This window comes from Camellia sinensis, chromosome 9, assembly GCF_055761805.1.
Source record: "Camellia sinensis isolate YWXY chromosome 9, ASM5576180v1, whole genome shotgun sequence".
Classification (NCBI taxonomy): domain Eukaryota; kingdom Viridiplantae; phylum Streptophyta; class Magnoliopsida; order Ericales; family Theaceae; genus Camellia; species Camellia sinensis.
Window position 1 is genome coordinate 185,029,701 of NC_138969.1, and position 72,089 is coordinate 185,101,789.

Consider the following 72,089-nt stretch of genomic DNA (forward strand, 5'->3'; position numbering starts at 1 on the left):
AAACTGAATTCATTAAACAGTATTGTATAAAATAACTATAAATTTAAGGGGGTTACTTACGTGTAGGTCCTAATAAGTAAACTTATTGTCTAATAGGTCTTATGAGAAAAATTTGTCATAAAAAAAGTCATTAATTGTAAGTTTTAGCAACAACTTATAAAAATCATGATAAGAAAAAGTCACTAATTGTTAATTTTTAGTGACATATATAAAAAATTGTCACAAAAAAATTATTTTTAGCGACAATTTTATCAAGATTTATTTTCAATAGGACTTTATAGGAATTAAGTCTAATTATTAGGACTTGTTGGTAGTTTATCCTAAATTTTTAAACTGCATAATAATAAGTATAATAACAAAAGGCAACCTTACATTATTGTACAATGAATATGATTATTAAAATATATATATATATATATTACAAATCTGTCATACCTTGTACATGATTTCTTACCTTAAATAAAATTGAAATGTAAGATATGTATATGTATATATGGTTGAGTAGGACGTTTATTCTATATGTAAGATATCTATATTAGGTATATATATTACGGTTAAGTAGGAAATATACAATAAAATACGTATGTATAAATGGCATTATGGCTGAGTAGGAAGTTTCCCAAGAGAGAGGGCGTGGAAAAAAATAAGAACATATTTGAAATACTTTCTATTGTGGTATAATTAGTAATAATAATTTATTTTGAATAACTAATATGATAAGTTAGTCAATAGGATTTTTTAATATTTTTAAAATTACAATATATATATATATGTTATGATGGGTTGCTTAGGAAGTTTGAGGAGGGAGGATAATTTGTCTAAAAATTTAAGGCAACATTTCAATTTTATTAACATAAAGTTAAGAGAGTATCCAAATATAACACCACAACGAATCAAATTTATTACCAGCACTAATGGCAGCTTCCATATTGATTCCATAACGTATTGTATAATATTAGTGGTGTACGGGGAGGGAATAATTCTCCTCGTATAATCCTGTTGACCAAGTCCACGCTTCTCCGTACGACGTCGCTTTGTCACCTGAAAACACAAACGTGAGCTAGCCGGCGGGTGTGTGCCGGAAACCTCTCCGATGCCTAAGTCAGAAAAACTTGACAAATAGACAAAGCACTAAGTTCTCAGAAATATTGTGTTCAATTACCTCCTCCAAGGTGATGCTTGTGAGCTTTTATAAGTTTCATATGGCACAATCCTAGTAGGACTTGTATTTCTCGATGCAGAGTCCTGCTAGGATTCATTCTCCTAAGGATAATGCTTATCCTTTTACACCCTCCCCCACTGCTTAAACCAAGTGGGATGGTTTTCTTTATGGCCGAACTTCCATTTGACCGAAGTAAAATTGGCTATACCGAGCCACAGAGGGCCGAACTATCCTTAGCTCGGTCTTCTCCTCTAACTCCTTACTTCGGCTGCCCTGTTCAACCTTGATGTGCTTAGATCAAACTTCCAAGTAACAAGTTCTGACCGACCTAACCATTGTAAGTCACGACCGGACTAATTCCGAAACCGGCCTTCCCAGAACATACTGTGACCGGACTAACTCTGAGACCGGCCTAACTCCGAGTTGCCTCCGGACCGGAGTAGCTTTGCCATTCCTTTAGCCGAAGTAACTTCATCATTTGTGAGCCGAAGTAACTTTGTCTCCCCAAGGTCGGAGTAACATTGCTCTCCTGGGCCGGAGTATCCATTACGGCCTTTTTACCTAGTCCTTCGTGTTTTGGGCCTCAACGCCCAACTCGCAGCTCGGCCCAATTTTCCCAAAAATTACCCTCTCAATTGCCCCTTAATTCCATCTGCATAGCATGATTGGGATTACCAGTCCACCAACCGAGCTGGCGTCGTTTTAAGCTCTTCCAGCCGAACTAAAAACCGTCGAACTTTTAAGCCGAGCTAATTTTACTCCGGGCCCTATTTTGTCCGGTCAAAAACGTCTCTTCAATCATAGTGTCTGTAACGCTTCCCATTCTTATGACACGTGGCATGTTTTGGTTGGCTAAGGACGGCTGTCACGCCGTCTTCGTGCTTCGTGAATTTGAAACAGTTCCCGCTTTTTTCTTTCCTCATCCCTCTCTCATATTTCACAAAACACCCCTTCCTTACTGAATCACTCACCTGTATTCACATACCCTGCCTTCTCTCTCTGTCTTCATTTCTTTTGCTTCCAAATCTGTGCTCTTCATCACTGCTACTGCTCCATCTTCAGCTTCTTGTTCTCCAATCTAGTAAGTAAGCCTACCCTTCTTTCTCTTTTTTATTTGCTTTACCATCCGTTTCTGTTTTGTATGTTTTTTGCAAACATTTTTCTCCATTTGTCTGCTTTGTTCTTGTACTGTTTATGAAGAAACCAGTAGAACCCCATGTATGTATGAACTATTATGTAGAAAACCAGCCTTAGATCCAAAATCATATAGCAACCGGACTAGGATACTGTTTGTCCAATATTGGTAGATCACTTCAGCCAATAACCGAACTAGAACTTGTAGGAATATCAGTAGTTTCTTCTGAACCACTCTAGCCAAGATAAGATCACCGAACAAACGTGCACATACCGAACTAGGTACTTCGGTCTATAACCGAGCTAATCTTTCGGGGCCAAGCCGGCTTTCTTAGTTCTTAGACCGAACTTACAAAGCCGCCCCTAGGGGCTCAACCGAAGTAACTTTCCTCACACTGCAACCGATTTAGGCCTTGGGACTAAACCAGCTTTCTTAGTTTTTTAGACCGAACTCAGAAAGCTGCCCCTAGACGTTAAACCGGTCTATCGAACAACCTGCTCCAACCGAGCTACCAGACCAGATGAAAGAACCAGTTCTTTGAGGCCGAAGTAGGGCGTTTATACCTTGCTTGTAAATTGTAGCACGGTCCATTGATCAGTGCTTTAACCCCCTCTATTTTTTACTTTGCAGACTTAGGTTACCCAGGCACTCCTGCGTGCGCTCAACCGAGCTACTGAGCACGATTTTTGCACCGAAATAACTTATCCGTAAATTATACAACAAATGGGTAAGTATAGGTATTTAGTTGAGACCCCTGGTGGGATGGCCGAATTCAGGAAGGACTATAACATACCGGATGACGTCCATTTGAATTTGGCCGAAAAAGACATCACACCCTGGGATAACGAAGGCTTCGTCCCCTTTACTCTTCAATCCATAATAGAAACCGGACTACGGTTTCCCGTACAACCGTTGATCTGTGAGTTCCTTAGGCAAACTAGGTTATGCCCTACCCAACTGTCCACCAATACATACCGTATTATTATGGGAATAGCCGCACTAAACCACCAAACCGGTTTAAACCTCGGCTTAGCCGAAATATTCCACCAATATTCCATCGGCTCGAAAGATGCTGGGTGGGTCTACTACCTTAGGATCCGCCGCCGCCGAGAGAAGATTGTTAAGCACACACCGGACAAAGACCTTAATGATGATGACTTCTTCTGGGTCTCTGGGAATTTCGAGGATTTCCAAGCCCAAATTCCTGGCCGACCTATAAATTGGAAGAAGGGAGAGCCTGGTAATCTGACTTCGGTCTTCTTATTTGTATTTTATTTCGGTTTTTGTTAGTTAATAGCCGAACTAACACTTCTCTTTCTTGCAGACTTCGCCCATCTCCACTCCTTGTATAGTTATCCAAACCTTGCAATTTTGCGAGCCGCGCTACGGATTAAAGAAAGAAGTTGGGCCAAGCTTCTAAATTTTGAACCGACGTACCGATATAGCGGGCGCCGAAAAGCAAGAGTAACCGATTTCCTACTTGAGGAAGCACCAGAGCCAGACCCAAACTTGCCGCAAATAAGATTAGTTCCTTTGACTGCCGAAGAGGAAATGGCCAAGAAGAGCAGAGTGAGGGCGCTTCTGACCGAAACAAGTAGGGCCGAAGTACCGTCACCAAGCCAAACGCAGCCTGCCGTCGTGGCCCTCCCCACTCAACAACCGTCTTCATCGCGCCGCACCAAGCGCGCCCGAACCAGCGAGTCCGAACCAAATTTGGTTGATGAAGATGAGACTGTTACTCCACCAATCTTGCCACCGAGCCCCCAACCGGAACCTACCAACCGAACTGCCACCCGTTGGGTACCAAAATTGACTTTTAAAAACCGAGATGTCGAGGATGCTGATTCGGTTGTCGCCGAAAAAGATCACGAGTTGGCCTTTAATCTGGCTAAGGGAGTGTGCCTCCCCAAGGATATGGAGCATCACAGAAAGCAGCTAAACACCGAATTAAAGTCCATTCGGTCTGCAACGAAGTCCATGATCCTGGTATGCCGCTCTGTTCATTTTTCTTACTAATTTTGTGAACTTTTATCTCGGCTCATGGGAAGTCCTTGTCTTTTGCCAGGCAATTCAAAAAAACTACCATACTCACAAGAAGGTGCTGGAACTCAGACAAACTGCCAGGGATGCTGTTGCAGAAGCCGAAGTGAAGTCGGCCGAAGTAGAAGAAATCAAGAAGCAAATGGCCGAGCTTCAAGCTGAGAACAGCAGGCTGACCGGACTGGTTAGTTTGGCTGAGGCAGAAAGGCAGAAGACTGCCATAGCTCTTAAGGACAAATACCTGCGCGAGCTGGTGAAGCTCGAAAGAAAGAAGGATGCCGAAATAAAGGAGAAGGTAAAGGAGGCTGACAAACAAGGCTTCAAGAGGGCAGAGGATGCTTATGCCTAACAATGCAATGCTGCCAAGGAGCTGTTCTTTAAGTGCGGCTGGAGGAGAGCCGTTGAGCAGCTCGGTCATGATCCTCAGACCGAGGTTTTTAACCCTCCAGCCTACTTTATACCGAACTCCCTGATGGAGTATGCCAAGGCCATGCAACAGCAGTTCCTTGAGGGCTCAGATGATGAAGACACTGATGAAGACTCTGCCCCTGAAGATACTTCGGTTGTGAATGCAGATGAGGTAGTTCGGTCGGAGCCCGTGGTGGAAGGTCCAACTATTGATCAACCAAGTGAAACCGTGGCTACGGCCGAAACCATTCTTCCTGCTGAAAACGTCCTTGCTCCTGAATCCGGTCTTCAGGTTGATGCCGATGCTGCCTTCGATGCCGAGATCGAAGATCTTTTTTCCTGACTTTGTACTTTTTGTTTTCTTTGTAACCGAACTAAGCCCCCTTGTAATGACTTTTTCTGAATGAAAATTTTACGCAACTCTTACTCCGGTTTTGATGTGTATGCCTGTGCTTTGTAATGTCTTCTATTACTCCAACTGTTATTTCAGTTTTAGCTTTCTAAACTATCCTTACCAGCCAACCACTCCTTAGCCGATATGCTTACTTCGGCTGAGGAGTACAAAGTGTTTGGTTTATTCCAGCCAACCACTCTTCAGCCATACACTTACTTCGGCTGAAGGGTAACAAGAGTTGGTTTATTCCAGCCAACCACTCTTTAGCCTTGCACTTACTTCGGCTGAAGAGTAACTAGTGTTGGTTTATTCCAGCCAACCACTCTTCAGCCATACACTTACTTCGGCTGAAGAGTAATAAGAGTTGGTTTATTCCAGCCAACCACTCTTCAGCCTTGCACTTACTTCGGCTGAAGAGTAACAAGTGTTGGTTTATTCCAGCCAACCACTCTTCAGCCATACACTTACTTCGGCTGAAGAGTAACAAGAGTTGGTTTATTCCAGCCAACCACTCTTCAGCCTTGCACTTACTTCGGCTGAAGAGTAACAAGTGTTGGTTTATTCCAGCCAACCACCCTTTAGCCTTGTACTTACTTCGGCTGAAGAGTAACAAGTGTTGGTTTATTCCAGCCAACTACTCTTCAGCCATGTACTTACTTCGGCTGAAGAGTAACAAGTGTTGGTTTGTTCCAGCCAACCACTCTTCAGCCATACACTTACTTCGGCTGAAGAGTAACAGGTGTTGGTTTACTCCAGCCAACTACTCTTCAGCCATGTACTTACTTCGGCTGAAGAGTAACAAGTGTTGGTTTATTCCAGCCAACTACTCTTCAGCCATGCACTTACTTCGGCTGAAGAGTAATAAGTGTTGGTTTATTCCAGCCAACTATTGAAGTTATTTTTTCCAGCTAACTTATAGTATTTGGTTATTCCGACCAAATGTCCTGCAGCCTGGATCCTTATCCTGGGCTTAGGAAGGGTGTTGGTTTAATCCAGCCAACCTCTAAGTTAGTTGTTCCAGCTAACTTAGAATAGAATGCCTGCAATATACTTAGTCCTTCAAGCTAACTTTTACAAAGAATAATTCGTGCTAAAAAGAATTTCTCATTTTATTGAAGGAAGAGAAAAGTACATATGTTTTGAAAAGAAAAGCTAAAAGTAAAATAACTTGAGATTGGTCGTATTCCATGGCCTAGGGATTGCCTTGCCATCCTTGTCTTCTAGGTGGTATGCCCCTTTGCCTGCTAAACCAACCACCTTATAAGGACCTTCCCAATTTGGGCCTAACTTGCCGTCTCCTGGGATCAAGGTGTTTCCCATTACTTTGCGTAGTACCCAATCCCCAATCTTGAATTGTCTTGGATGCACCTTTTTGCTGTATTTTCTTATTAACTCTCGTTGGTATGAGGCGATGTGGACTAACGCTCTTTCTCTTCTTTCTTCTGCAAGGTTGAGTTCTAAGGCTATGGCTTCTCCATTTAAGTCTGGATCAAAATTTTCGCTTCGAATTGTGGGGAGGCCAACTTCTAGTGGGATCACTGCTTCCATTCCATAGGCTAAGGAGAATGGTGTTTCTCCAGTTGATCGCCGAGGCGTGGTGCGGTAAGCCCATAAGACGTGAGGAAGTTCATCTGCCCACTTGCCTTTTGCTTTCTCTAGCCTTTTCTTTAGTCCATCCAAGACGACTTTATTTGATGCTTCAGCCTGCCCATTTGCTTGAGGATATGCTGGTGTGGAATTGTAGAACTCTATCTTGTATTCTTCACAAAAGCTTCTAAAGATTCTGCCGTCGAACTGAGTTCCATTGTCAGAGATCAGTGCTTTTGGTATGCCAAACCGAGTGATAATATTCTGCCAAACAAACTTCTTCACATCTTTTTCTTTGATTGACGCCAATGCTTCTGCTTCTACCCACTTTGTGAAGTAGTCTGTTGCTGCGAGAAAGAATTTTCTGCCCCCGGGTGCTGTTGGAAGTGGTCCTACTATGTCTAAGCCCCACATTGCGAAAGGCCATGGGCTAGTTAAGGGTAGGAGTTCTCTTGCTGGTTGATGTATTTGGTGCGCGAATTTCTGGCATTTTTCACACTTCTTCACATATTTCTCTGAGTCTGCTTGCATATATGGCCACCAATATCCTTGCGAAATAGCCCTGTAAGCGAGCGACCTTCCTCCTTGATGACTTCCACATACCCCTTCGTGTATTTCGAACAGGAATGCTTCTACTTTGCTGGGATGAACGCACTTGAGGTAAGGCCCAGAGAATGACTTCTTGTATAATGCCAAAGATGGAGATAGCCAAAATCGCTGCGACTTTGCCCTTATTCTGTTGGCTTCTTTTTTCTCTTCTGGTAGGATGCCGTCTTTTAGGAATAGGATGATGGGATCCATCCAAGAAGGGCCTAATTCTGCGCAACATACTTCTTCTGCTTCGAGGTCTTCTATGCTTGGTCTTGGTAAGAAGTCGATGAGTAATGGATGAGGGATTGATGTATCTGCCATTGAGGCAAGGCCTGCTAGCTCGTCCGCTCGGCTGTTTTCCTCCCTGCCAATTTGTTCTATCCTTACCACATCAAACTTCTTGATCTCCGTTCTGACTAACTCTTGGTATTTGGCCATTCTGTCGTCCTTTGCTTCGTATTCGCCAGAAATTTGGTTTACCACCAGCAGAGAGTCACTGTATACCATTATTTCGTTTGCTTTCATGAAGTGTGCTGACTTGAGTCCTGCGAGAAGCGCCTCATACTCCGCTTCATTGTTGGATGCTGGGAAGCCAAGGTTGATTGCTTGCTCTATAACCAGGCCGTCTGGAGAGATGAGGACTATGCCAAGCCCTGCACCATGTCGGTTGGATGCTCCATCCACAAAGAGCTTCCACATCTCTCCAACGAATAGTTTCCAGCAAGTGGAAGGATCAGACGATGTCGTGAGGTCAAGAATGGTGTTTTCTTCAAAGTCCATGTTGGCTGTCTGCCCTTCGTCCTCTGTTTGAACTGCTGGCGAGCCTTTGTTTGGCTCTTCCTTGTTGTCCTTAGTATGGTCTGCCTTTGTGCTTGATTGACTACCTTCCACTAGGGGTTGCGCTATTCCGGCGTCAACTTCCGTCCCTAGTTCGGTTGTGTCAGTCAGGTCGACTGGGCAGATATGATGACTTCCAGGAGTAAACTCTGCGATGAAGTCTGCCAGAGATTGGGCTTTTATTGCGGTCTTGGGTTGGAACTTAATGTCGAATTGTCCCAACTCCACTGCCCACTTTAAGATTCGCCCACTAAAGTTTGCCCTTTCAAATAGAGCTTTTAGTGGAAAGGCTGTGAGGACGACTATGGTGTGGGCGTGAAAGTAGTGTGCCAATTTTCTGGATGCCATCATTAATGCTAATGCTAGTTTCTCCAAGGGCAAGTACCTTGTTTCGGCTCCCAACAATGTCTTGCTGACATAAAAGATGGGCAGGTGTTGTATTCCTTCTGCACGGACCAACACTGCGCTGACTGCGTGCTGGGAGACTGCCAGGTACAAAAAGAGTTCTTCACCAGGTACTGGAGTAACAAGTAGTGGTGGGGAAGACATGTACTCCTTCAAGCTTTCCAGAGCTCGGTCGCATTCTTCATCCCATTCAAACTTGGCTTTTAAAGCCTGGAAGAACGGTCGTAATCTGTCCGACGATCTGCTTATGAACCGGTTGAGTGCAGCCGCCATACCAGTGAGATGCTACACTTCTTTGACTGAGTTTGGTCTCTCCAACTCCTGGATTGCTTTGATCTGAGAGGGGTCTGCTTCTATACCTCGGTTGGTCACCAGGAAGCCCAAGAATTTGCCAGATCCAACTCCGAATGCGCATTTGGACGCGTTGAGGCGCAGCTTGTGTTTCTTTAGGATCTGGAACATCTCGCCTAGATCTTTAAGATGGTCATTCTCATCCTTGCTTTTGACCACCATGTCGTCGATGTAAGCCTCCATTGTTCTGCCTAACAATGGTTCAAACATCTTGGTGACCATCCTTTGGAATGTCGCCCCTGCGTTCTTTAGGCCAAAGGGCATGACCTTGTAGCAATATAACCCTCTTGGTGTTGTGAAGGATGTGACCTCCTGGTCTGGTTCATGCATGGCGATCTGGTGGTAGCCTCCGTATGCATCCAGGAAGCTAAGACGGTTATGCCCTGCCGTTAGGTCCACCAGTTGATCTATCCTTGGTAGAGGAAAGCTATCTTTTGGGCACGCCTTGTTGACTGTTTTGTAGTCGACGCAGACACGCCATTTACCATTCTTTTTTGGCACTACGACTGTGTTGGAGATCCACCTTGGGTAGTGCACTTCCCTTATTGCTCCTGCCTCCAGCAGGTTGCCTACCTCTTCTGCCACTATTTCGGCGTGGTGGAGTGCCGATCTGCGTGTGCGTTGAATGACTGGCCTGGCGGATGGGTGGACATTGAGTTGGTGACTGATGAAGTTTGTATCACTGCCTGGCATGTCGTAAGGTGTCCAGGCAAACACTTCGATATTAGAGGTCAGGAATTCCAAGACCTCTAATCTCTCAGTGCTGGACAATGATGAGCCAAGCAAGAAGAACTTATCCGGGTTCTTCTCATCTATTTTTACCTCCACCAAGTCCTCCACCGCCTTCTGATCAGCCTCTTTGCCGACGTCCGCAAATAGTTCATTACTTTCTGATTCTTCCACCGAATGAACGTATCCTTTGGCAGCTCGGCTTCCATTCGCTGTGGCGAAGCACTGTTTTGACATAATCTGATCGCCATAGACTTCTTCAATTATACCGGCGTCATTGGGGAACCGCATTACCTGATGGTATGATGACGCTACCGAACGCATGGCATGCAGCCATGTTCTGCCCAGGATGATGTTGTAGGTGGAGGGGACCTTCAATACCCAGAACTCCACTTGTTTTGTTACACTTCCTGCTCTGACTGGAAGGATTATTTTGCCGACAGGCCACTCTGGCATGGAGTTGAATCCAATCAGGGGAGAAACTGCAGGTGCCAAGTCTTTGTCTTACAGTTTCAGTTGCTTGAATGTGTCGTAATACATGATCTCACATGAACTACCCTGGTCAATCAGAATCCGCTTGACGTCAAAATCCTTGACTCGGAGAGTGACAACCAGGGCATCATTATGGGGGCAGTAAATTCGTTCCAAGTCCTTATCCGAAAAGGACATGACGTTTGTTGCCTCTGTCCTCCCCTTCTTGATGGCAGGTTGGGCACTTAATACTTCCCTAAAGTGCTCAGCCTTCTTGATTGAACCTCTGAGCTCGCATACGCGCTCAGGTTCAAAAACTCCATGAATTACATTGATAATGCCTTGAGGTGGTGCATCGTTTGGCATTCTGTTGGGATGGTCATTATGATCTTGGGGGGCCGGTTATGCTCCTCCTTCAATGTATTCGTCCAAGTGGCCTGCTGCCACCAATTCTTCCAAGTGCTGTCTTAGTGGCGTGCAATTCTCAGTTCGGTGCCCCTTTTCTTTGTGGAAGGTGCACCGTGATCTGTCATCGTAATTTTTCTGACCTTCCCCTAGCTTGGCTGGCCACTTGACAAAAGGCTTGTCTTTTATTTCGCTCAGAATCCGATATATTGGTTTTTTGAACACCGTTGTTATGGCAGTGCGGATTCTCAACCATCTTTTGTCTGGGTCTTCTCCGTTATCTCGTCTGCCACGTCCGTTTTTATTCTGTCGATCTACTGTATTGACCTTTGCTGAGGTCTTCTTTTCTGGCGTTGTGGTTGTACTAGTTTTTGCTTTTGCACGTGCGCCATCCTCTTCTACCCTGATGTGCTGATGCACTCTTTCCATCAGGGCCTCCATGGTGAGGGGTGGCGTCATGGTAATCGAATCCCTTAGTCTGTTCCCTACTGGAAGGCCTCTTTTATATTGCGCAATGGCTAGATTGGTGGGGCAGTCTCCAATCTGGTTGAAAGTCTCCCAGTAGCAACTGTTGTAAGATCTGAGGGTCTCTTTTTCACCCATGTCGATGGAGAGTAACTGGTCTATCTCCACCGGTGTTTTAGTATTTGTTCGAAACCTCGTTACGAACGCTTCCGCTAATTGGGCCCAGGAGGCTATGCTGCCCTCTGGGAGCTTTTCGAACCAAGTCAAGCCTAGGTCGCCAAGACTTGACGGGAAGAGTATGCACATTAAGGCCTCGTTTCGCCTGTACACAGCCATGACTTGGCGAAAGTGGCTTAGGTGTGAATACGGGTCCGTCTTCCCTTCATATGTATTGAATTTCGGCTGAAGGAAGCCTGATGGTAGGGGCGCGTTTTCGATCGCTGGGACAAACGGCGAAGTCTGTAGTCTTGCCAACGCCTTGTCCGTTGGTTCGTAGGCCGGTCGCGGTATTGGCATTCCAACCTCGACGCTTCCATGCGTCCGAGGAGCCAACCGTTGTAAGGCCGAAACTCGGTGTGGATCTCTTGCCCTGGCATCCTCCTTGCATCGTGCTTTTTCTTCTAGCACGGTTCGTAAGTCGGATGACCTGGGCAGCTCTGTTTGTCTAGATCTGGTTTGGTGTGAATGTGAAGGCCAATACGTGCTTCCTTCAGTGTATGATCTTTCGGATCTCGTCCTCTCAGACCTGGAGTGACGAGTACTTGAGGATAAGGAGTGAGTGTCGCCTGTCCTGAGGCTTCTGCTCTCTCCTTGGGAGGGTGTAGCATTCCTACTACGATTCTCTGAGTGGCGAGGGGGCGTCTTGTGCTTGCGCCCCTCTCCTGTCGCCACATCTTTAGTCTCCATCTGGCGTTTCAAAGCCTCCATGTCCGCCGCCATCTTTCGAATTAGTTCATCTTGTTCCTTCACGCGATCTTCCAGGGCTTGAGGATCAATCCTCCTCCTTTGCCTGTCAGGACTCTGAGAGTGACGAGGGCTGCTATTCCGCCTTCCCCTGTCACTCCTCCTGGAGTTATGTTGTTGGGGCTCCAGATCCGCCATGGGAGGGACAGAGGGTAATCCTTCACGCCTTGCGCCCCCCTCTGGAGTTAGTCCGTCGACGGCGGACTGCGGCAAGTCTTCAATGTGTGCCATTGAATGAGAAAAGGAGAAGCTTAGTCAAGAGGTTTTTGTTCTTGTCTGTTCTTCCCACAGACGGCGCCAATTGTACGGGGAGGAAATAATTCTCCTCGTATAATCCTGTTGACCAAGTCCACGCTTCTCCGTACGACGTCGCTTTGTCACCTGAAAACACAAACGTGAGCTAGCCGGCGGGTGTGTGCGGAAACCTCTCCGATGCCTAAGTCAGAAAAACTTGACAAATAGACAAAGCTCTAAGTTCTCAGAAAGATTGTGTTCAATTACCTCCTCCAAGGTGATGCTTGTGAGCTTTTATAAGTTTCATATGGCACAATCCTAGTAGGACTTGTATTTCTCCATGCAGAGTCCTGCTAGGATTCATTCTCCTAAGGATAATGCTTATCCTTTTACACCCTCCCCCACTGCTCAAACCAAGTGGGATGGTTTTCTTTATGGCCGAACTTCCATTTGACCGAAGTAAAATTGGCTATACCGAGCCACAGAGGGCCGAACTATCCTTAGCTCGGTCTTCTCCTCTAACTCCTTACTTCGGCTGCCCTGTTCAACCTTGATGTGCTTAGATCAAACTTCCAAGTAACAAGTTCTGACCGACCTAACCATTGTAAGTCATGACCGGACTAATTCCGAAACCGGCCTTCCCAGAACATACTGTGACCGGACTAACTCTGAGACCGGCCTAACTCCGAGTTGCCTCCGGACCGGAGTAGCTTTGCCATTCCTTTAGCCGAAGTAACTTCATCATTTGTGAGCCGAAGTAACTTTGTCTCCCCAAGGTCGGAGTAACATTGCTCTCCTGGGCCGGAGTATCCATTACGGCCTTTTTACCTAGTCCTTCGTGTTTTGGGCCTCAACGCCCAACTCGCAGCTCGGCCCAATTTTCCCAAGAATTACCCTCTCAAGTGGAATTTAGTATATTATTGTTATGTTATATAATTATGTTATGTATATAATTAGAAGTGTTCAGGCTAATTGTAAAGTGCCATGTGTATTATAAAAACTTTAAAAAAAATATGAGAAAATTAGAGTAAGGCTTCTTAAATATTAACTCATTTAAAAGTTAAAAATATATTCTTAAACACTTTCTTTTTATTTTTAAAAATTTTATGTCACTAGCATAGGAGTTGACTACTAAATTAGCATATTTAAAAATAAATAGCATTCTCAATTTTAAACTCTTGAAGATAATAGGAAAGGAGTAATGTTATACGAGCAGAATTTTTAAAAATTTTATACAAATTGACATGATCATTTGTGATCCTTTTATTTTTAGTCAAAATAGTCACTATTATGTCTCATAATTACAAGTATTTTATTGCTACACCATTGCTTGCAATAATTGTAGCCTCTCAAAAGAACTGATGACCGAATCTCTGATGCACTGATAGTACATCAAAGGAGTCTCAATTGACTAGTTGTAAATAGCCCTAGGCTATGGAACAAAGGATTATTCCAGATCTACACAGAGATATTGACTTTGATTTTCAAATATCATAATATAGAGTGTGCACCAAATTTTAGGTTTTCTTATCAAAATTATACAACTCAAATTTTTTGAAAGAAAACTTTCCAAAATCATCTTTTCTTCAATCAACGAGGATCAAAACCTAAAAGATCATTTTAAAAGAACAAAAAACAAATCTACTTTCAAAATCGCTCAACGTCTCAAATCAACAATCAATTTTCAAAGCTATCGAAAGATGATTTCGAAAATTATATAAATCCTTCAAATATATATATATATAACTCTAAGAAAATCACTATCTCAAGTTTTAAAGAAGAAAAGAGATGAAACCCCTAAAATCAACGGTGTCGAAACTCGATTTTCACCGCACACAATGAAGCCCTCGAGAAGTTAACCAACTTTGATGAAGAACTTATGGCAGAATTCTAATGGATCTTGAGAAATCAAGGTTTTGATCCAATTTGGCGTAGGAAAATGTAGAGAGAAGGGAGAGGAAAGGGTTTAGAGAGAGAGAGAGATATACAAAAGTGATCTGAAATATCAGATTCAAGAACTGATATAACATGGTCCGCTCGAGCGTGGAAAGCCCCAGGCCAAACTTCTGAAACCAAACATTCTCTGCCTGAGCGGACAAACAACTTCAAATACATTATGCATTTTTGCTTCGGGGGCGCTGCCCCTCAACCCCGCCAGGGCACTGCCCTGGGACCTGCCAAGAGGCGTTGCCCCCTGGTCCCCCGCAAGCTGACCGGGCAGCTCGATCCTCGCCAGGGTGTTGCCCTTGGACCCGCTAAGGGACCCTGCCCCTGGATCCCCACGAGCTGACCGGACAGCTCAATCCCCGACATACTCAATGAGGTGGCAAAACTAGGATCGTTACTCCTGCGCCCGCGCCCAAGCCCAGCCCAGCCCGATGTTGGCGGCAGCGCGTGCTTGTGTTTATTTTTGGATCCAATGGATCTAACCCACTTTGCCCATAACCTCTTCCTTTTACAAACTTGGAGTGCCCCTTGAAGCCCTCCCCAAGTTATTAACTCAAGCCTTATAAACCCACAAAAGTTTGCCCGCCAAACCAATGTGGGACAAACTTTTAATTCAAACATTTAAGGAAACCTCACCAATATACCATTTCCATAGAGTTCTCTTTGGCTTTAATTTCCCATTCACCCGATAATGGTTTTGAACAACCAAATATACCACGTGAATCACAATGCGGCACAGAACGCGTTACCACTTAGACCCGCCAACTTTGGCGCATAGGCCCCACCTAAAAATTAGACCAAAGTAAAGGAAAAAATATAATTTTCCAAAACCATTTCTAACATCAACTACACAAATTATTGTCTCGTCTATAATCTTTCACTTCACCAGAAAAAAGAAATTTTTGTTGTGTGATGTCTCGTACACCATGAAGCTTTCTAGACACCTTTCAAAGTGCTTTAAACAATTTCATCTGGGAAGAAATGTCACATGTTTGCTAAAGCTATGAAGAGTTTGTAATATCTTTTTAGCCACTAAAACTTGTGCTTGTTGCACCATTTTGTGCATTTCTAAAACTGAATAGCAAACGGGTGAGATGTAATTTTGAATAGAAATAACTATTCAGATTTGGTGGCTGGAATTGTTTCTTGATTGTAATCGTTGCTTGTACTAAAAGTGACGGATTAAAACAAGCAAACCAAACAAAAACAGATTGTAAATCTATGCTTAATGCAATTCTATGCCCAAATGAAAGTTGGATGTTGAATTCCTTAGTACTTAACCATATCTAATGAAATGGGACCAAGAAATTCTGGTTTTACAAGTGCAATAGGATATTTCAACTACATATGAAATGAGACTTAAATTATATGATAGAGTTGGTGTTAAAATGAACAAAAATTTCAATTTATTTGTGCTTGAGGCAGGGGACATGTAAGTCTATCATTTCTCGCAAAGGATTGTAGAAATTATATTGAAGAAGTCAACAATTATTACTTACGGAAGGCGATGCGATTGTAGTGTAAAATTACATTTTGAAAATACAAGTTGATAATTATGTCTTTCTTTTTTTTACTGCATAGATTTAATTAAAAAGGTCCAATTATGCAATGTATTTTAGGTTGATGCAAGGTGGCATTTAGGGAGGCTAGTGATGTGATTGCATTTTATGCTAAATGTTTGTGAATAATTATCACATGCCTTGTGTTCTTTTCGTAGGGGTGAACCATCATGAACAATCTAAGTAGATTCATTCTGTATGAAAGAAGACATTTAAATCACATCTCTTTCTCTCTCTCTCTCTCTCTCTCTCTCTCTCTCTCTCTCTCTCTCATCTCATTTTAGAGTGCAATTGTTTCTTTTTAATTGTAGTGATCCCGATTTCGATCCTTCTTTCATGTTTTGCCACTTCGACTGGGCAAGTCAGGGATCAAGCTGCCTAGTCAGCTCACGGGAGTCCAGGGGGCAGCGCCCCTTGGCGGGTCCGAGGCAGTGCTTTGGCGGGGTTGAGGGGTAGCACCCCTTAAGAAAAACTACAAAATAGATTCGAAATTGCTTGTCCGCTCGAGCGGCCGTTTATGCGCTCGAGCGAAGAATGTTTGGTTCCAGAAGTTTGACCTGTTTGCAAAAGTACTGGGAAGTTGTATTCGACGCTCGAACGGGGCTTTCCACCCTCGAGCGAACCATGTTATATCAGCTCGTGAATCTGATATTTCATATCACTTTTGTATATCTCTCTCTAAAAACATTTCCTCTCCCTTCTCTCTACTTTTCCCTATGCCCAATTGGATCAAAACTTTGATTTCTCAAGATCCATTAGAGCTCTGCCATAGGTTCTTCATTAAAGTTGGTTAACTTCTCGAGGGCTTCGTTGTGTGCAGTGAAGATCGAGTTTCGACACTGTTGATTTTGGGGGTTTCATCTCATTTCTTCTTCAAAACTTGAGGTAGGGATTTTCTTAGAGTTATATATATATATATATATATGTTTTTGCAAGATTTATATGATTTTCGAAATTATCTTTCGATAGCTTTGAAAATTGATTGTTGATTCAAGAAGTTGAGCGATTTTGAAAGTAGGTTTGTCTCTTATTCTTTTAAAATGATCTTATGGATTTTGATCTTCGTTGATTAAAAAAAAAAAAGATGATTTTAGAAAGTTTTCTTTTAAAAGATTTGAATTGTATAATTTTGGTGAGAAAACCTAGAATTTGGAGATTTTTTTTAAGAGACTGAAAATCCATGAATGATATTGTTATATTTATTTTTTGTGTCAAAATAAATGGATGTTTGAAAAATTTCTTATTTATATTTATATAAATGATGAATTTCAGGGAATATGAGAATTATTGTTCATTTTGGAAATTATTGTTCAAAACATTGAAATAGTCTTGAAATGACTAATTGTTGAGGATACTTGAGAAGAAGGAATTGTGTTATTCCTTGGATGATGAATGGAATAAAAGTATTTATATTCATCTTGTGTTGTTGGCATATCAATTCATTTGATTACATTAATCTTTGAAAGTTGATTTGAAAACTTGCATTGAGAAAAGAATGTTGAGAAACAAGATTTTATGGAATGGTTTTGGGGTAAATACATTGGTAAGTCTTGATAGGTGGTGTAGATGATATTGAATAAGTTGGCCTGAGAGTCTGGGGTGAAAGACCGAAAACCCGCGCGGATAGGTGTCGAGCCTTCCGATTAATACCGGTAAAAATGACAATTTGGTAGTACTTGTATAGTTTACTTGCAGACACTGACCTAGGGATTAACATAGTCGTATTTACCGCTCTTGAAATGAATTGTTAAGTTTTGAAGAATTGAAATTACATGACATCATTGAGCATGAGAGTTTTCAAAGATGAAGATGTGATTTTCTTTCAAAAGAGCATCGCATGGCATGTACATTTCATCTCTTGAGACTTGTATAAAATGTATATACTTTGTTAAAAATTTCTTACTGAGCTTTATGCTCACCCTATGGGATTTTTGTGCAAGAAAAGATGTGGTGATGCCGCCTAACTAAAGGCGAGGAAATGTGTGTTGAGAGTACGAGACTCTCATTTTGCTGTGACTCTGTGTGTTAGCCAAGGGCTGTATGTGTGTGGGTTTGAATAACCGTTTTGTGTAAACAGGCTCAAGCCTTGGAAACTTGTAAACCCTTGGGGGTATTTATTTGTTTATTTACTTGTTGTTGGATTAAGGTATTGTTGCATAAAGACCTATTGTATCATGTAATGTAAGTTTGGAGATTTATATTCAGTTTTCTTTGAAAGAGTCATGATTGTTGTATTATCATTTGGGCTAGAAATTTGGAGCGTTACATTAATATAAATTGCTTCATCTTTTAGTTTTTACTACCTGAAGGGCTTTTTCTTAGTTTCTTTTCTGTATTTTTTTTAGGGTAAATTACAAATACAACCTTTGAGATTTGCTTAAGATACGAATTTTCCCCTAAGGCTTAGAAAATTACAAATACCCCCTTATCAAAATTTATTATTTAACATAATTAACAAAAAAATAAACAAAATTCATAACTGTTCTCCTATGCAATGATAAATTTATCTGAATTATTAATTCAAATAGATTTTTAACATCTTTGAAAATTGTTAATTAACTTGATGGTTTATTAATAAAAGGGTCATTTGTTATGAAATTATAAACTTCAAGGGGTGAGATGTAATTTTCAGAACTATAGAGGACAAATTGTATTTTAAGCAAAACCTCAAGGAGCTTATTTTTAATTTACCCAATTTTTAAAGTTCAATGTTTCTTTATGTTTTTTTTTTTTTTTGGTCTATTAAAGCTTCACAATGTTGAGGTGTCTTGTGAGGTTTAAACCAGTGATATGACAAAATATGAGTTTTAAGATTCCCTTCTAATCCAAAAATGATCAGTTGTTGGAAGCGATATTAAGAACACTCTTGGACATTCATGAACAATACCTTTCAACACAGGGCTATTTGTTGGTACTCTCATTTTAAATGATTAAACCACTAGTAATTTGATTTCCATGTTCACTTGTGTTCAGAATCAAGTAAAGAATGACATTTTTTCGCTTAATAAGACAACACTCAAGTGGTATATAAATGTGCAATTTTTCAGTCTGTAAAATCCTTTTCATTTTATTGATTAAGTTATTTATTAATAAGAGAATGAAAATGCTTTTGCCTATGAAAGTTTTCTTCATTGACTCATGGTGTTGTGGCGAACATGCAAGTTGTGTTTGGATTTGAGATTTTTGGGTGAAAAAAAAGGTAAGAATTTGTGAAAATTTTGACTTTTATTTCATTCACTTATCTTTTCTCTCCACCAATATCGAAACGTGGAGTAGGAGTTTGTTCTTTATAGTGTTTACTCTCTTCATACTGTTATGTTGTGCAAATTTAAGTTATGTTGTTACTTTTCATAATCCATTTGTTGTCTAGTGCAGGTTTTAATTGTTGATCTTTTCTATGTGGTTAATGATTGGTGGTTGCTAAAAGCAATGAAAATTGAGCACATTTTAGGTTTGTAGCAAGCTATTTTATTTCCTTCAGGAAGGTGCTTGGATTTCTTTTTATTTTTCCTCCCTCAAAATCTTCTTCTTCTTCTTCTTCTTCTTCTTTTTTTATTTTTTATTTTTTTTTAAGGAACCCTGGAAAGTCATTTAAGCACTTGAAAATGTTAATTCCCTTTCCTCCTTTGGGTACACCTTAGTGTACATGTTGACAAATCTTGTACATTGCTTCAATTCTTTATTCAATTTAGACAAAATATGTTATCACACAAATAAGTTCTTTTTTCATCTACAACAAATATTGTTTATTCTAAAATAGTTCAAATTTATATCTTTCAGTTTCATGCTTCATATTTCAAAGTGCGCTTAGTGAGGAGACAACACCAAAGGAAGAAAATTCTCGCCAACCTGTCCACTTTGAAAGGTTTGTGAGAGGGAAAGGAAAAGCAAGTTTTATGTCAACAATTCTTAGAAGAGAGGGAAGGCAAGCAATGGTTTGCTCAATCTACAAGCATTATTTGGTGAAAGCATTCCAGCCCAGTTTCCTCCTTGAAATAGTTTTTCAACCATGAATTTCTCTTCTTCAAAACAATGCTCCTCACCAAATGCCCTTCCTTGGGTTGGGGCAATACAACAATGAGTAGTTGCTTTAAGGATGCCAACTTGTCAAGAGTACGATGCTGGTCAAGATGGAGCTAGGAACCAGTGTATACTTTCCTGGGGCTTGCCTTGCTTCATCATTCATAAATTGGGCTAGTGTCAGAAAAGAAGCCAACCCAACCTCTCTAGCTTTCAAAATAAGCACAATATAGTATGATGGTCATTTGTTGCTCCATAGGATCACATGACAACACTATTGTAATCTAATTATTATCATTATTTTTTTGTTTTTATTAATTTATTCTCATTAAATTTTTTAATAAGAATAGAAGAAGTAGTATTATTAAAGCAAATATCGAAGCAATGTTTTATTGATGCTTCTCTTTCAAAAATCTATATATGTTAAGCCTGTTGATATGGTTGTGCCAACAAAATTAGTGCACATTTGGCAATTGAAAATCGTTGGATTTCCACAAGCTTGTTCAAAATTAGTGACCACGGGGTGGAAAGAAAGTCTCAAAGAGACATGTTTGAATACATTTACCATATTTAATTATATATTTTTTTCTTTAGTTCTTCAAGCTAACTACTTACGCATACTGCAACCATGTATAAAGGTTGCAAAAAAATACAAAGCATACACAATAAGCAATCCAAGTACTACGTAATCACTACCAGCTACAACTTTTTTGAATGTTGCAATTGGCTAGATACCAAATTCCCAACTTTTCTTCTTTCAACTCCTTCCACAATTTGCTAGATACCAAAGTTTAACTTTTTTGAGTGTTGCGAGAACATCTTTCATGTTCATCCTCTCCTCGGATGATTCTGTAGAGCAACTCAAAGCCAATTCCATGATGGATGATACACACTGCAGTACAACTGCAGTGAGGTGTTCTTCCTCTGGCTTAAGCAAGTTAGCATCTATAACATGAGAGATTGCATTTGGTAGTGACTCCCTCACCCAATGTTTCATCGTCATGTCTTCAAAAAACATTTCATTAGTAGGCTTCACTCTTGTGAATGTTTCCATAAGCAAGATTCCATAACTATAAACATCACAGCTTGTGGATACTAATCCTTCCAATCCAAACTCTACATACAATCAAAAGAAATATCATGTTGTCAATAAAATTATAGAATTTTGGTGGTGGAAAGTTGGCATGTATCGATGGTTGGATTCATGGCGTGCTAAAGGATAGCAGTATTGGAGGGGCATGCAATGGTGGCATGTGTTGGATGGGTGAGTTGTTTTGGGAAAGAAGGGTATGTGGTGGTGGTCGTGTGGAAAAAAAGAGTAATTTTGTTATTTGGTATTATTGTTAAATTTGACAAATGAAAAATATAATGTGTAAAGGCAAAAAAGTAATTTACTTATTAAAGTTGACATTGTTAATTTTTTTATTATTGAAAGGGAGGTCGATATAATTATATTGAAATTGCAAAATTTACTGTATTTTTATCATTTTTCAATGGAGATCGGTGTAATTTACCATTTAGAGAATTAGCTCGTTGTCAACAAAATCATAAAAATTTCTATGAAAATTAAATTTAAAATTTTGTGCTATAATATGAAAAGTGCATGTCTATATAAATTGGAAACATATATGAAAAAAAAAACACAAAAATATGAAAATATAAATTAAAATTTAGAAGTCACCTGGTGCAATATACCCAAATGTTGCTATGGTCTTTGTACGTATGACACTCTCCCCCAAATCTAATAACTTTGCAATGCCAAAATCACTCACATATGAAACCATATCATCATCTAGCAGGATGTTGCTCGGTTTCAAATCACAGTGAACCAAAGACATTGAACAATCATGGTGAAGATATTCCAAAGCACATGCAACATCTATCATTATGTCTAATCTCTGCAACATATCTAAGAAATAGTTGTAAGAATACAACCACTTTTTGTAACGCCCTCAAAATAATAACATTAAACCCATCAAATGAGACATTCATTGACATAAGAAATAACCACATTCTTCCATATATCAGAGTTTCATTACAAAGGTATTACATGTTAACAACAAAAGCAAATGCCCTATGGGTTTACAGCTTTCCAAGTTAACACTTGGTTACAACAAAAGAGTGCTAACTCATTTACACATTAAGCCCTTGGCTTGAATTTACATGTAATACATCAAAATAAACAAAACGACAAAAGTATGTCCGCCTCTAGCCTCCCAAGCTATGTCCTTGGAGGTGGCATGCTACCTGTACCTGAAAATGATATTCCCATATAGGGTGAGCCACAGCCCAGTAGAAATATACTAAACCAACCATGAACAATGACTAAAAGATTGGCAATTGATAGATGGCCAACACTAATACATTCACATAAATCACATATTTATGTCATACGACTTATGAGTCCAAGTTACCTTTTATTTTCTTTTTTTCAACAGATAAGCATGTTAGCTCTATCATCATTTCAACAGATATGTATAACAACAATATCCCATATTCACAGATAAGCATATAAGCTGTATCCACACTCTCAACAGATATGTATAACAACAATATCCCATATTCACAGATAAGCATATAAGCTGTATCCACATTTCACAAAGATAAGCATATGAGCTCTATCTTCACTTCTCTAGACAAGCATATGAGCTGTATCTACGGAGTTCATCCCCTATCTTCTCCCAACACTATCCGGTTTAGAGGTACATCCCCCATCTTCCCCTAAACCGCGGAGTACATCCCCCATCTTGTAACGCCCTCAAAATAATAGCCTTAAACCCATTAAATAAGACATGCATTGATATTCAAAAGCTCCACATTCTTTCATTTAACAGAGTTTCATTACAAAAGTATTACTTGTTAACAACAAAAGCAAATGCCCTATGGGCTTACAGCTTTCCAAGTTAACACTTGGTTTCAACAAAAAAAGTACTAACTCAAACACGTTAAGCCCTTGGCTTGAATTTACATGTAATACATCAAGTAAAACAACAAAAAGTCCGCCTCTGGCCTCCCAAGCTACGTCCTTGGAGGTGGCATGCTACCTGTACCTGAAAATGATATTCCCATATAGGGTGAGCCACAGCCCAGTAGAAATACACTAAACCAACCATGAACAATGACTAAAAGATTAGCAACTGATAGACGGTCAACACTGACACTTCCATTTACATCTCCCTACGTTTCCATGACAGCCAAATCTATGTTACAATTCACTTTTCGTTTTTGTTCAACTTTGAGTTTGAAAACAAGGCTCAGTACTCTGACCAGAACATTTGGTGAGATTATAGTTCATCACTAGAACACTTTCGAAATCCAAGGTGGATACACATTATTTTGTTGTATCAATAACACATAAACTACTCCCATACTTCGCAAACAATGATGATATACATTTTAGTGCTATATCAAATCAAACAAACTTTTCAATAGATAAGCATATGAGCTATATCACTACTACAACAGATAAGCATATGAGCTGTATCAACACTTCAACCGATAAGCATATGAGCTATATCAACATTCCAACAACCGGTTTAGAGGTACATCCCCCATCTTCCCCTAAACCATTAACCGGTTTAGAGGTACATCCCCCATCTTCCCCTAAACCGTGGAGTACATCCCCCATCTCCTCCCATACACAAGTAATGCACATAAACACAGAATCACATATGCAATCAATCAATACATAAAATTAATGTATTCTATCAACCGACATGCTCTATGACACATCCAATTGATTAGTTTTAGTTTGCCTAATCATCAAGCATTGTCTACAACAATCAACACTACCCTCCACCGGTAGCCCAAAGCAATTATTTCTAAGCAGGAAATAAATGCACAATGGATATTCAATCGACATTTCAATTTGGTGAGTGATAAATAATTCAACTACACCCTTTAATCCCCATGCACTCCCAATCTCAGCAATTCCATTTCATTTCCTCATTTCCCACAATTAATTATCTCAATTAATTAAACAATGTAATTAGGTCATTTTCCATAATTACCATTACCACCCTTAGGTCCCATTTTCATCAATGATTCAACATTTATTCCATTTCTCTATACCAAACATGCATCTAGGTTTATTACAAATAAAACCCCAACTTTTGTAAAATAACACAAATGGCCCGAACTTTCACAAAATTACCAAACCAACCCCAACATCTCAAATTACCAAAATTTAAAGACAAAATCCATAGAGAGGAGTAGGATATCCCTACCTCAAATTCAGAGCTCCAAGGGAGAAGATGAGTAAAAACTCAGAAGTGCTCCAAATCCCAAATTTCTCAGATCTCAACAAAGCCCTCGACGATCAACACACTTCTTACAAAGGCCCAAGGTGAGGAAAACACTCTAGGTAGATCAATCCTAAGAGAGAAGTTCGGTTTTAGAGTGAGGTGCTCTCCAATGGAGGTTTTGAAAAAGTAAGAGAGAGAAAGGAAATCAAAAAGTGATCAAAAAGGTGGTTTCACGAACTGATATAAAAGCAGGTCCGCTCGAGCGTACAACACCCCGCTCGAGCGTACAGACACAAGTTCACGCTCGAGCGTCCAAAGATCCGCTCGAGCGCCGGGTGCACTCTCCCAGAATTTTCTGCAGACGACCAAAATGCTGAGAGAAGGAAATTCACGCTCGAGCGTCCAAACTGCCGCTCGAGCGTAAAGGCAGCAACAAAAGTTCGCTCGAGCACAAAACCGCCGCTCGAGCGGAGAGACCAAAACCTGGGCAAAAATTTCAAAGCTTTAAAACACAACCAACTAATTCCCAACTCGCCCAACGCAACCCAAAACTCTAAAACAAAGAGTAAGGGATAGAAATGAGGATAAGACAACAACGAATCTACGAAACTGAGTCCAGATTATAGTTATACAATAACAGGGAATACCGGGATCGCTATACATCTCCTCCTCTACACATAACGTATACAAACACATTGGTTCTATATACAATCACTCAATACATACAGTTAATGTATTCTATCAACCGTCAAATTCCATGACACATTCCATTGATTAGTTTCCGTTTGCCTAATCATCATGCATTGTCTACAACAATCACGACTATCCTCTACCGATAGCCCAAAGCAATTATTTCTATACAAAAAATAAATGCACAAATGGATATTCAATCAACATTTCAATTCGGTGTGTGATAACAATTCAACTACACCCTTTAACCCCATACATTTCCAATCTCAACAATTCCGTTTCATTTCCTCATTTCTCACAATTAATTATCTCAATTAATCAACAATGTAATTAGGTCATTTTCCATAATTACCATTTCAACCCTTAGGTCCCATTTTCATCAATAATTCAACATTCATTCCATTTCTCTATACCACAAATACATCTAGGTTTATTATAAATAAAACCCCAACCTTTGTAAAATAACACAAAAGCCCCAAATCTTCACAAGAATACCAAACCAACCCCAACATCTCAAAATACCAAAATTTAAAGACAAAATCCATAGAGAGGAGTAGGATATCCCTACCTCAAATTCGGAGCTCCAAGGGAGAAGAAGACAAAACCCAACGTGCTCCAAATCTCGAAATTTTCAGATTAAAAAGTAACCCTCGACGATCAACAACTTTTTTGTAAAGGCCAAAGGTGAGCAAATCACTCCTACTAGATCAAAACCTAGAGAGAAGGTAGAGTTCTAGAGTGAGAGGCTCAACAATGGTGTTTTTGGAAAAGTAAGAGAGAGAAGAGAAAGTGAAAAAGTGATTTGAAAAGTCAAAACACGGAACTTAAACCCAGTCGACCCGCTCGAGCGTCAAACACCCCGCTCGAGCGTCACTCACAGACTCCTGCTCGAGCGCCAACAATCCCGCTCGAGCGGCGGATACACACTCCCAGAACTTTTACAGAACCAGGTCTCCGCTCGAGCTCCCAACTCCCCGCTCGAGCGGCACTCACACAACCCCGCTCGAGCGGCCAATACCACGCTCGAGCGTCCAACACTGCATAGAAAATACTGGATGGGTGCAATCCCCGCTCGAGCGCCAACACCCCCGCTCCAGCGGACAGGTCAAAATCTGAGCAACTAGTTTTGGTTTCTAAACTCAACCAACCTGTAACAAACCTGCCCAACACATCCTATAACTCAAATACGAAGTAAAAAGGATGCAAACAAGATAATAAACAACTACCAACATCCACGGACACATGTCCGGATCACTGTACAACAAGGGTAAACCCGGGATCGCTATACTTTTCAAGACTCCCATTAGGCATATACTTAAGTACTAGAGCTTTGAAATCAAGGTTCGAGCAACTGCTAATGACCTTAGTAAGATTGCGTTGACGAATGTTTCGCATTATCTCGCATTCTATGTCAAAACTCCTGAATGCAGCTTCTACTTGCAAGTTGAATACCTTTACAGCCAAAATTGTGGTATCTTTAAGGATAGCTTTGTAGACAGAACCAAAACTCCCCATACCAAGCAAGTTGCTATCACTAAACCCGTTAGTTGCTCGAAAAATCTGTTGGTATGTGATTCTTGGAGGTGTTATTGTTGGTAAGAGATCAACATTGGATGGAGTTTTATTTTTTCTTCGACATTTTATGAACAAGAACACAAAGGTCGTAGCAAGCAGTATGGATGCAATAGGTAACAAAATATATAAAGCTAGAACCACTCTTTTTTCCCTCAGATGATGAAAGGAACTAGTATGGCATGGCGGGACTTGAAACTTTGGTGCACCGCATAATGCTTCATTCGACATGAAAGATTGAATGGTGAAGTTTGCAAAAGGTCCCCCATTTGGAATTTGTCCTCTTAACTTATTGAAAGAAATGTTGAGATATGAAAGATGAGACAGTGTCTTTAAGAACTTGGGGATCACATCAGAGAGGTCATTATAGGATAGATCTAAGAATTCCAAGCTCACCATGCTGCCAAATGAGTCAGGTATAGATCCTTGTAACTTGTTGTGCGCCAATGAAAGAGTAACCAAGTTTTGCAAACCTATAATTGTACTTGGGATTTTGCCTGTGAATTGGTTCATTGAAAAATCTATTAGTGTTGCAACTTTGAAACTCCCAAGTTGTGATGGCAGATTGCCATTTAAAGAATTCGAGGACAGGTTAATTTTCAAGATATCTTTAAGATTGCCCAACCTTGTAGGTATGGCGAAAGTTAGTTTGTTGGAATTGAGGTAGAGATATCTTAGAGATGTAATATTCCCTAAGCATTCAGGAATCAATCCAAAAAGTTCATTTTGGTTCAATCGTAGATCACCCATGTTCTTGAGTTGACATATATCATCTGGAATGGACCCTTGAAGTCTGTTGTTGGAAAGATCCAATATTTGAAGCTTTCCCAACGCTTTAATTGTAGAGGGAATGAATCCGGTCAAACCATTTTGTTGCAGATTCAAGAATGCCAAATTGCTTATATTACCAATTTCACTAGGAATGTTACCTTTGATTCCACAAGAATCTGCGCGAATGTTCTCAAGGGAAGTAGAGAGATTTCCAATAGTTGTCGGAAGAATGCCGTCCAGAGGATTATGATTTATCCACAATACTTTTAAATCTTTGCAATTTACCAAGGAAGTGAGGAAGCTCAATTCTGGAGAGGAAGAAGATGACCCACTTGTCAAATTATTTCCTAGCAAGCTGAGAAATTGGAGTAGTCGTAAATTGCCAAGCGATTTCGGAATTGAACCCGTAAATGCATTGTTACCAAGGTCTAAAAACGTGAGTTTAGAAGCATTTGAAATTGACTCGGGAATAATTCCAGTGAGTTTATTTGCTCCAAGATAGAGTTGACTAAGATTGGGTAGCCAAAGCCCTATAGTTGATGGAAGATTACTTGACAAGTTATTTCTCGTAAGCGACATATCCTGAAGTGATGAGATATTAAAAATTGATGTTGGAATGGCACCCATTAAGTTGTTAAGAGAAAGTGTTAGCTCTATCACATTTGGAAGCTCACCAATCTCTTTTGGTATCAGACCTGCCAAAATGTATAAACATAGAAACTTGAAGGAAAAAAAAATCAATGGAAACCAATTTTTTAACCCAAATAATAATAATAATAATAATCTTCACATTGGTAACTAACATCAAGACCAAATATTCTAACTTGCACAATTGACATCATCTTTTTTTCTTTCTCTTGGTGAAGTTATACCTACTGCTAATGGTTGCATTCACATGACATTGTAGGAGTACCTATTAGTATTTTCCATGTACTAAATAGCCAATTTAGAAGACCATATGTAGATGAGAAACCTTTTGATTCCTAATTGACAATTCAAGATGCCTAAATATTATGGATGGACCATGTAATTCAATGTTCAATTTTGTAACATATAAATATGACAAGAAGTTATAAACGGTGCAAGATGAAAAATAAGGATAAATTACACTAATATTTCCTTATGTTTGAAGAAAATATAGCAAATTCATAGTTTTTGCATAATTACACCGAATTCTTTTTTAATAAAGTTAAAGAGATCAAAACTAATGTAGATGCTGTAAAGATACAAGAATAATCAAGATAAAATAAATATTTCTATATAAAAGAGATGACAATATGTCTAAATAATTACTAATGAAAAGGGGGTTAAGTGTTATATAATCCTGAAGGCACCCTAGTTAATTATATCAAACTTATAGGGTTTATTTTATTTTTTTCAAATCTTAGATGAGGTCAGTGTAATTTATCCAAAAAAAAAAAAAAAAAAAAATCCACTCGTGTAATATATCCCAAAAAAAGAAAAAAAGAACAAGAAAAGAACAATAAAAAAAGAAAAAGAAAAGCTCTACTCAAAATGTACCCTATTCGGTTTCAATTTTACAATTCGTTTTTTTTTTAAAAAAAAAAATTGAGGAATTAGTTTGACAAAAATAAACTGCAAAAATATATTTTTGAATATCTAAAAATTATTTTTACCTTAAAAAAAATTAAAAAATATATGAATTGATGAGTGTTTTGTATTTATTATGATTTTTTCACTAAATTAGTTATAGGTTTTTTGAAAAAAATTTAGAATTTTTTATTTTAAAAAAAATCAATCCAAATAGAGTTGAATCTTCACTTCAATTGGAACAAGTGTAATACCTTATGTTATGCATGAAAATAAATAAATAATTAAAAAATAATTTTTAAAATTTAATAATTACATAAAAATTTGTTTAAAATATGTAGAAAAAAGAATTTAGAGTTGACTAAATTTTAACTATTTTCATTCAAGTTACGCCTAAGAGTAGTTAAAAAAATTAAGAAATTTTATTAATGTCTTGAAGCTCATATAGTCTTTCAGATAAAAGTGATTTTTACTTAATATATAATACAGATTAGGAGAATTAAGATTTAGTTAGTCGTAGAATGAGAAAAGAGTTGATCATCATAAATGAAAATATTATGGAGGGTAAAAGACTTAAATTGACATTGAATAAGAATAGTAAACAAATATATGAATTTGTTTAAATCATTTGAGAATATAACTTTTGACAGAGCATAATGGAGAGAAAAGAAATTCACATAGCCAATCTCAATTGATTGGGACACAAGAATTAGGTCTTGTTTGGCATACTCTAAAATAACACATGTTATTTTAACACATTATAGCGATTCGAGTTTCAGACTCGACCCATTTGATATTCTGGACTCGGCTTTCATGGCTCTGTATTGTTGTTCTTGTCTTATTCCTCTTCCCCCTCATTGATTTTGGCTATTGGGTTGTATTGGTTGCATCTGAAATAGGTTGGTAGCTTGGTTTTCAAACTTTTGTTACCAAGAGTTTTGGTCCTCCGCTCGAGCGTCACTTGATGCGCTCGAGCGGGCTTTGTGAACTCTTAGTACTTTTGCAAGCCTACAAAACTAGAAGGAAAGGGTATCTTAAGCTCGAGCGGTCTCGGCTCGAGCGGCCTTTCTTGCGCTCGAGCGCTGGTCTGCTATCTGCAAAACTACTAGAAGTGTGTATTTTGCACTCGAGCGAGACTTCTTGTGCACGAGCAGAAGAACTTATTATGTCTGACACTCGAGCGTCACTTCTTGCGCTTGAACGGACTGTGCGTATATCAGTTCGTAAAAAGGTCATTTTTCATCACTTTTTCATATCTCTCTCTCACTAAACATTTCAAAAATCCTAGATCTAGAGCCTCTCTATCTAAACTCACACTCTCTACATTTTCACCTAGATTTGGTGGTTTCTCTACCCATGTGCCTTTGTTAAAAGGTAAAGCACCTTGAGAGCTACGTTCTCATCCGAATAGAGTTGAGTTTCGGCTCCATCCGAGTTTGGTCCTTGCTTACTCGTCTTCTAGCTTTAAGATAGGGACTTTCTACACTCTTCTATAGTTCTTAACTTAGTTATTTGTTGATGTGTAAGAAATGTTGGAATTTGGGATGATTTTGAACAAACTTAGGGTTTTGGTTTAAAATCAAAAGAGGGGTTTTCAAGAGTATGCAGTAAAAATGGTTATTGGAGTAGATGTGAGGTTGTGTTGTAGTAAATTTGTTGATTTTGATACTTGGGGTGAAATTTGGAAGAAAATGGAGTTTTTTCCTAAAATGACTCAAATAATTATTTTATATAAATAAATGAAATTGGTACTGGGAATGTGAAATTAGATAGGTGTTTATATAAATGGTGAAGTTGGATATGTATTACCTCTCACCTATGGAAATTTTGATAATTTATCTGTCATGGAGATTGTATATCTGTTTAGAAATATTTATTTTAGGCTATCAGAGAAGGATAGCTATGATTGTTATAGAAATTGTATGAGGGTTAGGTGAATTGAAACTAATCTCTTATCTGTTGTCATTGAATATGGTTGTTTCTTTAATACATTGTAAATGTATGATGTTTGGGAGAAAAAATGGGATGTACTCCATGTTTGGGAGAAGAAAGGGAATGGATTCCATTAAATTAAGTTGGCCTATGTGTCCAGGGTGAAAGTCCAGAAAAAAGCGCGTATACATGGTGTTGATTCCCTCGGACGAAATTTTCATAAAATGGAAAATAGAAGTGTTTGTATAATGGTTGTGTTGGTTAAAGACCTATTGAGTTGTACCCTCAGTTTGGTTGTCCGAATGAAATGGAAATGACTTATGAATTGAGATAAAATGGATTGAGATATAAAGCTTGGCGTAATGTGGTTTTGTAAAAGAGTTGTAAGTGATTTGATCATGAGCATCGTGCATGCATATTATATTTATATCTTTGTTAAAATTCATACATTGTGTTAGATTATCTCTACTGGGCTTTAACTCACCCTACTTGGGAAAATTATTGTCAGGTGCTGGTGATATGCCTCCACTAAGGACTTAGCTTGGGAAGACTGTGGAGCTGAAGGCTCAATTTTATTTATTTTGTATTAAATTTTTGTACAAGCCTATGGCTTTATTTTTATTGAGCTTACGACTCACTTTTGATGTATCCAAGTCTTGACTTGGAAAGGTGTAAGGCTTTAGGGCATATGATTATTTGTTTAGCTTTTATTACATGATTGTGGTTTGGTAACGCATGCTGTAGATTTAGGGTGTCCTATTTATGAGTGTATATTGCATGTGTCACCTTTTTGTACAATCAAATCTCATGTAATAGAAGGATACTTTACTCTGGTTTATACTGTTATTTACTTATTCACTACTAGAAAATTGGTTTTTTGCGACTAACTTTTTGCGACGGACTATTTCACCGTCGCAAAAAATAATATTTGCAAGTGCAGGTTCATAATTTTTTCTTTTACTATTTATTTTGAATTTTTCTTATTCCTATGCCCTAATCCTTTTCACTCTGACTTTCCCGACAATTCACAAACGGAGATCTCTGTCACTCTCGCTCGCCATGGTTGCGCTCTGTCTCTCTCGCTCTCGCTCTCTCTCTCGTCCTCTCTCTCTAAGATTGTGATGAGAAGCAACAGACCACAATGCCGGAGCTACTAGGGTTTGATGATCAGAACTCGAGACGCCAGCCCCGATTCTGTCATCTTCACCGTCGAATCCAACTTCAACCTCTTCTTCACAGCTCACTTTTGAGATTAAACAAGGAAATGGCGTTACGAACTCTCTCGACCTCTCAATCTCGTTCTATATCTCTTTGCCTCGGTCAATCTTGCTTTCTCTCTCTGTTTCTTAATCTCCTACTCTCTCTTTATGGTTCTTTTGAAATCTATATTTTTCATTCATTATCACTCAGATTGCCCCTTGGATTGTCCAAAATGATCTCTCTAGGGCAACACAAAATCAACATTTTTAGGTATTTCTGTCGATTAATCTCTGGCATGTTTTTTTCCCCTTCTCTCTCTCTCTCTCTCTCTCTCTCTGTATATATATATATTCTTTGAATTTTGCAACAATTTAAGCATGTACACTTTCTTCTCTTTGCAGCTAACAGTACATGAAAATTTGTTATATATATATATATATATCTGTGTTCATTCATTGCTAAGTAACTTTGATTTATACCGAGATTCACATATCTTTCTGATCTGCTTTTAATTTTTGTCTATATATCTTTACTGTAAGTTCAATAGTCATGATCGGTGATGGATTTATGTGGTTTTGCATGTATAGTAATTGGATTGGCATGTGCTCCGTTTTAATACCTACTGAAAATTTTCGTCTGTTTTAATACCTGCTGAAAATTTGATTGAATTTTTTGCTATGTTAAATTAAATCTAAGATTTGGGCTTTCGAATTGGTCATGCTAGCAAAAAGAAACTTTATTTATTTGTTATTTATTTTAGATTTTCGATCATTTGATCAAATTCTCCTAAAACCGAACTAATTGGTACATATATATGTACCAGATCTGGTGCAATGCATGTTAAACAAATCGAACAAATTGTACTTTGGTATTCAAAACCGTTCTCTCATGTAACATTGTTTTCTGAATTGATTCAAACATTCTAATTTGCTATATTTTCTGTTAAAAACGCTTCTTGATTGATAGTTTGATTTGAATTTCTGGTGTGTTATGTTTGTTTTTGTATTGCTGTTTGTTATCTGCTCCATGAATTACTTGCTATTGATATCTTTCTTGTTTTTGAATTTTTTTTTTTTGATTCTGTGTTTTTGGGGTTGAAGTTCATGGGAAAACGAAAGTGTTTCTTGGAACTTCCAAAGCGTTTTTGGACATTTATTTAAGTAGAGCAGTGGCTTTCTATCTTCTCGAGAAAACATTAGTGTGTTTCTGCATTAAATACTGATTTATATTATTATTAAAATACCGATTTATATTATTAAATTAGTGTGCTAAATTTGCTTTCTGATAGAATGAAAAGTATTGCTACACAAAGAATTTTAATTGAATACTTTGAGTTCATGGAGAGCTTTGATGATGTATCAATCAGAGGGTGCGATTCTGGTGTGTTTGGTGCACCAGTGTTTGCTCTGTCTGCTTCCCTGCAATCTTTGTAAGTAATGAATTCCTTTACATTTGATCAATGAACTTTTACATGTAAAAGTAAAAATTGACTCTGTGGAATCAATGATGACTAAATAATCATGTTTAAGGATAGGTCTTAAATTGAATGCCAGTAACTGACATTGAATTATTCAGTCTGTAATGAACAATAATTTGTTGAGATACTAAGAATGACAACTATTGGCAAGCAAAATTCGATGGTTATTTGCAAGACACCAGTTCACAACTGTTTTTCCATCTTATCTCCCATGCTCAAACATGTTCACATTTTTTTTTTCATTTTTCTTTTTCCTCCAGTTATTTTCTCAGATTGACGTTGAAAACCAAGCCTATAAAATACGGAAACTTCCTGATGGAATTAACCAAGGGGTGGAATTGCTGCAGAGTGGTTTGAAAATTATTTGTGATGTTCTTCCTCATTTGCAGCAAAATCATTGACTGCTCTAAGCTTCATGACAAGTTCTTGACTCACTTTTCACACCTTGAAGATGAGATTGGCCATTTAGTTGGCCTAGCTGGTAGCAGCTAATCACTGTTTTCACCTCCTACACCTTTGAAAACTTTTAACATTTGTTTATTATTAATATTAATTTTTATAATTTTGTAGAACCTTACTTGGTTGGAATCTTATGCACTTTTAAATCCTCACTTTGACATTAATTTAACATTTTTTTTGTTCAGATTGTGTTTACGTCCAGATGCCCTTTATGTAAAGAGATGTTTAGACCTCAATTTGTTTTAGTGTTTGTTTCCATACATATCCATACTTCTCCAAATTATTTTGTAACTCCGCTTACGTTTATGAAACATTTCCAAAATGTTTTCATTTCCATGCTCACGGAAACATCACTCCTAAATGAAATTTTGATCCTTGGGTAATATAGAAGGAATCTTCATCCTATTAGCGACCATGTATTCTACAATTGTTGACTAGTAGTGTAAGAAATGATCACTTGCAGAACATTGCTATATTAGTGGAACTTACAAAGTTCAGGAGATACATATTTACTAATTTTAAGGTTCTTATTCGGCACAGACACTTTGGTCACTAATCACTATATCATGATGATGGCTGTTCAAGTAATGAAGATATCTTTCCAGTTTTCTGATAATTGATCTGTTGTAACTGTAGTGTAAAAATTTAACCTGGAACATGAATTTTCATAAATGTCTTGCAGGTGAATACGCATCTCACACCCCGTCCAATCTTACTTACAAGGCATGGAGAAAGTCGAGATAATGTTAGAGGCAGGATTGGGAGTGACTCTGGTTTGAGGTTTGCTATTTTATTTCATCGACCATTTTTGAAAAATTCTGAATGTTCCTGATCAAAATTGCTACATTTTCTCCCCTGAAATGTATTATTTGCCTCTAAAATATTTCTGCTTTTCCTGGGACAACTAGAATTGTAGTCTTCTTGCTCTTGGCTTACCAATTTGGGTGAGTACTTGGTCATGCCGCTTTATTCCGTTTTCCCAATAAAATTACTTTTATTTTTGTAATACATCCCTTTTCAATTGTAGTAAAGTTATTATCAAGTATATCCACCCTTAATGTGCTGTTAGTTGTCTATATACCATATCTGTCTGCTGCTTAACATTTGGCCAAGATTATTTTCTAGACATAGGCTTGGTTATGTTGTGCTAAAATATGTTCTTTGATCATTCTGTTGATTTAATTTGCTACAAAGTTCACAATGAACTCCTCTTCTTTGATGAAAGTCGGTTGATTTGATAACTTCTTTGAACGGTGATACTGGAGAGATTTATGCAAAGAAACTTGCTAACTTCGTGGAAAAGAGACTGAAAAATGAGCGGGCTGCTTCTGTAAGCTTTGCCAACACACTTGATTTATTTATGATGTGCAAATTTGATATATATATATTCTATTTACTGCCAGTACTTGTGTAAGATTGATTCTTTGTGTGTTCTGTCAATCTTTGCTCAAACTCAAAGCATCCACAAAACTTTTCTTTTCCTTTCCAAGGAAACCTGTCTTCATGCTCTCTATTTGTTGTGATGATGATAACTTATGGGATATTTCGTTAATTCTGTAACTTTTCTCCCCAACGAGGAGGCTAATATAAAAAAAAGGTGGATTGCTGATCATTAGCTTGATTCAATCATCCTGATCCTGATTGGTATAATTCTTGAAAAATTATGACAGTGAAATCTCTCTTTTATTATCATGGGGGCTGAGGCATGATGCAACTTGGGCTTCAGTCCCTCAAGTAATAAAAGCCCCGAAGAAGGGAGGAGAAAAAAAAAAGCCTAGATACTACCAGGAAGTAAGAACCAGATAAAACACACCGGTCTTTCTTTGGCCATCCTTCTAGCATCAGTCTTTGCAGGTTGTTTGGGTCATCATGTGGCCTTTGCTGTATAATCAGATCATGCTAATGCCTAAGGCTGTGGTTAGCTATTCATTTCACCACCCCACAATTGCCTAAGGCTGTGGTTGTTAGCCATTCATTTCCCCATCTTGGGGCCTGCTTGTGGACTGCATCATAAAGATGACATGCTGTGATGGCAATTTAGTTCAGTTCCACCACATTTTGGTGGCTAGGAAGCCTTTCCTTTAGATGATTTTGTCTTGCCTTTTATACACTAGGGATGAATCTATGACTTTGAACTACATAGAAAATTATATTCTACAACTTCACCAATGAAGCATTTAGACATGCTTTTTGGAAGCAAATGCTTAGTTTTGTTCTTAGGAGAGGAACGTATGCCTCAGCTACCATACTAGAGTACACAAATGCTATGTTAATGATGAATATAAATGCCTTAAATTTCTGTACAAGCTTGCTTTCAGAAATTCTTATAGCCATTTTGTGTGCTTTTGCCTATGGCCTAGATATGGACTAGCACATTGCAGAGAACAATTTTGACAGCTGGTTCAATCGTTGGATTTCCAAAGGTCGGTGCCAGAAAAATGTCCCCATTACCCCACCCCCCCAAAGGAGTTTGTTTGTATCTAGATTCTAGTCTAAGAGCCTGTTCAATGCTTTGATTTTGCAGATACAATGGCGTGCACTTGAAGAGATAAATGCTGGAGTGTGTGATGGAATGACATATGAAGAAATAAAGAAGAATATGCCTGAGGAATATGAGTATGTTGCAATTCTTTATGTAATGGATTTTCTTCTTCTTCTTCTTCTTCTCTTAGGTGAGTTTTCTAAAGATGAGTAAAATAATAATAATGGCTACATCTTTATTCCCCTGGGGCAGTCATCATTTATTCACACAACTTGGAAGCGGTAAATTGTAATGCTTGGCAGAAATGAAGGGACCATCTAAAAGAAGCAGCAAGTCATCAAGTCTTGATTTATTTTCTTTTTTGATACTCATGTCAGGGGAGTTCAATAATAACAAAATGAAAAAGAATACTTCAATTTTTTTCCCCTTCTAGTGTTTCTAGAGTTGGCTAATCTTTCTAAGGATTATTTCTTCATTTTTGATACTCATGGAGGATGCTATATATGCAGTGGGGCTAACCTGCTCCTTCGGTAACTTTGTCTGATCATATATTTCAAATGCAGGGTTTTGATGAAAGTAGTCAGCAGACTGATGCTGGTATGCTTTTCTTTTCCCACGATGTCTATTTCTTTTTATCACATCCTATAGGATTTTGATAATACAAAATTAGCATTTTGTCAGTGTTATTGTGATTAAGTTTTGTTGGCTTTTATATAGTGGCACCTAACTTTTTGTTTTAGCTAGTTTACTGCCTCTCTTTACTCTGATTACTATTTTACAAATGTATACTTATGTGTTTTATGTATAAAAATAATTTGTATAATCATGGATAGATAAGCAAAAAATACAACTTCACCTATTTATCCTTTTTATTATTAATTATTGCAGATTGAGAAATGGAATGAGCAGTGGGAGAATGGGATTTTAACATGGCCTCTTTAGTTGAACATCTTCACTTGGCATGGAGTTTTTCAAATAGTATTTTGTGCTTTGTTTGAAACTAGTTATTTGGTTTTATTTGAAGCTTAATGGATTAATAAGGCTCCTGAGACTCCTCTTGAACAGTGACAATTGTTGTTTGTGAACGTTACATTGTTATGTTTCTTGTTGGTGCTTAATAGATTGTGTTTTGGCCATTGCTATTGCTTAACGCCACATTTTTATGTTTTTTTTTTTTTTTTTTAATTTTTTGCGACGGTAACAAGATGGTCGCTAATACATTGTAGGCATTTTTTAAACCTTTTTGCGACTGCAAAATATCAGTCGCCATAAGTAAGTTAGGTGGTCGCAAATAGTTTGCGACTGTTATTTTGCGGTCGCAAAAAGTATTTGCCACCCCCACATTCGCGACCCCCATTTGCCGTCGCATGGGCAGTCGCAAAAGGTCTTTTGCGACTGTATTTTTATTATTTGCGACGGTTTATAGCGGTCGCAAAAAGTACTTTTTTTAGTAGTGATTGTTTGGATGGTTTATTGTATTTATTTCGGGGCGTTATACACATTATCTTATTTGGGTCACAATCATCTTATTTGTGCCACATCACCTCTTATTTGGATCACGTCGCCTCTTTACCACATCACTTCAACCCCAATTCACATTTTATATTTTTTTCGTAAAGAGTCAAAAAGTATACTAGTCTGGCACTTCCCAAACAACCTCTTAATTCAATTTATTCATGATTATAATGCTATTATATTTCTATGTTTAAAGAAAAATGATGTATAAATCCAATTTTTAGACTTACTTTGATGATGGGATTGCGTTATTTATTTTATTTTCCTCATATTTTGGATTATTTTTTGCTCTCTTATGTTGGTTTGGAGATGGTATGAGAGATGAGACTTGTACTATAAATGGTTGACTTATGCTATGGATGGATGGAAAATTCTATGGTACACATATGTAAGTTATAATATTTGTAAGTTTGATTATTACAAATGATATAATTCAATATTCTGGGAGTTGTAACTAAAAAAGATTTGAATTATAACTGAATATCACATAAGGTATAACTAAACAACTCTCAGATCATAATTAAAATTTTGTCATAACTAATATCACAATGTGTCATAACTAACAACACAGTAAATTATAACCACTGACTCAAAAATCGTAACTAAAGGTGTATATCGTGCACACCCTAATTTCCCTAGAGGACTTGGGTTAGATAATTATATGCCTTGCCCAAATGAGTTGGTAATCAATGCATATAATCCTATGGGACACATCTTATCACAATTTAGCATAATTTTATCATAAAATTTTATAGCACCAACCACAAAATGCATAACCTCGCTACAAATTAGCTTAAGAAAAGATATCGTAACCTAACCACACACTTTTGTTACATGAACCACAAAATTTTGTACATTTTGTTACACTAATTTGTATTGAGATTACAAATTTTGTGATTAACATCATGAAATTTTGTGGTAAAATTATACCATTTGTAACAAAATGCATTTGGTACACACCTTACACCATAGGATTTCCCAAGCTTGTAGGGCATATATGTAGCTTGGAAATCATATGATGTATTGCTATAACAACCCAACTTTTGGGTGGAGTGAGAGGTTGTTCAAACCCAAGTTCAAGTTGTGTTGAGAGTTGTCCAAGTCCGGATTGTAATCCGAGATTGTCTTCCCAAGTCCAATCCAAATTAAACCTGAATTGTTCAAATTGCACATAAATTTTAGTTGTTTTTTTTTTCTTTCTTTTTTTTTTTAGTGCAGCTAAGTTATTTAATTTGTTAAAATTAGACTCTATTTACATTTGTTTTATAAAATCGTTAATAATATAAAAACAAATAATTTATTATATAATGTAAGAAAAATGCTGCTATAGTGGTCTTTACAAGTTATGAGTGATAAAATATTTATTTTTGTGTTGTGTTAATTGTGTGTATAATATATATTCAATATGATCTAACGATCTAAATTACTTTAATATAATATGTATATATATAATTTGTGCTTCTGGTTGGTCGAGTTGTTTGATGTCTTTGCCCAAACTCATCTAAATTTAATTTGGGCTTCTGAATTTTTATCCAAACCCATACCGAATTCAAAAATATTTTGTTTAAGTCCTAAAAGAATTCAAGTTGAGCTCAGGTTGTTCGGATTGAGCCGACCCAAGTTACCCTCCTAAACTTAATTCTTATAATTTGAAGAAATTAGAAAAGTTTTTGAGGACATTAGGATTGTGTTTGAATTATGAATTGAGATAAAGATTTGAAAATAAAAAATAAAAAGATGAAGACAACATGAATGAAATATAAGTTAAATATTTATTTTCTATTTTTTTAAATTTTTACTAAATTTATGATTCCAGATACAGCGTAGCAAAAAAAGGCAAGTAGTATGCCCATTCCCTACTCAAAGTCAGCAACTAAGGCCTAGTTTGGGAAGACTAAATAAGTGTACTTTTTGACTTTTTATGAAATATGAGTTGGATTTGAGTTGGGTTTGAAGTGATGTGTTAGAGAGGTGATGTGACTTAAATAAGATGATGTGACTTAAATAAGATAGTGACTTTTTGATTTTTTGTCTCTTTTCAATTGTGCCAAACTTGACCTAAAGTTTGAGAGATGGACGGGTTACCTGTCAAGTTATTTTCTGAAATACTAAATACTGAAAGGGAGGTACAGTTGCCGATTGCCCTTGGCAGACTACCAAATAAATTATTGGTGTATAGAATAAGCCCTTTCAATGAAGAGATGTTAAAGATGGAAGATGGTATGAGACCAGTGACGTTGGCAGATTCCATACCCAACATCTCCAAACTATGTAGACTACCTAGTTCTTGTGGAATTTCGCCTGCAAAATAATAAAATAATTTACGAATTGTACCTAGCTACCAAGTGTGTTGTGTAGTATCAACATACATGCATTAAAATAAGGTTGCTTTTCAAATGGGTAGGCAAACATGTAGGTTGCACTATTGGATAGGCAAATGATGTACATATATACTCCTCGTGCTTAAATTTTAGTAATTCTTTTTTAATAATATTTTTGAATCTTGAATTTGTTAAAATAAAGAAAAACAATTACTTCTTCAATTTTTATGGATAACCAAACTCCCCACCCCCTCCCCCTCCCCCTCCCAAAAAAAAAAAAATCCATTTTCTTTTTATTTTTCTAAGGCAGCCAAAAGGTAGAAAGAAATTTAATTGTATTGAATTGATGCCACATAAAATTTTAAAGTCCACTGTTTAAATCAATCAAAAATTGTAATAAGAATCGGGGGAAGGGATTTGCTAAAAAAAATTAGTACTTTTGTTTATTCTATTTTCTCTTCCATTTCTTTTTTATCCATTAATCTCTTCACAAATTTAATATTCAAATATACTTTATTGTTTTCCAAATCAATAATTTTATGATAATCATATTTATCTATCAAATTTTGTTTATTATTTTTAATGTTATTATTGCACTAATAACATATAAGAGTAGTACAACTCATTACTCCAACAAAATATAGTCGACATTATCATCAGGAGCGAGAAGGTGTATACATAAAATAAAAATAAAAAATTTGTGTTAATTTTAGTAAATTATTAATTGTAGATAATTTTTTATAAGGTGGCTCTATTTGCACCCCAAAAATTAAGCTGGACACCCCAATTTAATGAAACTATTTTATTAGTATTAAGTCCTTGTTTAAGGAGAAGGATTCTCTCCAGTCCAGGACGTTATTATTGGGCCCATGGGGCCCATTATATGTCTCATTTCGATGATCCGAACTGTTCAATATGTAGAACTCATCGAGTACTTCGTCTCTGCAAAACATCGTGTTGATCGAATATTAATAGTCTCTTGATCTAAATAAATTTTTTATAAACAATTTATTTTTAAAATCTTATTTACCATTAACAAAAATATAATCTGATCAAGGGGCTATCAATATCTGATCAACCTGATTTTTTGGATGGAACAAGTACTTGACGAAATCCACATATTGAACGGTTCAGATCATCGAACGGTTCAAATCATGCTAATCCCCTTGATCTAAATACATTTTCATGAACAATTTATTTTTAAAATCTTATTTACTGTTAACAAAAATATGATCTGATCAAGGGGTTATCGATGTTCGATCAACCTGATTTTTTCGACGGAAGAAATACTCGACGAGATCTACACATTCAACGGTTCAAATCATCGAAATGAGACTTGTGGTGACCCCATGGACCTAACAATACTGTTCAGTCCACAAAGTGGACTGGAGAGAATCCTTTCCCCTTATTTAAAATAACCAAAAAGTACTTGACATCGAAAAAATTGTAAATCAAAGTGTTTTAGACATCTTATTCATTATCAGCTCCAATATTTTTTTTTTCTCTCTTCTCTTCTCACTCTCTTCACTTCGGATCTTCATACCTAACCCTATTTACTTGAATCTATCATTCTTGCATTCTATTTTACATTGAAATCAACAATCGACAATAAAAAAAATGTTTTCAAGCAATTTTCTATAGATAAAGTAAGTTTTCATTTGATAGTTATCGTTTTTTGTTGTTTGGTTTACAGAATTGATTCAGAAATTCAGTATTGAACAAATTAGGCTTATTCGGAAACTTATTTCGAAACAAAATTCATATATTTAGCAACGTGTTTCCGAAATAATTGTCATTGTTAAATAGTTTCTATCCGAACAAGTTGTCTATGATCGGCTTTGTTTTTCTGAACATTTAATTTTCTAACCTTTTCACACTCCGATTTCAAAAAAAAAAAAAAACTATCTGGTATAATGTTCAGCACTGAGCATCCGAAGAAACTTCATAGGTTCGAAATTAAGTATCCGGATATATATATATATATATATATATAATTTGTCCAGCACTAAGTATCCAGATGAAAATGGTGCAACCAATTTTCTATTTTTCAGAACTGAGTATTCGAACATATTTCATTTGTTCAGTACTAAATATCCGAATAAACTTCATAGTTTCGGACTTAAGTTTCCGGACATATAGTAGGTATTAGACTTGAGGTGTAGAAGGTAGAATTTCTAAAGTTTTTTTTTTTTTTTTAATTTTAAGGGTTATAATAGGTATTATTTGGGGTGCCTAAACAAATAAATAAATATTTAAATTTTAAATTGGGGTGTTCCAAGTAATGGGGTGCCCAACCTAATTTTTGGAATGCATTTAGAATTACCTTTTTTTAGATAAGCGTTGTGAAAGAAGTAGTTATTGAAGCAACACTTAGATACTTGCAATGAAGAAGAGGTTGGTGGTTCAACACATAAACGTTTTGAATTATTAACTAATTCTTAGCATATAATAAGCATTTTGGGAGAAATATTTCATGAAGAAAAAAAAAAATCTAACATGTTTTTTTTTTTTTTATATCTATTTTATAATCGAAAGTTTTGAATTATTAAATAGATATCAGAATATAATCAATTAAATTATTGTTTTAAGCATTTTATTAGTTAATAAAACATACTAATTAAAAAGCTGACAAATCATTTGAATTTTAAAATTAACAAATGAGGTGATATGTACTAGTTATATTAACAAAATTAACTTGGTAAAATTGATAGTATTAACTAACATAAGGGATAATAAATAGTCAAAACTTTATTATAAATATTCATGTTAACATGAATATTGATAAAATGTAAGGGGTAATAAATAATTTTCAAAAATTTGGAGGGGGTCTCTTCCTTACCTTATCGTTTCGCCCCTAGTCATCCAACAATTATTATTATTTTCAAAAAAATGCAACAACTTATGACCAAATCAGGCATAACTAAAGATTTTATCGATGTAACTAAAATAAAAACTATAATAAATCATAACTAATATATTACAATAAGTTATAATCAAGCCATAAGTAAGCATTATAACCAAATATCACGTGCGACATAATTAAAATCTCTTCGGTCATTAACAAAATAAAATTATAAGAGGTCATAATTAACACCATAATAAATTATAACTAAAATATAATCAATATCATAATAAGACAAAGGTCATGATTGTGAATATGATATACACCAAAAAAAAGAAAACAGAAAAAAGATTTATATTATGAAATTTCTCAAATGTTCTTACTTTGAATATATATCAAACGCAAACCAAGCTAATAACAAGTGAGAATGAATCATACCTTTAAAGATATTACCACCAAGATATAAAATCTGAAGAAAAGTCAAATTTCCAATTGCCTTTGGAATGAAACCACTGAATTTATTGTAAGACAATGATAAGATTTGGAGCTCTCTGCATTCACCTAGAGTTGATGGAATTTGGCCATCAAACTCATTCCAAGAAAGAGCAAGAATTTCAAGTTTAGGAAGAAAAACACACAAATCCTTCAGAAGACTACCAGACAAATTATTAAATGCCATGCGCAACGTCTTCAGTTTAGGAAGATGACCAATCTCTTCAAGAACTCTTCCCTCTAGAAAATTGGACTTTAAATTGAGATACTCTAATGTTGATATGTTGCCAATGGAAGGTGGAACTGAACCAGTGAATCTGTTGTTTTCGAGGCGCAAGTATTGAAGCTTGGGTAAGTTTCCAAACCATGACGGAACACCTCCACCGAAATTGTTGAAACCAAAGTCGACAACATTTAGGCGATGCAATCTAGCCAACTCACTGGGAAGATGACCATGGAAAGTGTTGCTGGTGATGTTGAAGTAGGATAGAAATGAGAGGTTTCCAATGTGGGGTGGGATGGTGCCTCCAATACCCATGTTTGGGAGATTCAAGGCCACCACTCTGTAGTGGCGCTTGCCGCAAGAGACACCAATCCAGTCACAAACAGAGGTGGCTGAGGACCAGTTAGTTGCCAGTATGTGGTCAGGATGGTCGAAAGTGATATAGGATTTGAAAGCTAAAAGAGCAGATTGATCAGTGGTGGAGTTGGGAACATTCATAGCCAAACAGGGTAAGAAACAATACTGTGCCAAGAACACTAGTACGACTACTAGTGCAGTTAACCAAGTTTTCTCCATGAAGGCTGAGTGGGATGTATAACTTGATAATGAACGGAGTCTAGTATATATAAAGGCAAATTATATTCATAGTTTCTACATTTTACTTTTTGTGTTATTGTCTATCACATTTCAATTGGCTGAATTTTGATGTTTAATTTAAATTTTGTATTAATTTAGTTCAATTGATTACCCTGTTCACCTTGTTTGGTTTTAGAAAATTGATTTTTTTTTTTTTTTGGTTGTTTTGAGTCCAAAAAATTATATTTTAATATTTTTTTTATTTTTTAGATGCGTCTAAAAAAGTATAATATTTATGAATTTTTTTTAAAAAAATTCATCAAATACAAATGTACGGGGAAGAAATAATTTTCCTCGTATAATCCTATTGACTAAGTCTGCGCTCCTCCGTACGACGTCGCTTTGTCACCTGAAAACACAAACGTAAGCTAGCCGGCGGGTGTGTGTCAGAAACCTCTCCGATGCCTAAGTCAGCAAACTTGACAAATAGACAAAGCTCAATGTATTCAGAAAGCAAAATTGTGTGTTGTGTTATGTTATCTCCTCCAAAGTGATGCTTGTGAGCTTTTATAGGTTTCGAGTGGCCCAATCCTAGTAGGACTTTTATTCCTCCATGCAGAGTCCTCCTAGGATTCATACTCCTAAAGGATAATGCTTATCCTTTTACACCCCCCACTGCTTAAACCAAGTGGGATGGTTTTTACCACGGCTGAACTACCATTTGACCGAAGTACCCACGGCTATGCACAGCCGCAGAATAAGCCGAACTATCATTGGTTCGGTTCTGTCTCTTGTTACACCTTATCTCGGTTCTCCCTTGTATGAACTATGGTGTGCTAGGACCGAGCTACCGAGTAGGAAGGTCCTGACCGATCTATCCAGAATACGTCAAGACCGGACTAACTCGGAGACCGGACTAACTCCAAGTTGTCCAGACCGAAGTAGCTTTACAATTCCTGAGCCGAAGTAACTTCATCTCTTTTGGTCGGAGTAACTTTATCGCTCTTGGGCCGGAGTAACTTCTCGGCCCTTTTTACCCAGTCCTTCGTACTTTGGGCCATAAAGTCCACCTCATAGCTCGGCCCAATTTTCACCAAAAATTACCCTCTCAATTGCCCCTTAATTCCATCTGCACAGCATGATTGGGATTACCTGGTGACCAGCCGAGCTAACTTTTTTAAGCCTTCCCAGCCGGGCTAAAAAACCCGTTAACCTTTCCAGCCGAGCTTACTTTACTCCAGGTTCCGCTTGTCCGGTCAAAACGTCTCTTCAATCACTGTGACTGTAACGCTTCACTTTCCATTGACACGTGGCAGGCTCTGATACGCTGTGGGCAGCTGTCACGCCGCCCTCGTACAGCGAAAAATTTGAACAGTTCCCACTTTTTTGCCTATCGTCTTTTTCACAAAACACCCCTTTCACTTTTGAATCACTCACCTTCTCTATTCATCTTCTTCTCTCTTCGTGCCTCTGTTTCTCCAGCCTCTGAGTTCCCTGAGCTCGTGTTCTTTGCTGGTGCTGTTGCTCCCCTCCTTCAGCTTCACCTTCTCCTGGTAAGCTTCAGAAAACCTGTTTTGTTTTTCTTCTTTCTGCTGTCTATGTTTTTGCGAAACATGCTTGTTCATTTTTGTTTTCGCTTCTGAACTTTCATGAAAAAACATTAGCAGAACTCATGCGCGTATGAACTATTCTGTAGAAAACTAGTCTTGACTCCAAGATCATGTAGCAACCGAACTAAGATACTGTTTGTCCTATATACTTTAGACAATAACCGAACTAGAACTTGTAGAAATAACAGTAGTTTCAGTAGGTTATCAACACTTGAATCACTCTAGCCGAGATAAACCCACCGAACGAAGTTTGTCTTTATTAAATAAGGAACCTCGGCCTTCAACCGAGCTAAGCCTTTGGGGCTAAGCTAGCTTTCCGAATTTCTAAACCAAACTCAGAAAGCTGCCCCTAGAGGTTCAACCGAAGTAACAAAACTCACAGTTCAACCGATTTAGGCCTTTAGGGCTAAACCAGCTTTCTTAGTTTTTTAGACCGAACTCAGAAAGCTGCCCCTAGACGATGAACCGGTCTAACAAAATTGTTTCCAAAGCCAGTATGCCGAGATGCCTGCCAAGATTTGGCTAATAAGAACCTTGCTCAAACCGAGCTACCAAGTATTTTGCTGAACCGAGATAGAACCCGTCCATAGAGCCGAAGTAGGACTCTTTTACCTTGCTTTTAAATTGTAGCACGGTCCATTGATCTGTGCTTAACCCCTCTGTTTTTACTTTGCAGACTTAGGTTGCCCAGGCACTCCTCCGTGTGCTCAACCGAGCTACTGAGCACGCACCGGTCTAATTTATTTATAATTTATACGATAGATGGGGAAGTATAGATACCTAGTAAATACTCCGGGCGGCCTAGCCGAATTTAGGAAAGACTACCAAATACCTGATGACGTCCATCTGATCTTGGCTGAAAAAGACGTCATTCCCTGGGATAATTAAGGCTTCGTCCCCTTCACCCTTTTATCCATTATAGAAACCGGACTACGGTTTCCAGTCCAACCATTGATTTGCGAGTTTCTTAGGCAAACCAGACTATGCCCAACCCAACTATCTACCAACTCCTACTGCATCATTATGGGAATAGCCGAACTGAACCGTCAAGCCGGACTAAACCTTGGCCTAGCCGAAATCTTCCACCAATATTCCATTGGCTCAAAAGAGGATGGGTGGGTTTATTACCTTAGAATACGTCGCCGCCGAGAGAAGATAATAAAATATACACCGGACAAAGACTTAAACGATGACGATTTTTTCTGGGTCTCTGGGAACTTTGAGGATTTTCAAGCCCAGATTCCTGGCCGACCTATAAATTGGAAAAAAGGAGAGCCTAGTAATTTAACTTCGGTCTTCTTCCTTGCATTTTTTTATACTTCGGCTTTTTAATTTTTCAGCCGGATTAACAGTTGTCTTTTTTCGCAGATTTTGCCCACCTTCATTCCTTATATAGTTATCCAAACCTTGCAACTTTGCGAGCCGCATTACGATATCCTGAACGTAGTTGGGCCAAATTACTGCAATTTGAGCCGACCTACCGATACAGTGGTCGCCGGAAAGCCAGAGTAACTGACTTTCTTCTTGAAGATGCCCCAGAACCGGACCCATCCTTGCCCGAGATTAGACTGATCCCACTTACAACTGAAGAGGAGATGGCAAAAAAGAACAGAGTCAGGGCGCTTTTAACTGAGACAACCAGGCCCGAAATAATGCCACCAAGCCAATCGCAGCCTGCTGTTGTGGCCCTCCCTTCTCAACAGCCGTCCTCTTCCCGCCAAACCAAGCGCGCCCAGACTACCGAAACCGAACAAAGTTTGGTTGACGAAGAAGAAACTGCTCTTCCACCAAGCTTGCCACCGAGCCCCCAACCGGAGCCTTCCGACCGAACTACCACTACCTGGGTGCCAAAACTTTCCTTCAACAACCGAGATATCCAAGACTCAGACTCAGTTGTTGCTGAGAAGGATCATCAGTTGGCCTTCAACCTGGCCAAGAGTGTGTGCCTCCCCAAAGATATGGAGCACCACCAAAAGCAATTGAACACCGAACTGAAGGCCATCCGGTCTTCAACAAAATCCATGATTCTGGTAAGTAACTTCGGCCGTCTTTCTGTCTACTTTCTTTTTTCAACTTTTACTTCGGCTAAAGGGAAATCTTTTGCTTTGTCAGGCCATTCAAAAAAACCACATCACTCATAGGAAAGTGCTAGAGCTTAGGAAAACTAGAAGGCAAGCCGTGGCAGAAGCCGAAGTGAAGTCGGCCGAGCTAGAAGAGGTCAGAAAGCAAATGGCCGAGCTACAAGCTGAGAACGGCAGGCTGACCGGACTGGTTAGTTCGGCCGAAGCAGAGAAGCAGAAGGCTGCCATTGCTTTGAAGGACAAGTACCTGCGCGAGCTGGTGAAGCTCAAAAGGAAAAAAGATGCCGAAATTTCCCAAGTGAAGGAGAGCGCAAAGGGAGCTGAAAAACAAGGCTACAAGAAGGCAGAGGACGCCTATGTCAAGCAGTGCGAAGCTGCCAAGGAGCTATTCTTTAAGTGCGGCTGGAGGGCAGCCGTTGAGAAGCTCGGTCATGATCCACAGACCGAGGTTTTCAACCCTCCAGCCTACTTCATACCGAACTCCCTTCTGGAGTATACTAATGCCATGCAACAGCAGTTTCTTGAAGGCTCAGACTCTGATGAAGACTCTGCCTCTGAGGATACTCCGGTTGTGAATGTAGATCAAGCAGTTCGGTCGGAGCCCATGGTGGAAGATCTAACTATTGAACAACCAGGTGAAACCGTGGTTCCGACCGAAACCACTCTTGCGATTGAAAACGAGCTCCCGCCTGAAACCGGTCTTCATGTTGATGCCGATGCTACCTTTGACGTCGAAATTGAAGATCTTTTCTCTTGAATTTGCACTTTTTCTCTTTTTTTTTTTTTTTTCCTTTTGTCTTTGTAACCGGGCTATCCCCCCTGTAATTACTTTTCAATGAATGAAAATTTTGCTTGAACTCTTATTCCGGTTTTGATGTGTGCTTGCCCTTGTAATGTCTTCTATTGTTCCAACTGCTATTCCGGTTTTAAATGGTTAAACTAACTATGCTTATCAGTCAACCACTCCTTAGCCGACATAAGTACTTCGGCTGAGGAGTACTCAGAGTTGGTTTAATCCAGCCAACCACCCTTCAGCCATACCCTTACTTCGGCTGAAGAATAATAGGAGTTGGTTTATTCCAGCTGACCACTCCTTAACCAACATAATTACTTCGGCTGAGGAGTACAATGAGTTGGTTTGTAGCCAACCATTCTTCAGCCATACCCATACTTCGGCTGAAGAGTACCAAGAGTTGGTTTATTCCAGCCAACCACTCTTCAGCCATACTCATACTTCGTCTGAGGAGTACCAAGAGTTGGTTTATTCCAGCCAACCACTCTTCAGCCATACTCATACTTCGGCTGAGGAGTACAAAGAGTTGGTTTAATCCAGCCAACCACTCTTCAGCCATCCCCATACTTCGGCTGAAGAGTACTAAGAGTTGGTTTATTCCAGCCAACCTCTAAGTTAGTTTTTTCCAGCTAATCTTAGAACATTGTTTGGTTATTCCGACCAAACGTCCTGTAGCCTGGATCTTTATCCTGGGCTTAGGAAGGGTGTTGGTTTATTCCAGCCAACCTCTAAGTTAGTTTTTTCCAGCTAACTTAGAACATTTTTTGGTTATTCCGACCAAACGTCCTGTAGCCTGGATCCTTATCCTGGGCTTAGGAAGGGTGTTGGTTTATTCCAGCCAACCACTCTTCAGCCATCCCCATACTTCGGCTGAAGAGTACTAAGAGTTGGTTTATTCCAGCCAACCTCTAAGTTAGTTTTTTCCAGCTAACTTAGAACATTGTTTGGTTATTCCGACCAAACGTCCTGCAGCCTGGATCCTTATCCTAGGCTTAGGAAGGGTGTTGGTTTATTCCAGCCAACCTCTAAGTTAGTTTTTTCCAGCTAACTTAGAACATTTTTTGGTTATTCCGACCAAACATCCTGCAGCTTGGATCCTTATCCTGGGCTTAGGAAGGGTGTTGGTTTATTCCAGCCAACCTCTAAGTTAGTTTTTTCCAGCTAACTTAGAACATTTTTTGGTTATTCTGACCAAACGTCCTGCAGCCTGGATCCTTATCCTGGGCTTAGGAAGGGTGTTGGTTTATTCCAGCCAACCTCTCTTCGGCCATACCCTTACTTCGGCTGAAGAGTACAGGAGTTGGTTTATTCCAGCCAACCTCTAAGTTAGTTTTTTCCCGCTAACTTAAAATAAAAGGTTTGCAATATTCCTAACTTTACTAAAGCTAACTTTTACAAAGAACAACGCATGCTGAAAAGAATTGATTGTCTTATTGAAGAAAGAGAAAATTACATATGTTTGAAAGAGAAAAAGCTAAAAATAAAACAACTTGAGATTGGCCGTGTTCCATGGCCTAGGGATTGCTTTGCCGTCCTTGTCTTCTAGGTGGTATGCCCCTTTGCCTACTAACCCGACCACTCTGTAAGGACCTTCCTAGTTTGGCCCTAACTTGCCATCTCCTGGTACCAAGGTGTTTCCCATTACTTCGCGCAGTACCCAATCGCCGATCTTGAATTGTCTTGGATGCACCTTTTTGTTGTATTTTCTAATCAACTCTGGTTGGTATGAAGCAATGTGAACCAGTGCTTTTTCTCTTCTTTCTTCTGCAAGGTCGAGTTCCAATGTTATGGCTTCTCCATTTAAGTCTGAATCAAAATATTCGCTTCGAATTGTGGGGAGGCCAACCTCCAGTGGGATTACTACTTCCATTCCATAGGCTAAGGAGAATGGTGTCTCTCCTGTTGATCGTCGAGGTGTGGTGCGGTAAGCCCATAAAACATGAGGAAGTTCGTCCGCCCACTTTCCTTTTGTCTTCTCTAATCTTTTCTTAAGTCCATCCAAGACAACTTTATTTGATGCTTCTTCTTGGCCATTTGCTTGAGGATATGCCGGTGTAGAATTGTAGAACTCTATCTTGTACTCTTCACAAAAGCTTCTGAAGATTCTGCCGTCGAACTGAGTGCCATTGTCTGAGATTAGGGCTTTTGGTACGCCAAACCGAGTGATGATATTTTGCTAAACGAACTTCTTCACATCTTTTTCTTTGATTGATGCCAATGCTTCTGCTTCCACCCACTTTGTGAAGTAGTCTGTTGCTGCGATAAAGAACTTCCTGTTGCCGGGTGCTGTTGGAAGCGGTCTTACTATGTCCAAGCCCCACATTGCGAAAGGCCATGGGCTGGTCAATGGTAGGAGTTCTCTTGCTGGTTGATGAATTTGGTGTGCGAATTTTTAGCATTTCTCACACTTCTTTACATATTTCTCTAAGTCTGCCTGCATGTATGGCCACCAGTATCCTTGTGAAATGGCCCTGTAAGCTAGTGATCTTCCTCCTTGATGGCTTCCGCACACCCCTTCGTGTATTTCAAACAAGAATGCTTCCACTTTGCTGGGGTGAACACACTTTAGGTAAGGTCCTGAGAATGACTTCTTGTATAATGCCAAGGATAGGGAGAGCCAAAATCGCTGCGACTTCGCTGTTATTCTGTTGGCTTCTTTTTTCTCTTCTGGTAGGATGCCGTCTTTTAAGAACAGGATGATGGGATCCATCCAAGAGGGGCCTAGTTCTGCGCAACATACCTCTTCTGTTTTTGGTTCTTCAATACTTGGTCTAGGTAGGTAGTCAATTAGTAGTGGATGAGGTATGGAGGAATTTGCCATTAAGGCGAAGCCTGCTAGTTCGTCTGCTCTGCTGTTTTCCTCTCTGCCAATTTGTTCTATCCTTACTACCTCAAATTTCTTGTTCTCTGTTCTGACCAACTCTTGGTACTTGGCCATCCTATCATCCTTCGCTTCATAGTCGCCAGAAATTTGATTTACCACCAGCTGTGAGTCGCTGTAGACCATTAGTTCGGTGGCCTTCATGTAATATGCTGATTTGAGTCCTGCGAGAAGCGCTTCGTACTCTGCTTCATTTTTTGATGCTGGGAAGCCAAGGTTGATTGCTTGCTCTACAACCAGCCCGTCTGGTGAGATGAGGACTATGCCGAGTCCTGCACCATGCCGGTTGGATGCTCCATCCACAAAGAGCTTCCACATCTCACCAACAAATAACTTCCAGCAAGTGGAGGGGTCAGATGATGTCGTGGGGTCAAGAATGGTGTTTTCTTCAAGGTCCATACTTGCTGTCTGCCCCTCGCCATCTGATTGTACTGTTGGTGAGCCTTGGTTTGTTTCTTCCTTGTTGTCTATAGTCTAGTCTGCCTGGGAGTCGGACTGAGTTCCTTCTATTAGGGGTTGCGCTATTCCGGCGTTAACTTCCATCCCTAATTCGGTGGTATAGCGATCCCGGGTTTACCCTTGTTGTATAGTGATCCGGACATGTGTCCGTGGATGTTGGTAGTTGTTTATTATCTTGTTTACATCCTTTCTTGCTTTGTATTTGAGTTATAGGATGTGTTGGGCGGGTTGGTTACAGGTTGGTTGAGTTTAGAAACCAAAACTAGTTGCCCAGATTTTTGGCCTGTAAGCTCGAGCAGAGGTGTTGGCGCTCGAGCGTAGATTACACCCATTCAGTAATTGTTGTGCAGTGTTGTACGCTCGAGCGTAGGGTTGGGAGCTCGAGCGGAGGCCTGGTTCTGCAAAAGTGCTGGGCGAGTGCATTCTGCGCTCGAGCGGGAGGTTGGCCGCTCGAGCGTAAGTCTGTGAGTGGCCGCTCGAGCGGGGTGTTTTACGCTCGAGCGGAGACCTGGGTTAAAGACCCGAAATTGTGACTTTTCAAATCACTTTTTCACTTTCTCTTCTCTCTCTTACTTTTCCAAAACCACCATTGTTGAGCCTCTCACTCTAGACTTTACCTTCTCTCTAGGTTTTGATCTAGTAGGAGTGATTTACTCACCTTTGGCCTTTACAAAAAGGTTGTTGATCGTCGAGGGCTTCATTTTAATCTGAAAATCTCGGGTTTTGGAGCACGTTGGGTTTTGTCGTCTTCTCCTTTGGGACTCCGAATTTGAGGTAGGGATAACCTACTCCTCTCTATGGGTTTTGTCTTTAAATTTTGGTAATTTGAGATGTTGGGCTTGGTTTGGTAATTTGGTGAAAGTTTGGGACTTTTGCGTAATTTTACAAAAGTTGGGGTTTTATTCATAATAAACCTAGATGCATGTTTGGCATGGAAAATGGAATTAATGTTGAATCATTGATGAAAATGGGACCTAAGGGTTGAAATGGTAATTATGGAAAATGGCCTAATTACATTGTTTAATTAATTGGGATAATTAATTGGTGAGAAATGAGGAAATAAAGTGTTGATTGAATATCCATTTGTGCATTTATTTTCTGTTTTAGAAATAACTGCTTTGGGCTATCGGTGGAGGATAGTCGAGATTGTTGTAGACAATGCATGATGAATAGGTAAACGGAAACTAATCAATGGAACGTGTCATGGAACTTGACGGTTGATAGAATACATTAATTGTGTGTATTGTGTGATTGTATATAGAACCAATGTGTTTATATACGTTATGTGTAGAGGAGGAGATAGGGGATGTACTCCGCGGTTTAGGGGAAGATAGGGGATGTACCTCTAAACCGGATAGGTATTGGGAGGAGATAGGGGATGAACTCCGTAGACAGAGCTCATATGCTTGTCTAGAGAAGTGAAGATAGAGCTCATATGCTTATCTTTGTGAAGTGTGGATACAGCTTGTATGCTTATCTGTGGATATTGTTGATATACATATCTGTTGAGAATGTGGATATAGCTTTTATGCTTATCTGAATGTGAGATATAGTTTTTATACATATCTGTGGAAATGATGATAGAGCTAGCAAGCTTATCTGTTGAAAAAGGGAAAATGAAAAATAATTGGGACTTGTAAGTCGTTGACATAAATATGTAATTTATGTAATTGTATCAGTGTTGACCAACTATCAATTGCTAATGTTTTAGTCATTATCCATGGTTGGTTTAGTGTATTTCTACTGGGCTGTGGCTCACCCTATATGGGAATATCATTTTCAGGTGCAGGAAGCATGCCACCTCCAAGGACATAGCTTGGGAGGCTAGAGGCGGACATAGTGTAGTTGTTTTACTTTTGATGTATTACATGTAACTTCAAGCCAAGGGCTTAATGTGTAAACGAGTTAGTACTCTTTTGTTGAAACCAAGTGTTAACTTGGAGAGCTGTAAGCCCGTAGGGCATTTTGTTTTGATGTTAACATGTAATACTTATGTAATGGAATTCGAATGAATAAAGGAATGCGGTTAGTTTAAATGTATATGCATGTCCTATTTGATGGGTTTAATGTTATTATTTTGAGGGCGTTACAACTTGGTATCAGAGCGTACCGGGTTCGAATACTTTGGGTACGTGGGAAGTGATTAGTATCACAATGGGTTTGTCTCGCTTGATAGAGACTTAAATGTGGGATCATATGCTATGTGCTTAAGTGATAACATGCTTATGTGACTATGTGGGTATGGGATTTACTTTCTAGGATGTTGATTGGATCCTTGAGTTTCTGGGAGTCTTGTTGGAAAAGCACTTGATCAACGCTGTTTCTAACCGGAACTCTAGTAACGTCTCGGGACTATCATTATCCGGAAATGAAGTTCATAAGTGCTTATGTGTTTATGTGCTTATGTGGAGTGAATTACAGTTGTCCATGCATTAGGACGTGAGTGTTTAGTTTCGGCACATTTATGAATGTGCTAACGTTCTGTGTTACCTTTATTAGGATGTCAGGACGAGGAAGAGGTGCTAGGCGTGGTAGACCTGCGAGGCAGGAAGTACCGTTACAGGGTGAGATTCCGGCAGTGCAGGAGGGAGTTGGGCAGGCCAATGTGGCCGAGCCAGTAGGTCAGCAGGCTATGGGTGCCTTGGCCAGAGAGATAGCAGGAGCTTTAGGTATTCTTAGAGCTGGGAATCAGGCAGCTGAGACAGGGCCTTCCTTCTTGAAGAGGGAGTTCTTTCGGTGTAATCCGGACGAGTTTATCGGGGATCCTAAAGAGCCGCTTAAGGCAGATGAATGGCTCGAACAGACAACGAAGACGTTTGAGATGCTTGGCATCGAGGACGGAGCACTGAAAGTGACCTTGGCATCCTTCCAGCTGAAGGGAGATGCGGGTCAATGGTGGAAGTACGAGAAAGCTCGTGTTGGTGGTACTTGGGAGGCGTTTATAAATGCTTTTCAGGAGAGGTTTTTGTCTGCAGTAGCAAGGGAGAAGCTGAGGGATCAGTTTAGCCGGCTTAATCAGCAGGGCTTGTCAGTGGCAGAGTTTGAGGCTACTTTTACCAGTCTGTCTAGGTTTGCACCTGAACTGGTGGCGTCTGAGGAACGCCGTTGCTATGAGTTTGAGCGGAAGTTGAGGCGGGGCCTCAAGTTGAGAATTGGTGGGTCTTACATTCGAGAGTATAGACACCTGGTAGATGCTGCAGCTCATATGGAGCTTATGATGCAGGAGGAGGATGAGGGTCAGAGAGGCTCCAAGAGGAGCCAGGATAGTCAGAGTGATGGCAGGAGACAGAAGGGTAATAACCCTCAGCAGTCTCAGGGTGCAGTCTCTAGATCGACCTTTCCAGTGCCGAGTGTAGGCTCGGGGAGAGGCAGTCAGGGGGAATTCACTTGTTACAAGTGTGGCCAGCTGGGTCACAAGGTTTCTGTTTGCCCGCAGAAGGGTGGGGGTCAGAAAGCTGCTTCTTCTTCAGCTAGACCGCAGAGTCAGAGTTTGGGCAGGGGGCAGCTCTTGACTTGTTATCAGTGTGGACAACCTGGGCACATGAAGAGGTTTTGCCCACAGTTGAGTGCCACTTCGGGAGCGTCTGGTTCTAGGCAGACGCAGGGTTTTCAGCCAGCTCAGTCTGTGCAGGCCTCGAGGGCCAATCCGGGAGTTTCGTCATCCCAGTCTGTGCAGCAGTCTTTTGCTCCGAGAGGCGAGCAGGTAGACCAGGGGCCTACGGGGCGCGTGTATGCTGTTACCGCGCAGGACTTAGTACCGGCTCCATCAGTAGTGAGAGGTACTTTTCTGTTTTGCAACTCAGTTGCTAATGTGTTGATAGACACGGGTGCATCTCATTCTTTTGTATCTGCTGCATTTGCATCTGTTTTGGAATTGGAGTTAGCACAGTTAGCATCTCCTATTTGTGTGATATCGCCTTTGGGTGGTGAGTTGATTCTGAAACAGGGTGTTAGAGGATGTGATATAGAGGTCGCCGACTATAGGCTTCCTTTTCCGTTTGTTGTCATGCCCATGAAGGGTTTTGATGTTATTTTGGGTATGGACTGGTTATCGTCATACCGGGCTGTTATTGATTGCTACCGCCAGAGGGTTACATTGTGTACCTTGAGCGGGGAGTGGTTCCATTTCTTGGGAGACCGGGTTGGTAGTGTTTTGCCACCGGGGTATGATTCGCGAGGGCGAAGTGAGCTTAGTAGTCTACTTGCTAGCTTTGAGAGTGGTGAGCGTGGTGAGACCCAGCATGTATTACCGAGGGTGGTTTGTGAGTATTCGGATGTCTTTCCCGAAGATCTTGTTAGTTTGCCACCTCACCGAGAGATAGAGTTCTCTATTGATTTAGTGCCTGGTACGGCGCCGATTTCTATGGCACCTTACCGTTTTGCTCCAGCAGAGTTGGTTGAGTTGAAAGTTCAGCTCCAGGAATTGCTAGATAAGGGCTTTGTTCGCCCTAGTGTTTCACCGTGGGGAGCACCGGCCCTCTTTGTTAAAAAGAAAGATGGTGCCTTGAGATTGTGTATAGACTACCGGAAGTTGAATCGGGCTACGGTTAAGAATAAGTATCCTATGCCCCGTATAGATGATTTGTTTGACCAGTTGAAGGGTTCCCGTTGTTTCTCTAAGATAGACTTGAGATCGGGTTACCATCAGTTGAGGGTCAGGGAGGAAGATATTCCTAAGACGGCATTCCGTACGCGGTATGGCCATTACGAGTTTCTGGTGATGCCATTTGGGCTTACCAATGCACCGGCAGTCTTTATGGACTTGATGAACCGGATTTTCAGGGAGTTCTTAGACCGATTTGTGGTTGTCTTCGTGGACGACATCCTTATCTATTCGTCTTCTGAGGAGGAGCACGAGGCACACTTGAGAGTGGTGCTTGAGTTACTTAGAGCCCATAGGCTGTATGCCAAGTTTGGGAAGTGTGAGTTCTGGCTGGGGAAAGTCAAATTCTTAGGCCACGTGGTATCCGGGAAAGGGGTGTCTGTTGATACATCCAAGGTTGAGGCAGTGCAAGATTGGGCACAGCCTAAGAGTGTGTTTGAGATCCGCAGTTTTCTGGGATTAGCTGGGTATTACCGTCGGTTTGTGAAAGATTTCTCCAGGTTAGCGTCACCGTTGACTAGACTGACTCAGAAGGGAGTCAAGTTTGTGTGGAGTGAGACTTGTGAAAATTCGTTCCAAGAGTTGAAAATTAGATTGACCACCGCTCCGGTGTTGATTATTCCGGAGAGAGGGTTGGGTTATGCGGTTTATTGTGATGCTTCACGAGAGGGTTTGGGTTGTGTGTTGATGCAAGAGGGGAAAGTGGTAGCTTATGGCTCACGTCAGTTGAAAATACACGAGAAGAATTACCCCACACACGACCTAGAGTTAGCAGCTGTGATCTTTGCCTTGAAAATCTGGAGGCACTACCTTTATGGTGAGAGGTTCGAGGTATTCTCGGATCATAAGAGTTTGAAGTATCTGTTTACACAGAGAGACTTGAATTTGAGGCAAAGGAGGTGGATGGAGTTCATCGAAGATTATGATTTTGAGTTGCATTATCATCCGGGAAAGGCCAATGTTGTGGCCGATGCCCTTAGTAGGAAAACCATTAGTGATGTAGCTTGTATAGCCATCCGGGAATGGGTGATGTTGGGAGCACTTGGCGAGTTTGATTTGCTACTGGGCGAATCTGTTGAGGCTGCGGCCTTGTTTTCTGTCGTTGTGCAGCCTACACTTGTGACTAGAGTGTTAGAAGCACAGAGAGGTGACCTTGAGGTAGAATCCCTCCGAGAGAAGATCTCCAGTGGGAAAGTTGAGAAGGGTTTGACGGTGTATCCCGACCTGAGTGTGAGATACCGAAACCGTTTGTTTGTACCGGAGGCTTGCCGAGAGGAAGTACTCCGAGAGTTTCACCATTCGCGCCTTGCGGTGCATCCGGGAGGTACTAAGATGTATCAGGATTTGGGTCGCCAGTTTTGGTGGCGGGGTATGAAGAGAGATGTGGCTGTTTTCGTATCGAAGTGCCTTACTTGCCAGCAAGTGAAGGCCGAGCATCAGAGGCCAGCGGGTTTGTTGCAACCCTTGCCTATTGCCGAGTGGAAGTGGGAGCATGTCACTATGGACTTCGTTGTAGGTCTTCCGAGGACTCAACGGGGTAGTGATGCTATTTGGGTGGTTGTAGACCGGTTGACTAAGTCAGCGCACTTTATTCCTATGCGCGTGAGAGATTCGATAGATCATCTTGCCGATTTGTATATTCGGGACGTAGTGAGATTGCACGGGGTCCCAGTGACGATCGTCTCAGATAGAGATCCTCGTTTTACTGCTAGGTTGTGGCAGAGTTTGCAGAGTGCCTTGGGCACTAAGTTGACCTTTAGTACGGCTTATCATCCTCAGACTGACGGGCAGTCCGAGCGTACTATTCAGATCCTCGAGGATATGCTTCGGGGTTGTGTCCTGGACTTCAGGGGGACGTGGGAGAGGCACTTGCCATTGGTAGAGTTTGCCTACAACAACAGTTTTCAGTCTAGCATTGGTATGGCACCATTTGAGGCCTTGTATGGCCGACCGTGTAGGTCTCCAGTGTGTTGGGCCGAGGTGGGTGATGCACCTTTGTTGGGTCCGGAGTTGGTTAGGGAGACGACGGAAAAAGTTGAGCTTATTCGTAAGAGGCTTGTTACAGCCCAGAGTCGACAAAAGAGTTATGCCGATCGTAGGAGGAGGCCTTTGGCGTTTGAGGTAGGTGATCATGTCTTTCTGAAGATATCACCTAGGCGAGGTCTGATGAGGTTTGGGAAGAGTGGGAAGTTATCCCCTCGGTTTATTGGTCCTTTTGAGATCCTTGAGAGGATTGGTGAGGTTGCTTATCGGTTAGCCTTACCGCCGCAGTTGTCCGGGGTACATGACGTGTTTCATGTGAGTATGCTTCGGAAGTATGAGCCAGATCCATCACATGTGTTGGATTGGACTGATTTAGAGGTAGATGAGGATGCCTCGTATGAGGAGAGACCGGTTCGGGTCTTGGATAGGCGGGATCAGGTCCTGCGTGGCAAGACCATTCCTTTGGTGAAAGTTTTGTGGAAACATCACGGAGTGGAGGAAGCCACTTGGGAACGTGAGTTGGAAGTCCGAGAGAAATATCCGGACTTGTTTGTTGATATGTGATCTTGTAGTTAAATTTTGTATTTTGTTGAACTTAAGAGCTTTTATATATGTCTTAAGTTGTGAAACATTGAGAATGTTTTGGTTTATTGGAAATATGTTTTGGGAACTTGCCTCATATGGCAGTTGAATGTAACATTGTATATGTTGAATATATATTGTTGGAATTGGAAAGATAATGCATAATGTTGATGCATGTCGGGAGTACATATGTTGTTTACATATTGTGATATGTCTCTTGTTAAAGGGATGGAATGACCGGTAATGGGTCGAATTGTTGAATGTTCAAGTGTAACATTGTTTAAAATGAAAGAACACCTGTTTTTGTAAACTTGTGCTTAATTTCGGGGACGAAATTCTTTAAGGGGGGGAGGTTATAGCGATCCCGGGTTTACCCTTGTTCTATAGTGATCCGGACATGTGTCCGTGGATGTTGGTAGTTGTTTATTATCTTGTTTACATCCTTTCTTGCTTTGTATTTGAGTTATAGGATGTGTTGGGCGGGTTGGTTACAGGTTGGTTGAGTTTAGAAACCAAAACTAGTTGCCCAGATTTTTGGCCTGTAAGCTCGAGCGGAGGTGTTGGCGCTCGAGCGTAGATTACACCCATTCAGTAATTGTTGTGCAGTGTTGTACGCTCGAGCGTAGGGTTGGGAGCTCGAGCGGAGGCCTGGTTCTGCAAAAGTGCTGGGCGAGTGCATTCTGCGCTCGAGCGGGAGGTTGGCCGCTCGAGCGTAAGTCTGTGAGTGGCCGCTCGAGCGGGGTGTTTTACGCTCGAGCGGAGACCTGGGTTAAAGACCCGAAATTGTGACTTTTCAAATCACTTTTTCACTTTCTCTTCTCTCTCTTACTTTTCCAAAACCACCATTGTTGAGCCTCTCACTCTAGACTCTACCTTCTCTCTAGGTTTTGATCTAGTAGGAGTGATTTACTCACCTTTGGCCTTTACAAAAAGGTTGTTGATCGTCGAGGGCTTCATTTTAATCTGAAAATCTCGGGTTTTGGAGCACGTTGGGTTTTGTCGTCTTCTCCTTTGGGACTCCGAATTTGAGGTAGGGATAACCTACTCCTCTCTATGGGTTTTGTCTTTAAATTTTGGTAATTTGAGATGTTGGGCTTGGTTTGGTAATTTGGTGAAAGTTTGGGACTTTTGCGTAATTTTACAAAAGTTGGGGTTTTATTCATAATAAACCTAGATGCATGTTTGGCATGGAAAATGGAATTAATGTTGAATCATTGATGAAAATGGGACCTAAGGGTTGAAATGGTAATTATGGAAAATGGCCTAATTACATTGTTTAATTAATTGGGATAATTAATTGGTGAGAAATGAGGAAATAAAGTGTTGATTGAATATCCATTTGTGCATTTATTTTCTGTTTTAGAAATAACTGCTTTGGGCTATCGGTGGAGGATAGTCGAGATTGTTGTAGACAATGCATGATGAATAGGTAAACGGAAACTAATCAATGGAACGTGTCATGGAACTTGACGGTTGATAGAATACATTAATTGTGTGTATTGTGTGATTGTATATAGAACCAATGTGTTTATATACGTTATGTGTAGAGGAGGAGATAGGGGATGTACTCCGCGGTTTAGGGGAAGATAGGGGATGTACCTCTAAACCGGATAGGTATTGGGAGGAGATAGGGGATGAACTCCGTAGACAGAGCTCATATGCTTGTCTAGAGAAGTGAAGATAGAGCTCATATGCTTATCTTTGTGAAGTGTGGATACAGCTTGTATGCTTATCTGTGGATATTGTTGATATACATATCTGTTGAGAATGTGGATATAGCTTTTATGCTTATCTGAATGTGAGATATAGTTTTTATACATATCTGTGGAAATGATGATAGAGCTAGCAAGCTTATCTGTTGAAAAAGGGAAAATGAAAAGTAATTGGGACTTGTAAGTCGTTGACATAAATATGTAATTTATGTAATTGTATCAGTGTTGACCAACTATCAATTGCTAATGTTTTAGTCATTATCCATGGTTGGTTTAGTGTATTTCTACTGGGCTGTGGCTCACCCTATATGGGAATATCATTTTCAGGTGCAGGAAGCATGCCACCTCCAAGGACATAGCTTGGGAGGCTAGAGGCGGACATAGTGTAGTTGTTTTACTTTTGATGTATTACATGTAACTTCAAGCCAAGGGCTTAATGTGTAAACGAGTTAGTACTCTTTTGTTGAAACCAAGTGTTAACTTGGAGAGCTGTAAGCCCGTAGGGCATTTTGTTTTGATGTTAACATGTAATACTTATGTAATGGAATTCGAATGAATAAAGGAATGCGGTTAGTTTAAATGTATATGCATGTCCTATTTGATGGGTTTAATGTTATTATTTTGAGGGCGTTACAGGTGGTGTCAGTTAGGTCGACTGGGCAGATATGATGACTTCCAGGAGTAAACTCTGCGACGAAGTCTGCCAAAGATTGGGCTTTTATTGCGGTCCTGGGTTGGAACTTGATGTCGAATTGTCCCAACTCTACTGCCCACTTCAAAATTCGCCCAGAAAAGTTCGCCCTCTCAAACAAAGTTTTTAGTGGGAAAGCTGTGAGGACGATTATGGTGTGGGCGTGAAAGTAGTGTGCCAATTTCCTGGAGGCCATCATCAAGGCTAATGCCAGTTTTTCCAGTGGCAAATACCTTGTTTCGGCTCCCAGCAGCGTCTTGCTGACATAATAGATGGGCAAGTGTTGGATTCCTTCTGCACGAACCAACACTGTGCTAACTGCGTGCTGAGAGACCGCCAAGTATAAGAAGAGTTCTTCGCCAGGTACTGGGGTAACAAGCAGTGGTGGAGAAGACATATATTCCTTCAAGCTTTCCAGAGCTTGGTCGCATTCTTCATCTCACTCAAACTTGGCCTTTAAGGCGTGAAAAAATGGTCGTAGTCTGTCTGACGACCGGCTGATAAATCGGTTGAGTGCAGCCGCCATGCCGGTGAGATGCTGCACTTCTTTTACTGAGTTTGGTCTCTCCAGATCTTGGATTGCCTTGATTTGAGAGGGGTCTGCCTCTATACCTCGGTTGGTCACGAGGAAGCCCAGGAATTTGCCAGATCCTACTCCGAATGCACACTTGGACGCATTGAGGCGCAACTTGTGCTTCTTCAGGATCTCAAACATCTCACCTAGGTCCTTAAGATGGTCATTCTCATCCTTGCTTTTGACCACCATGTCGTCGATGTAAGCTTCCATTGTTCTGCCTAACAATGGTTCAAACATCTTGGTGACCATCCGTTGGAATGTTGCCCCTGCGTTCTTCAGGCCAAAGGGCATGACCTTGTAACAGTATAGTCCTCTTGGAGTTGTCAAAGATGTGACCTCCTGGTCTGGTTCATGCATGGCGATTTGGTGATAGCCTCTGTATGCATCCAGAAAGCTAAGTTGGTTGTGCCCCGCCGTTAGGTCCACTAGTTGATCTATCTACGGTAGAGGAAAGCTGTCTTTTGGGCACGCCTTGTTGACTGTTTTGTAGTCGACGCAAACTCGCCATTTACCATTTTTCTTTGGCACCACGACTGTGTTGGAGATCCATCTTGGATAGTGCACTTCTCTAATTGCTCATGCCTCCAGCAGGTTGCCTACTTCTTCCGCCACTATTTCGGCGTGGTGGAGTGCCGATCTGCGTGTGCGCTGAATGACTGGTCTGGCGGATGGGTGGACATTGAGTTGGTGACTGATGAAGTTTGGATCAATGCCTGGCATGTCGTAGGGTGTCCAGGCAAACACTTCGATGTTAGAGGTCAAGAATTCCAAGACCTCTAATCTCTCAGTGCTGGACAACGACGAGCCGAGCAGGAAGAACTTATCCGGGTTCTTTTCATCTATTTTTACCTCCACCAGGTCCTCCACCGCTTTCTGATCAGCCTCTTTGCCGACGTCCGCGAATAGTTCATTGCTCTCAGGTTTCTCCACCGAATGAACGTATCCTTTGGTAGCGCGGCTGCCGTTTACCGTGACGAAACATTGCTTTGACATGATCTGATCTCCATAAACCTCTTCAATTATTCCAGTGTCGTTGGGAAATCGCATGACGCCACCGATCGCATGGCATGCAGCCATGTTCTGCCCAAGATGATGTTGTAAGTGGAGGGAACCTTCAATACCCAGAACTCCACTTGTTTTGTTACGCTTCCTGCTCTGACTGGAAGAATTATTTTGCCGACGGGCCACTCTGGCATGGAGTTGAATCCAATTAGGGGAGATACTGCAGGCGCCAAGTCGTTGTCTTGTAGCTTTAGTTGTTTAAATGTGTCGTAGTACATGATCTCACATGAACTACCCTGGTCAATCAGAATCTGCTTGACGTCAAAATCCTTGACTCGGAGAGTGACGACCAGAGCATCATTGTGAGGACAGTATATTCGATCCAAGTCCTTATCCGAAAAAGACATGACGTTTGTTGCCTCTGTCTTTCCCTTCTTGATGGCAGGTTGGGCACTTAACACCTCTCTAAAGTGCTCAGCCTTCTTGATTGATCCCCTGAGCTCGCATACACGCTCAGGTTCAAAGACTCCATGTATTACATTGATAATGCCTTGAGGTGGGGCGTCGATTGGCATTCCGTTGGGGTTATTGTGATCCTGGGGGGCTGGTTGCGTCCCTCCTTCAATGTATTTGTCCAAGTGGGCTGCTGCCACCAACTCTTCCAGGTGTTGTCTCAATGGTGTACAATTCTCCGTGCGGTGTCCCTTTTCTTTGTAGAAGGTGCACCACAATCTTTCGTCATAGTCCTTCTGGGCTTCTCCTAGCTTGGCTGGCCACTTGACGAAAGGCTCATCTCTTATTTCGCTAAGAATCCGATATATCGGTTTCTTGAACACCGTGGTTATGGCAGTGCGGATTCTCAACCATCTCTTTCACGCGATCTTCCAGAGCTTGAGGGTCAATCCTCCGCCTTTACCTGTCAGGAATTTGCGAACGAGAGTGACGGGGGCTGTTATTTCGCCTTCCCCTAGCATCCCTTCTGGAGTTATGTTGTTGGGGCTCCAAGTCCGCCATGGGAGGGACAGAAGGTAATCCTTCACGCCTTGTGCCCCCATCTGGAGTTAGTCCATCGACGGCGGACTGCGGCAATTCTTCAATGTGTGCCATTGAATGTAAAGGGGAGAAGCTTTAATCAAGAGGTTTTGTTCTGTCTGTTATTCCCACAGACGGCGCCAATTGTACGGGGAAGAAATAATTTTCCTCGTATAATCCTGTTGACTAAATCCGCGCTCCTCCGTACGACGTCGCTTTGTCACCTGAAAACACAAACGTGAGCTAGCCGGCGGGTGTGTGCCGGAAACCTCTCCGATGCCTAAGTCAGCAAACTTGACAAATAGACAAAGCTCAATGTATTCAGAAAGCAAAATTGTGTGTTGTGTTATGTTACCCCCTCCAAGGTGATGCTTGTGAGCTTTTATAGGTTTCGAGTGGCCCAATCCTAGTAGAACTTTTATTCCTCCATGCAGAGTCCTCCTAGGATTCATACTCCTAAAGGATAATGCTTATCCTTTTACACCCCCTCCACTGCTTAAACCAAGTGGGATGGTTTTTACCACGGCCGAACTACCATTTGACCAAAGTACCCACGGCTATGCACAGCCGCAGAATAAGCCGAACTATCATTGGTTCGGTTCTGTCTCTTGTTACACCTTATCTCGGTTCTCCCTTGTATGAACTATGGTGTGCTAGGACCGAGCTACCGAGTAGCAAGGTTCTGACCGATCTATCCAGAATACGTCAAGACCAGACTAACTCGGAGACCGAACTAACTCCAAGTTGTCCAGACCGAAGTAGCTTTACAATTCCTGAGCCGAAGTAACTTCATCTCTTTTGGCCGGAGTAACTTTATCTCTCTTGGGCTGGAGTAACTTCTCGGCCCTTTTTATCCAGTCCTTCGTACTTTGGGCCATAAAGTCCACCTCATAGCTCGGCCCAATTTTCACCAAAAATTACCCTCTCAACAAAAATTTAGTATATTTTTATATTTTTGTGTATTTATTGAATTTTTAAAATATTTTTTTACAGACATTTTACTTTGTAGGTGCATTTAAGTTATGTGCATCTAGAAAGTAAAAAAAAAATTACGAAAAATATTAAAAAAATCAATAAAAAAATACGCAAAAACAAAAAGGTCAATTTTCAAATCAATCAAAACCAAACAAGATGGTTAGTACTTTTGATGGAAAATGACTATTGAATTAGTTGAGATTAATTTAATAAATTGAACATATTTACAATTTTACTTTTAAAAATATGACATATATCACTTTTATATATATATATATATATATTTTTTTTATTAAAAATGCTAACAATTATAAATAATTAAATTAAATTGAAATAAAATTATAAATTCTGAATCAAAATAAAGTCTACTAAAATCAGAAAAATCAAAATGATAGCAGTAATTATGTCTTTACTTGATCATTATTATTTCATAAACCTGCACTACTAGAACATCATGGACCTACTCTAAGCTCTAAAGTCACCCTAAAGTCTAGCACGACACCCAGCAATGGTTCACATCCTGTTCATTGTATGATTGTAATGGAATAGGAGTAATTATGTCTTTACTTGATCATTATTATTTCATAAACCTGCACTACTAGAACATCATGGACCTACTCTAAGCTCTAAAGTCACCCTAAAGTCTAGAACGACACCCAGCAATGATTCACATCCTGTTCATTGTATGATTGTAACAACAATGATTCATCCCACTAAAAATATCACCACTAATACATTAAACAAGTAAAAAAAAAAAAATACAACTCTAAAACCAAAACATCACATCATTAATGGCAGGATCCACTGCCACCTAATTAATGAGAGCACTAATTAGCACTCCCAAACATTTTTCATGATTGTAATGGAATGAGATAAGATAACCCTGTAAAGTTATTTAAATTTCAAATTGTCACAAGTCTTTCATTTGGAATTCTCAAAGTCTGCTGCCACTAGGCTTGTTTGATGCTCACTACACTACACAAGGCCTCTATCAAAACACACTTCCTCCTCCCTTCGCGCACTATAACAAAAATATAATTTAGTGACATTATATTAGTGACATATTTTTAAAAAATGTCACAAAAAATAATATTTAGTGACACGATTTTGAAAAATGTCACAAAACGACAAAAATAAAAGGCTCTTGTGACATTTCAATGAACAAGTGTCACAAAACTACAATAAAAACATACTTTAGTGGCACTACACTAGTAGCATATTTTTAGAAAATGATACAAAAATGATATTTAGTGGCACATTTTTGAAAAATGCCACAAAGCGACAAACATAAAAGGCTCTAGTGACATTTCAATGAACAAGTGTCACAACACTACAACAAAAACATATTTTAGTGACACCATACTAGTAGCATGTTCTTAAAACATGTCACAAAAAGAATATTTGGTGGTATTTTTTGGAAAAATGTCATAGAGCCACAAACATACAAGGCTCTAGTGGCATTTCAATTAAAAAAAGTATCACTTCACTACAATAAAAATGTCACTACAAAAACTTTTTATGAATATTTGCAATGGCATTTTTTAAAAAATGTCAGGACACTAGGTAGGTGTAAATTACTTTTTATGGCACTTAGGTGAAAAGTGTCATAAACAAATATTTTATAACATTTTGAGAAATGTCACTAAGTAAAAAACTTTCCAAGCTTATAATAACATTTTAAAAAAAATAAAAAATGCCAATATATTTTCTAAATTTTTAAAATGCAGTAAATGATTAAAAATAAATGAATTAAACTCAATATACACTACAGGAAAAAGCATATTCGGCGACTAAATTACCTGACCAAAAAAATTTGGTCGCTGAAAGTATAGCTTTCAGTGACCAAAACAGCATTAATTGCCAAAAGTAAGACTTTTTGGCGACTAAACAATTTTAGTAAAAGTCTACAATTGGCGACTAAAACTAAGTTTGGTCACTGATTATATGGGTTTTAGTGACTAAAAAATTTTTAGTAGCTCAAAGTAAAGCTTTTTGGCGACTAAAAAAATTTAGTAGCCAAAAGTCTACAATTGGCGCCTAAAAAGAAGTTTGGTTGCTGATTATATGGGTTTTACCGACTAAAAAAATTTTAGTAGCTAAAAGTAAAGCTTTTTGGTACCAAAAAAAATTTTAGTAGCCAAAAGTTTACAATTGGGGACTAAAAAATAAGTTTAGTCGCCAAAAGTGGTCATTTTTAGCGCGGGAGAACTAAAATCCTAAGGCAGGAATAAAATTTTTTGGTGACCAAAATTTTGGTAGCTGAAAGTGCATCTTCGGCGACCAAATCCGATTTTGGTCGACAAAAGTTAAGTTTTTTAGCAACTAAAAAATAATTAGTAGCCAAAAGTATAAAATTGGCGACAAAAAAAATATTTTTAGTCGCCAAAAGTGATCTTTTTTTTTTATTTTGGTAGTAAATAGTTTATTTTACATAAATTATGTTCAATAAAATAATTATGTTTATACATATACTTTTATATTAATATGGATGTATGTACTATATAAATAATATATGTTGCATATATAATCATGTGGTGCTATAGAGGTGTAGTGGGAAGAGTGTGGTGTATAAGGTTTATGGTGCGGAAGGTTGGCGGTTCAAGTCTCCGCAAGAGCGGATCAAATTGTTCTATAACGAATTATCGTCATGAATGGCACTTGATAGCATCACGAATAGTGCCTACCATGATATTAAAGTATCACTGAAAAGTTTTAGTCTTGATGGTGTAATGACACTTACAAGTGTCACTAACTCTTTTTTTAATGGCGCTTGATAGTGCCACAAATAATATCTACCATGATATTATAATGTCATTGAAAGTTTTCAGCCATGATGGTGCAGTGGCACTTGCAAGTATCTACCGTGGCACCGATAGAAGTGGTACTTGTTCAAAATGCCACAAGACCAAAAAATATCATTAAAAGAATAATTTTGTGACACTTTCAAATGTCATTAAACTAAGAAAATGTTGGACTGACGAGTTGCCGTGGGCATAGGATAAAAGAATGGTGTGTGCCCATTTTGTATTCTTTCTTATTTTTAATCCATTATGGAATTAGCCCAAAATAAAATAATAAAAAACTAACTTTTCTCTGGTTGGAGAAAAAATACAATTTAGACCTATGGTTTTATGAGATTTATTACAGGTTATACTTCAATAATTTTAATTAATTTATATTGTAAGTTTTCGTGTATAGATCTACAAAGATAGATTTATCTAATAATCCTAGTCATATTTTCATCAAATTCGTCTTTTAAAACAAACAGGCATTATATTTTAAAGTCGTATTTTAAAAATAATAATAAATATGCTGAAAAATTATGTGATTAACATTTGATTATCAAATTAATCTTTTTTTTCTTTTCTTTTTTTTTTTATTGTAAATATTCTATATACGGAGGTCTATAAAATAAAAAATTCAAGTTATAAATAACCTCACAAACCTAACTGGACTGGGATACACTTGACTCCACCCAATAAACACATAAGTGTTGTGATTGAAATTTGAAACATAAATTATTAATATTAAATGACTGACCTGGAGAATGAACCACTTCCTCACCGGCATCAACTGTTGGTGCAAAGTCTCTAGATGACATTATTGTCAACAATGAATTTCTGATAAAAATTGGTTTGGTGAGAAAATATTTTGTGTCGTGTTATAAATATTGTTTTTTTTAATGGCAGTATTTGCCTCTATTGTGAACTCATAATAGTGTAGCTCCAATCTACACTACAAGTGTCACCTAATTACTGGTAAGATTAAATGCAGTTGGAAATGTTGGCAAAAATTATTATTTTTTATTTGGGGAAATGCTACAATACACTCACTTAAAAAGTGTCTATTGTATGCACCACTAATTATGTCATTTTCTTCTTTAGTTATGATTAATTTTTTTTTTAATTATGATATTATTTCATTTTTGACTCATGAGATATTTAGTTATACCTAATGTGGTGTTAACAATTTATTTTATTTATATTTATATTTATATTTATATTTTTTTTAAAGTTATGACTCAAAAGTATAGAATTATGTTATTTTATTATTTAGTTATAAGGTACATATAATACTATAGTCTTTCCCTTTTATTTGAAGTAGTAATAACCTAGTTAGAGTTAATTACTCAAAAGTCCTATTTGTAAGGTTGGTACTCCATTAAATCCTGTTTCATTATTTTTAATTAATAAGGTCTCATAATCAAAATATTTATGTATATATAATTGTTTCACAATTATAAAAAGGTGGATCAATTAAAAAACGTTAATTCAATCAGTGCTAATACAAAAATTATTAGCGTAACAATATTATTCACCAATCACTAAACATTATGTTTTATATCCCAACACAAAATTGTGAGCCCCACCATTTTTCACAAATCACAAATCTCTTAGGGGTGATTTGGGAAGTTGGTTAGAAGTTATTTTTTCATTTTTTTTTTCATTTTTTATGTAAAAAAAAATATAAGAGATGATGTAATCCAAAACGGATTGAAAGTTAAAAGCTAACTTTTAGCTACCTTCCCAAATCATCGCTCAGTAGCTATCTAACTATGTAACAAAAACATTAGATAATTTCTCTTGGTTCTTGTAGGTACTGTTGATGTAACATTTACTTTTGTTTGTTGTTTCAAAACTTAAATTTTTTTATTTACTTTTAATAAAAATTATACCAGCATATAGTGGTATACAAAAAATCAAAAATTAGTTTGTAAATTAAATAATAATATAAAGTTTATTTAAATTACATAGTAAAAATAATTTATAATCAATAAATTTTATTTATTTTTATCAAAATTACACATAAGAAAAGATTTTTATTCTGATGTCATTAATTGTGTGTTTTAAATTCTTAACAAAAAATTGCATGTCATAATTTAATTAGTAAAAATTAAAGAATAAATTATAAAAATTATATTTACTATAAAATATAAATACATTTCATTTTATAAGTTTCGTAATTTTAATTTACCATATGATAGTAGTAACTGACATTTGTTAATATACTAATTTTTTCTTATTTTGTAAAGCGTAAAAATTTATCTATTCAAAATTATAAATTATCGTATTTCACAACTTTTACATAAAAATGGATTAGGATTGATTTGTGGTGTTGGACTAAATATTAGAAGTGACCAAAAAGCTACTCGACTCAATATTTATGCCAATTTGACCTTAATCTAATCATTAAAAATTGTCTTTATCAGTTCGTGACCAATATGCGTTAGTTTGGGGGTTTCAATATAGGATAATATTAAATTAGTTTAAAAAATCTAGTTCGAGTCGATTTTTTTTCCAACAATTCTTGGTTTAAGCTATAATACATCATATTTTAATAACTCAATATCATAAATAAATAAATAAATAAATTCTTAATGTTTATGGTGCTTTTTGTCAATCAATAAAAAAAATTTATAAATATTAAAATAATTATATTTGAACAAATTCTAATATAAAATTTTTACTTTAAAACTTTAAGACCTGCATATTTTCTTTGACTCTCACTAATTTTTGTGATAGCAGTTAAAATTAATTTCATTCATTATTATATGAAAAGACATGTATGATCACAGTTTGTAGTACATAATTTTAAAAAATAATATTAACTCAAAATTTTCAGTATGAAAAATATGTACCTAACTTTTTGTTATGTTTGATTTATGGATTTGGATAAGAATTTGGAATAAAAAAAGAAAAAGATAAATGAAATGTAAATGAAATATAAGTACATTTTACATAATTTTACACACCTTTTATTTTTCCTCTCAAAATTTCTACACAAAACCATGAATTCAACACTTCATCAATGTTTGAAAGGAATTTTGGATCCTTCATTGTATTAATATCTACTATCTAAAAAAAAAAAACTACATAATATTTGGTTGGAGAAGTAAGTTCTTAAAATAGATCATCAATCACATTATAAGAGAATAAAAGCTAGCCGATAATTTTTTTAATTATTTAAAAAATTAAATATGAAGAGAAATAAATTATGAAAGATGTAAATTGATTCCTATATTTTAGTGGCACAAAAATCTAAATTTTAAAATTGATCATTTTCAAATTTCTAAATTTAAATTTTTAAATGGATTAATTAACTTTTTTTTTTAAATGTGTAAAACAAGGCATAATAAATTTTTTTAAATGATTCAATAAAAACTATAATTTTTTTTAAAAAATTTTAAAACTGATTAGTTAACTTTCTTTTTCAAATTTTTAAATTTAAATTTATAAGTGGATTAATTAACTTTCCTATTGAAATGTGTAAATCAAAGCATAAGAAGATTTATTTATTTATTTTTAAATGATTCAATAAAAGCTAAAAGATTTTTTTTTTTTAATTTTAAAACTGATTAGTTAACTTTCCTTTTCAAATTTCTAAATTTAAATTTATAAATACATTAATTAATTTTTCTTTTGAAATGTGTAAATCAAGGCATAATAAGATTTTTTTTTTAATAATTCAATAAAAGTTAGCCAATTGAAGGTTTTTTAGAATGTTTACATTGTTACATTTGAGAAAAATATATTAAATAATTTTTTTGTGTTACATTGGAGTGTTATATTTTTTGAGTATTAGATTAGAGTGTTACGTTTGGAAAAAAGTATACTAATGAGTTTTTTTTGAAGTATTACGTTTAGTAATTTCAACATTATGAGAAAACTCATATTTGTCTCTCAGTACATAACACGCGTGCGTTTATAATTAGTTTTTTTATGCAATTCACACTACAACGAGACCATTAAATCTATTATAAAAAAAAAAAAAAGATCAAGCATTTTATAAAATTATAATTTAAAATTTATTGGTGTTTCATTTTTTTTTTCTTCAAAATTTCTGTAATAAATTGACCATTTAAAACAATTTGAAGTGTTCCTTTCACAATATTGAATGTAGATGTGGCATTTGCCTATCCTCTTACGTTTCCTCCTTGTCCTCTTTATGGGCCCCCTTCCTTGTCCACCTTTTGGGGCAAAGACTCGGGAAAGGGAAGACTTGAGAAAGTCATTGGTAAGTCATCCGTCAACCAAGTAAAATGGAAACGGATTCAGATC

At 38.6% G+C, this 72,089-nt stretch overlaps 2 protein-coding genes and 1 long non-coding RNA gene across 5 annotated transcripts; 1 reads left to right on the top strand and 2 right to left on the bottom strand.

Annotated features, from left to right (window-relative positions):
• Window positions 1–20,231: 20,231 nt before the first annotated feature.
• LOC114267685 (receptor kinase-like protein Xa21) lies at window positions 20,232–21,639 on the bottom strand. Its single transcript, XM_028208728.2, has 2 exons — window positions 21,385–21,639; window positions 20,232–20,819 (listed from the first exon to the last, which is right to left on the bottom strand). The coding sequence occupies exons 1-2, from the start codon at window positions 21,608–21,610 to the stop codon at window positions 20,461–20,463; spliced, it is 585 nt and encodes a 194-aa protein (XP_028064529.2). The 5' UTR covers window positions 21,611–21,639; the 3' UTR covers window positions 20,232–20,460.
• A 160-nt stretch (window positions 21,640–21,799) lies between these two features.
• LOC114267686 (uncharacterized) lies at window positions 21,800–44,106 on the bottom strand. Of its 3 annotated transcripts, none has more exons than XM_082888172.1 (3): window positions 43,198–44,106; window positions 39,682–39,897; window positions 21,800–21,956 (listed from the first exon to the last, which is right to left on the bottom strand). In XM_082888172.1, the coding sequence occupies exons 1-3, from the start codon at window positions 44,048–44,050 to the stop codon at window positions 21,925–21,927; spliced, it is 1,101 nt and encodes a 366-aa protein (XP_082744298.1). In that variant the 5' UTR covers window positions 44,051–44,106; the 3' UTR covers window positions 21,800–21,924. The 3 variants fall into 3 exon arrangements, with proteins under 3 accessions (XP_082744298.1, XP_028064530.2, XP_028064531.2); XM_028208729.2 differs by lacking the exon at window positions 21,800–21,956 and adding an exon at window positions 38,078–39,469 and having other exon boundaries at window positions 39,655–39,897; XM_028208730.2 differs by lacking the exon at window positions 21,800–21,956 and adding an exon at window positions 38,088–38,747.
• On the top strand, window positions 34,407–36,453 carry LOC145800065 (uncharacterized). The gene is made up of 3 exons (XR_014341389.1): window positions 34,407–34,929; window positions 35,960–36,022; window positions 36,124–36,453. It is a non-coding gene; the product is annotated as an uncharacterized LOC145800065 (long non-coding RNA).
• Window positions 44,107–72,089: the final 27,983 nt, after the last annotated feature.

Bases quoted from the DNA above. Each gene is read 5' to 3' on its own strand.
- LOC114267686 (XM_028208730.2), bottom strand. From the start codon at position 44,050: ATGGAGAAAACTTGGTTAACTGCACTAGTAGTCGTACTAGTGTTCTTG. The intron at 39,898-43,197 runs GTATGATTCATT...ATTATTTTGCAG, and splicing joins TGGTGGTAATATCTTTAAAG to GCGAAATTCCACAAGAACTA. The intron at 38,748-39,681 runs GTAACCCGTCCA...TGAACAATTCAG, and splicing joins TTCAGAAAATAACTTGACAG to GTTTAATTTGGATTGGACTT.
- LOC114267685 (XM_028208728.2), bottom strand. From the start codon at position 21,610: ATGTTGCAGAGATTAGACATAATGATAGATGTTGCATGTGCTTTGGAA. The intron at 20,820-21,384 runs GTGACTTCTAAA...GATTGTATGTAG, and splicing joins ATTTGGGTATATTGCACCAG to AGTTTGGATTGGAAGGATTA.